Raw genomic sequence first — 72,089 nt, 5'->3', positions numbered from 1 at the left:
TTCTTACAATCTGACTCAGTAAGTTCTTCCCTTGATTCATCTTGGTGTTTCCTACATTCCCTCATGGCCCAAGAATTTTTTGCTTTCTGGTCATTTAAATTTCGATAATAGCGATCGAGAGGTTCTTCGTCTTTCTTTTAAAATCCCTAAAAATTATCATATTATTATTCCAAAAGCCCAAGACCATCCTCATCGACCTTCTCTTGGTCATATCACGTTCTTCAAGGACCAATTCCAAGCCTGTTATGTTTTCCTATTCCCCAATTTCTATCCGAAATAAGCCATTATTTTGGCATCCCTCGCCAACAGTTTGCACTGAACGCTTTCCATACTATGTGCGGAATGTCTATTTTGTTCCGCCTGTATGACATTCCCCCAACTTTTCATAACTTTCATTTATTTTCTTACCCAAGAAATTAGAGCTAGGAGTATTTTTATTTCAATCTCGTCCGAATGTGGTTTTCTTTAAGGAACTGTCTTCTTCAAATAAGGGATGAAAATCCCGTTTCTTTTTTGTTGAATTGCCCGAACATATTTCCTAGACGACCTAATGGCGATTCGACCTTCCTCCTCTTCTCGACCTTGGGAATTTTAAACTTGACCCAACCTTCATTTCTCATTCCAAGAAGTTGGGTGGCGTATAATGTAAAGCTCCCAAGTTGCTAAGAGAGAACTTGCTATATTTGTTCGGATTAAGCCTCGTTCAAACGAAACTTCATTGTTCCTTTGGTAAGCCTTAACAACTTAGTCATTATGTTATCACTAACTAAGATATTTCTTGTTTTATGCAGTGGATGCCTTTTTGAGGCTTTGGTCACCGATTGCATTAATTTGGAGGACACAGAGCTCATTAGGTGTGAACAAACGCTTTTGGCCGAACAAGCTCAATAGTCGACCGACCCTTCTAGTGGGGCGTCCAGTAGTCAAGCAGTCGAATCCAGTTTGGCGGCTGCAATAGAGGGGCTATCCACTGACCCTCTCCTAGCACCCGAAGGTTCTCCCTCCAAAGCCGAGGCTCCTTTAAAGAGGAGGCGCAAGAGATGCCAACTTGCCCCTTCGACCCAAGTTCCTAAGGGGCAAGATATCTTCTCCCCATCTTACACCTGTCCGAGAGGAAACTCTGGCCCAATCTTCCAAGCAGGCTTTATTCGCTCTTCCCTCTAGCAGTCCAATCCAAGAGGATGCCACCTCTCAACCGGGCGGCTCTCCAACAACTTCTGCATGAGCATCCCTTGTTGTTCTTGTTGCTCCCCTCACCTAGGCTCCATCGTCTATACCTTCCAGCATCGAGTCAAAGAGGTTCTATCAAATCTATGCCACCTACAATCTACCTTCTGTTAGTGTAAGCCCTAAGAGTCAATTAAGAGTTGATTGACTTAGGATATATATTGTATCATATTTCATTAATAAAAGGTAAAGTTTTGGTTATTATATTTACTTCAGATCTGTGTCAGATGAATAAATATAATAATGTCCTAGGGTAGTAGATTTTAATTTATAGTATATCAATTGATTGAATTGATACTAGGAGCCTGTAGATATATATAGACACTATTCTTAACTATTCCTAGTTAAACATTAATATGCAAGGACAATATTAATACATTAAGACTAACATATAGGTTAATTGATGACTTAGGTGGCGTTTGGTTCTCTCCTATGAATCAGAATGAGAATGAGTATCATATTATTATGGAATGAGAATAGGTATGAGCTTGGACATCATTTGTTAAAAATAATGTTTGGTTAGTTGAATATTTTCAATCGGAATGAACCTAAATTTCCTTTTTTACCCTTAGAGGAAAATAAGAGAAAAAATTTAGATGAGAGGGAAAGTTGAATGTGAGAGAAACATATGATGAGAGAGAAAGTATGATGAGAGAGAAAGTATGATGGGAAAAAATGAAGAGAGAGAATGTATGATGAGAAAAAATGAGGAGAGAGTGTATGATAGGAGAGATTGAGAAGAGAAAATATGATGAGAGAGAAAGTGTGCTAAGAGACAAAGAGTGATGGGAAAAATGAAGAGAGAGAAAATATGATGAGAGAAAATGAAAGATTGAGGAGAAAGAAAGTATGACGAGAGAGAAAAAGTGATGGAAAAAATAAAGATTGGCGTCGATGCTCGCGGCCCAACCCTGAACCTTCCTCAAAGGTTGATATGGTTGACAATGACATGTCGAGATGCATATTTATATTTATATTTATATTCATTTTAATATTAATGTTAATTATTCATGATTTTTTACTATCTATTCATTTTAATATTAATGTTAATTATTCATGATTTTTTACTATCCATTTATTCATCTTTAATATTTATATCTAAAATTTATTTTTTATTTTTTTAATATAAAATTCATTAACAACATTTAAAGAATTAAATGATGTTAATGTGCGGATATGATAATACCCATCCTCGTTAGTAACACTGTTAGGGCGTGTTTGGTTCGGGGTTATCGTGGATAACCTTGGTTATCTGTCTATGGTTATTCATGATAATCATGTTTGGTTCAAGGTTTTTTTGGATTCCTAAGTTTTCCTCGATTCCGAAACGTTGGCACACGTCATCAATTGGGGCATCCAACCCGGAATAGAAATACCTTCGGTTACCTTGGTTTTTCTTGATTCCTGAGGTTATGAAATTTTTGTTCCGAAATTATCCTATGACCAGAGCACGAAGGTGGGGGTAGGCTGCTGCAACAGGCGTCGGGCGACGGTCGGTGGGCAGTGGTCGACATCGTCGGAGGTGGCAGCAGATGGTTGGATGGCGGCAACAGGCAGCTAGCGGCGATCGGTGGGCAGTGGTCGACGTTGTCGGAGGTGGCAGCAGATCGATGGCGGCAACAGGCGGCTGGCGGCAGTCGGCAGATCGATAGATGGAGGTTGACGGGAAAAGGTCGGCGGGAGATCAGCGGTGGGCAGGAGGTCTGCGGTGGGCGGCAGGCAACGGGAGACAAGCGGGCGGTGGGCGGCAGGCAACGGGAGACAAGCGGGCGGTGGGCAACGAAGGTGGCTTGTGGAGGTGGGCAACGCGATGGAGAAGAACCGACTTTACTCTTCTCTGCTATGTTTTTTTTTTTACTTTAGTATTTTAATTTAAATGTTATTATTTTAATTAAAACTTTATTAAATTAAAACAAATTATATGTAAAACTTCATTATTAACTTTAATAAATTATTTAAAAATATTATCTAATTTTATTTATTTATATTATTAAATATTAATATTATTAATTTAATTTATTTTAAAAAATAATCAAATATTAAATTGATTTAGTTATAAAATACCTTAGATGGAACAAAGGATAATACCGTAAATACTAAATTAGGTTATACATTAGAACCTCCAAACAAACAAGTTTATGTTACATTACTTAGAATTGAACCAAACAATGTTATATTTTATTCTTTATAATCTTAGTTATGTGATTATCAAGTAATTATATAACTAAGATTATAAATGATAACTTGAATCAAACGCACCATGTTATAATATCCATATATTGAGATACTCTCAGCAGAATTCTTTAATTTAATAGGCCAAAAATCCAAGGGCACTTTAATTATCATTTCCTTTGAAAAGACACTTTAAAAAAAATCAAAATAAGTCAATACATGTCCAAAATATATTCTACAAAATTATTTTAACTTAATCAAAATTAAAACACTCTCATCAACTTAATTAAAATTATTTAAAATCATATTAATTTAATCAAAATTAACTCTTATAACATGAAATATTGTATATTAAAATATTCTTTAATACCTTAAATTTAATTAAAATCATTTTGATTTATTTAAAATCACGTTATAGCCATTGAGAAATTAATAAGTTTTCTTTAGAAAAGATGAGGCCAAAAAGACCTACCTACCAATCAAATTGTAATCTGATAATTAGTTAGGCCACTAAGACCTATGTTTAGGCCCTTATTATATTGATATATATATATTAATTTTATAAGTAATGAGTTTGATAATAATATTTAAAATTATCGTTAAAATCAATTTTAATCAAATACTTATATTTTTTTATAAAAATACTTTAAAGTTAAAACTATATTTAATATTCCACTGTTATTACTCTCTAAATTTCATTTTTTTCCCTCTCTTTCTTTCCTTCATTATCATTTTATATTGTTATATATTTACCAGTTAGACTTTTTAGCTAAATAAATTTGATTGATAATTTATTAAAGTTAAAATTTATAAAAAGATAACTCGTGCATAAAATTCTCGATAATGTAAAATCTTAAAGAAAGATCTAGTATACACAGTATATAATAATAATTTTACTGTTACGTCTAGACTTTCCTCCGACAAAATTAAAATTGATTGATAAAAATTTTAAATAATAATTAAAATGTATATTATTAGTATTATTATAATTTATTACTCACCAAATTAATTATTATGGTTAACATGTTATTGATGAAATTTAACTTTATTTATTTAATTTCAAAATATTGATTAAATAAATAAATATTATTTTTTTAATAAATTATTCTTCAAAGATTAGCATAAAAGAATTTTAATTTTTTTTATTTTATTAAAAAAAAGTGAGATTTGACTTAAGATAAAGATATTGATAAGTGACCATCACTATTTTCAATTGCTAAAATAATTATTTTACAATATATAAATTATCCTTTTAAATTTTACTAATAAAATTAAATATTTCTAATAATAATTTATATAATAGTATTTATTTTTTAAAATCAATATTAAGGCCTCAGACAAAATTTAAAGAGGATGACTCAAATTTATAAATTACTAATTATAAACTTTTCATATGCACAATATCTTTCAAATTCTATTTATTACTAAAAATTTAGTTTCTTCCAATCCATTTAATCTTAATAACAATATCTTCTTTAAAGTTCATCTTAGTAAAAAATAGAACCACATGAGCTATTCAACTTCATGTTTTAATATTCTTCTTTTAAACGAAAGACTGCCGACGTCAATGCTGACGTCTACACCGTCTACACCCGGGCTAGTCTCTTTTGTGTCTTTCGTTTTTTTCATTTTTCTACAGAAAATTGACCCTTTTTCTTTTTCACCGCCGTTGAGCACCTGAGCCCGGGTAGAACTGTACCTGGCTCCGCCCTTCATCATTGTGCAAAAGGTGGGTCCTGCCGCCCCTAGGCCTTGTCCTACGGAGATCCTAGGAGTAGGTAAATCAGCGGTGAATTCTGACCCGGATAAAGCGTGGTGTCTCCGAAATTTAACACAGTCGGCCCAGATTATTCATCCAGTGCGCGTCCGTGGACCTTTGACCCTACAACTTATTGTGCAACGAAACCACACCTTAACCGATTGATCCAGCCCGCGGGGGCTCCGCCCTTAATCATGCGCTCCTCCGACGAGTGGTTCCTGAACTCCTACCCTTCAACGACCAAAGCGTCGGAGTCTTCTGGTTTGATTATCCCGCACTCGACGGCGATGGCCCTGGCAGTGAACCCGTTGTCCCCGGCGATCATCTTCACTCCAACTCCGGCACTTCTGCAAGCATCGATGACGCGCGCCACCTCCGGGAGACACGGATCTTTTAGACCGACGAGCCCCAGCAAGGTGAGCGCAGTGTCATCAAGCCGTGGCGCCTCGCCGTGGTTGACCACGGAGTCCTCTGCCCTGGCGGTGTTCTTGTAGGCGAAGGCAATGCAGCGGAGACTGGAGGCGGCCATGTCGTGGACGATCGCTTCGAGCTCGGATTTTGCCTCGGAATCTATAAGCTTAACGCTCCCGTTCCCGTCGGCGTAATGAGAGCATCGAACCAGAAGCATCTCGGCGGCTCCTTTCCAGTGCGTGATCGTCCCTCCGCTGGCTCTCTCTTCCACCAAAATTCCACTCCGCTTCTTCTCCGAATTGAAGGCTTCGACATGGATGACGGCGCACTTCTTCTTCATTTCGTCGACGCACATTCCGAGATCCGAAATTGACCACGAAAGCAGAGCCTTCTCCGTGGGGCTACCGATGATCTCTGCCGCTGCCGCCTCGTTAGGCCGGCCGGTAGACGCTGCCGGCGGTGTCCAATCCGACGGCTTGGTGTAGCAACGCCAGAATTCACGGCGCAATCGAGGTCGCCAGCAGACATTGCTCGTTTCCAATCCAGAATTGGGTGACCTTCATCTGGTTCAGCGTCAAGGTCCCCGTTTTATCGATGCAGATGGTGGTCACTGAGCCCATGGTCTCGCAAGCCCAGAGTTGCCGGACCACGGCGTTGTCCTTCATCATTCTCTTCATGGAGAAGGCCAGCATCAGCATGACCGCGAGCAGCAAGCCGTCGGATTGAACACCGCCGGCGGCGTCTACCGGCCTAACGAGGCGGCAGAGGCAGAGATCACCGGTAGCCCCACGGAGAAGGCTCTGCTTTCGTGGTCAATTTCGGATCTCGGAATGTGCGTCGACGAAATGAAGAGGAAGTGCGCCGTCATCCGTGTCGAAGCCTTCAATTCGGAGAAGAAGCGGAGTGGAATTTTGGTGGAAGAGAAAGCCAGCGGAGCGACGATCACGCACTGGAAAGGAGCCGCCGAGATGCTTCTGATTCGATTCTCTCATTACGCCGACGGGAACGGGAGCGTTAAGCTTATAGATTCCCAGGCAAAATCCGAGCTCGAAGCGATCGTCCACGACATGGCCGCCTCCAGTCTCCACTGCATTGCCTTCGCCTACAAGAACACCGCCAGAGCAGAGGACTCCGTGGTCAACCACGGCGAGGCGCCAAGGCTCGATGACACTGCGCTCACCTTGCTGGAGCTCTTCGGTCTAAAAGATCCGTGTCGCCCGGAGGTGGCGCGCGTCATCGATGCTTACAGAAGTGCCGGAGTTGGAGTGAAGATGATCACCGGGGACAACGTGTTCACTGCCAGGGCCATCGCTGTCGAGTGCGGGATAATCAAACTAGAAGACTCCGACGCTTTGGTCGTTGAAGGGCAGGAGTTCAGGAACTACTCGTCGGAGGAGCGCATGAACAAGGGCGGAGCCAGTACCCAAAGGCGGTGAGAAGGGAAAATGTCAATTGTACTGTAGAAAAAAAGGGAAAACCCAAAGACAAGGAAGAGGCTAGCCCGGGTATGACGTCGGCATCGACGTCGACGTTGGCGCTCGTGGCCCACGGCCCGGCTGTCGGCGTCGATGCCGACGTCCTCGTGGCCCAACTCTGGACCTTCGTCAAAGGTTGAGATGGTTGACAGGTCGAAAATCTTTTATTTAATAATTCAACATCTTAATTTAATCAAAACCAATTATTAACATGAAATATTGTATATTCAAATATTCTTTAATACCTTAAATTTAATTAAAATCATTTTGATTTATTTAAAATCACGTTATAGCCATTGAGAAATTAATAAGTTTTCTTTAGAAAAGATGAGGCCAAAAAGACCTACCTACCTACCAAATTGTAGTCTGATAATTAATAACCTAGAAAATGTATAGAAAGGAAGAGAATTATGTTACTAGGAAATTCCTATGAAGTATACAGTAATAATCATGCATAAAAGAAGCCTTTCTCTGCTGACTTCCTTCATCTAACTTCAATTGCAGAGCCAAGTAAAGAATAACAATTTGAACACCACTTCTCTTCTGCCAGTACCTGTGGACAAATTATGTGATTCGTCTGTATGAGAGAGATGGTTGCTAGTTCTGGATGTGGTTTGGCCAAAATTATCTTTGAAAACGCAAGAGAAGGATTAATTCTTTGACAATTTCATTAAAGCTAAGGAAAAGTTATGCAAATCTCATCATCCCTGTTAACAAGAAAAGATTGATCATTTGTAAGCAATAGTTCACTGAAAGATCATTAGATAACAAAAGAGAAAACAAGGCGCCTCATTGATATCTCTGGAATAGAAAGAACCAGCTCTATCTGTACAGTTCAAGCTGACCGAAATGGTTGTTCCAGAAATAATATTATGCAGGTAGAAATTGACGCCAAAGAAGAAAGTAAGTAGCCTTCCTATTGATTTGATGAATAAAAAGATAATTAAGAAATAAAAGTATAAAATCTTATATAATTAGTTATACGAAAAATCTAAATTTTAAATTGAAAAGGTAAAAGATTAAATTGTCCTATAGGTTATAAATAAATAATTCTAATAAATTTATATAATCTAACATTTCCCATCAAAGTCACGATGCTACAACCAGAAACATTGAGAGTTTATTAGATAAAAATCGGAAGCGCGAAACATAATGAGCTTTAGTAAACATATTAGCTATCTACAGTGAGGAAGAAACAAAAGGTAGTGTGATAGTATCAAACTGTAGATCATGACGAGTGAAATGACAATCTATCTCAATATGATTCGTTCTCTCATAAAAAATTGTATTACGTGCAATCTGAATAGCACTTTGATTATCACAATGAAGAGCAGAAGGTTTTTGAAGAAAAATTCTCTTATCTACAAACAACCAACGTAGCCAAACAATCTCACAAGTGGTGGTAGCCATGACACACTACTCAGCTTTTGTGGAGAATCTGGAAATAACATTTTGCTTTTTACACTTCCAAGAGATAAGAGAATCTCCAAGAAAAATACAAAACCTGGTGGTCGACTTACGATCCGTAAGGTCACCTGCCCAATCAGCATCAGAATATGCACAAAGCTCTAACGAGGAAGTAAAAGGAAATAAGAGACTTTGAAATTGAGTTCCCCAAAGATACCGAAGAATGCGAAGAACAACAACCCAATGAACTGTTGTCGATGCAGTGACAAATTGACTAACTACATGTGCAGCATAGGCAATATCAGGACAACACACAGTGAGATAAACCAAGCTTCCCACAACTGTACAGTAGAGGTTAGAATCTGACAAAGGAAAGTCATATGATGGAGAGTACCTAGCATTAGTCTCAAGGGGAGTATCAACTATCCTGTTGTCAGTGAGACGTGCACACTCAAATAGATCAGTTATGTACTTTGATTGAGACAAGAGATAATCTTCAGGTGAATAGGTAATCTTGATACCCATAAAATAACATAGTAAACCCAAGTCTTTCATAGCAAAACAACGAGCTAATTCAAACTTCAAAGACTCAATTCCATCAAAATCATCACTAGTAATTATCATGTCATCCACATATAAAACAAAAGTATACGACTTGCACGCGTACTCTTGACAAATAAATTTAAATCATGATTACTGGGGCAAAAGCTAAGCGAGGTGATCACCGTGGAGAACTTCGCAAACCAAGCACGTGGTGCTTGTTTGAGTCCATAAAGAGCTTTGCGAAGCTTGCAAACTTCACCAGATCGGTGAGCAACTCCAGGACAAGGCACCATATACACTTCTTCTTGAAGATCACCATTCACGAAATCATTCATGACATCCATTTGAGATATTTTCCATTGACGAACAGAGACAACAATAATTAACATACAAATAATAGTCATTTTAGCAATATGGGCAAAAATTTCCTCATAATCCATGTCATACTCCTGAGAGTAACCTTTAGCAACAAGATGAGTTTTGTACCGTTTGACAAAACCATCAAATTTAGTTTCAATCTTATAAACCTAACGAGAACCAATGGTGTGTTTCCCTGGTGACAGATGTATCAAATTCCAAGTATGAGTATGATGTAGAGCAGTTAATTTCTTATCCATAGAATTCTACCAAAGAGGATTACCAAGAGCATCTTTTTAGGACAAAGGCTCAAAAAGATGATGAACATAGGAAACAAAAGAAGCAAAGGAAGTAGAATAACAAGAATAAGCAAAATCAGATAGTTTAGTAGACTTACGAGGACGTGTAGACTGACGAATAGGATTGTCCACAATCTCTAGAGATGATGGAATAGTCGCAGGAGGGGAAGGGAGAGGTGGAAGAGATGTCTCGAGAATACTAGATTCAGTGAAGTCATCATGTGAAAGAGTAGCCATGGGGGAGTCTTCATCGGTGTCAGTACTGAAGGGATCAATGTGAATAAGATCTACATAAGTCATGTAATGTGGTAGAAGAGGTATGGAAAAGAAAAGAATACGCTCAAGAAACACAACATGACAAGCAACATATAATTTTTTACTAACTAGATCAAAACAACGATGTCTCTTTTGACCAATACCATAACCAATGAAGACACACAAAGGAGACTTAGAGGGCAACTTATCATACTCAACGGGTGGTCGGAGAATAAAACAGGTACAATCAAAAACACGTAAAGCGGAATAATCAGGAGCATAATCATACAGTTTTTGAAAAGGAGAAACCTGAACTGTGAGAAGTTGGAATCTTATTAATTACATGAGTAACAGTAAAGAATTGCTTCTCCCCAAAAAATATTAGGAACATCTGTAGATAGTAAGAATGAATGGATTGTCTCAACAAGATGTCTATCCTTTCTCTCTGCAACCCCATTTTATTCAGGTGTTTCTCGACACAAGGTTGATGTATAATATCTTCTGATGCAAGTAAATGAGAAAAAATATTAGAAGTGTATTCGCCCCCCAAATCACAATGAAAACACTTGATAATCGCCGAATGTTGAGTTTTGACAAGAGCTTTAAAGTCATTGAAGATGGTAAGGTAATCAGATCTGTGTGTCATAAGATAAACCCAAGTATAGCGAGTGCAATCATCAATAAAATAAACATAATATCTTGATCCCCTTTTGTAGTAACAGGAGAAGGCCCCCATACATTAGAATGAGCAAGATCAAAAGGATTAGGAAAAAAAGATAGACTTTTATTGAAAGGTAATGCAGAAAATTTTGCCAGTTTACAACCATTACAATCTAAAATATCATGACTTTTTAAAGTTCCTAATACTCCAGCCGAAGCTAAAAATTATAAACGATATACTGAAACAGGACGTAGATGAGTATGCCACAAATAAAAATCTGAAGAAGAATGACTTAATTAGAAAGATGATAAATCGACACTAGAAGTTGCAACATCTAGTACTTGAAGCTTATCCAAGACATAGAGTCCCTTTGCCTATAGCTTATCCAATCACCTTCTGAAATTGCGAGCCCTACACATAACAATTGGACAATGAAAAAGAAATTAAATATCCAAACTCAGGCAATTGACTAACAGAAACAAGATTAATTGTAAAACTAAGAATATAATAAACATCAGGAATAGACAAACAAGTTGTAACAACAGAATCAACTCCTAATAATGACATCGGAGTATCATCAACCGTTATATCTGATAAAGATAAATTAGAAGATAAGGAGATAAAAGATGATAAGTTAGGTGACATATGATGAGAGACTCCAGTATCTAAGATCTATAAAGAGGAAGAAATACTTGATGTACCAGAGGATGACAAACCTATATGAGAAGAAGCAAACATGACAAAGGACTGTGAAGTAAGGAATTGTTGAAACTGTTCAATTATATGTGAATCTAAAGAGGGGGCAACCACTGTATTACTAGACTAAGATAGTCCATTTGTCAATTGTTGTGATTGATTACCAGATTTTCATGAAGCATTCTGATGTAACAATGGTGGTTATTGAGGTCGTTGCTGCTGTTATTGTTGTTGCGATGGTTGTTTTTTTTATTACTGTGGTAGTTTATCTTTGTTCAACAATAATAGATACTGAGACTTCCAATGTCTTTTTTCTTTGCAATAAGTACACTCATCACTAGAAACCTTCGAAGTTGACCTACTTTAATTATGCGACATAGACCGCTGTGGTGTTGTAAAAAATAGATGGCGTAGATGGTGCAATAGTCCTCTTATCAATCTGAGAATTAAGACGAATCTCCTCAGCTAGCAATTCATGTACTACTGAATCAACGGAAGGGAGAGGACTACGATGCAAAATTGTTCCATGCAATCCTTCAAAGTCATCACGAAGAGCCATTAAGAATTGGACCAAATATTATTCTTCTCTACGAGTGACATAAGCTGGGAATGCTTGTAATTCTGAGAATCCTGTGAGTGCTAACTGGCCATACAGTTATGACATGAAGGAATAAAAATCTTGGATGCCCATATGCGGATATATTGTGCAAAAGGCGGGTCCCGCCGCCCAGCGGCCCCCTAGGCCTGGCCCCACAGGGATCCTAGGAGGAGGTACCCATATGCGGATATATGCTTCCAATTGATATTGTTTGACAAAGTTAGATTACGTGTATAATCTTGCCCGATAATCTCAAACCTCTTTTGTTGTTTTGTATTTGGCTAATTGAGTACCAATGGAGAGTGAAACAGAATTATTGATCCATGTAATAATCTTCGTATTATCGGTCTCCCAAACATCCAATGACTTTGCATAATCATCAGCATTGATGTCCGTAGGTTGAACTCGTACACCTGAAATATATCCCTACATAAATTTTTCCCGCAAGAAGTTTTTCATAACATATCCCCAATATGAATAATTTTTCCATCTAGTCGAACACTGATCCACGAAAATTATGGATTGAATTAATAGTTCTTCAATCAAATTATCCAAAAATATAGAGATGAAGGCTTTGATACCATATAGAAATTGACGCCAAAGAAGAAAATAGCCATCATCTTGATTTGATGAATCTAAAAAGTGATTAAAATATAAAGAGTACAAAACTTTATATAGTTAGTTACAAGAAAAATCTAAATCCTAAATTGAAAAGGTAAAAGATTAAATTATCCTAAAAATTATAAACAAATAAATCTAATAAAATTATATAATCTATATAATGCAAAAGGCGCTTGTTGTCTTTACCAGAAAGAAAAATCGCCTTCAATTTGTCAGATCAAAAATTCTATATGATATCTGTAAATTTCAGACCTGTTAGCTAAATTGAGGACTTCTCTAGGTTGTCGAGAGCTAGCGAAGAAGCAGAACATGTCGAGGACAAGGGGAGAGGGAGCGGATGAAGGCGAGGAGGTTGGGGTTGGAGAGGCATTGAAGGGTGGGTTGACGGTGATGATTGGCTAGGCGAGGCCATGGTGGAGGAAGAGGCGGCCGAGCTCTACCATAGAGACCAGGCAGCCCATCCCCGGCGACCGGTATAGCACCACCATCTCCTTCTCGCTCCTGGCCATCCATAATTCAAGATTCATTCTCTCTTCGGATCTTTTGCAATGATCTATGGATCTAAAATTAGGTCAAGTCTATGGCGATGGTAGTCTTCCAACAGTGCCGCAGTGGAACTTGACGTGGCATTTTCTGGTTGGTTGAATCTGAATTGCTAGATTGGGAAAATGATTGTGAGTCAACGCATGGCAAGTAACTTTGACTAGATCGTGACCAACGATGACTCTTGCTATGGTGAACTGCTGTTGTTTACTAGGAGGAGCTGGAGTGACAAGTAAGGAAGGGAGCTCCTTCGTTTAATTACGAGGAAGCTCCGTGTCACGGAGTCGTTTTTCAATTTTTTTTTAATTTTTTTATTAAATATTTTTATTTCTGATTTAAAAAATAAAAATACTAAAATACTAAAAAACAATTTGTGATTAATAATTTATGAATTTAAATTTTATTTATAATTAATAATTTATTAATTTAAATTTTATTAAAATTTAATTATATATAATTGTAGAATAGAAAGATGGAAGAAATATATATAATGAAAAATGTAAGATTTATGCAGGAATTGTTGAGAAGTTTTTTGATAGTAGAAAAATATATAAGATTTTTTTACTTTTGACATAATACAGATGTGGCAATGAATGAACTCATGAAGAGACTCTACGATTATGAATACCTTAAGGGCATCGGCAGTGGCGTAGTCAGGATTTTAGACCAGGAGGGGCGATTTTATAAAAAATTCTAAATATTAGTGTAGATCAATTTTTATCCTCCAAAAGTCTAACTTTCAAATTTAAGGAGTTAAAAATGAACTTAAATTTAAAAAATTTTAGTTTAGCCCTTGATTTTAGTTGAAACAATGATCTATGGATCCTCAGACCTTATCTATGACTTAAAGCCTAAGAATCAATTTAGGTGGGAGAGAGAGAGAAGGGAGGATGTAGTGAAGGGGGATGCCCTATTTGAAGTAAGTATATCTCATTTTTTTAAAAATACTTCGACATTGTTATTTCACCTAATTTATCATTAATATAATATTTTAGACACATAATCACATAATTTAATGACTATTTTTTTAATCATTCAAAAATAATAATAAAATTGATAGTAAACAAATAAACATGAATATGAAAAATTGACACTATATATTTTTTTGACACTTATATCCGTAGCGAAAAAGAAAAAATAAGAAAACTTTATTTCAATCAAAAGGTGTTTGTTGTGGAGTATTGGTGTAGCGACAACAATGACACTGGTAGCAAACAATGGCGGCACTAGTAATAATATCGTGCGGTGACATTAATGTGTATGGTTGTAGCAACGACATGAGATGAAGAATTTTGAGGATAAAATTAAGGTTAGGAAAAAAAATAAGAAGGGGATTAGAGGAGAAAAAAAAGGAAATACTGTGAGAGAGGAAAAAAATAAGAAAAATTAAGGAAAACAATAAAATACAATATTGAAGAAAAATAAAAAAATGGAAGAGATGGAGGAGGAATCATGGGAGAGAAAAAAATATGGTTGATTTTCATTGGATTTTTTTTATAAAAGTCTATAAAATTTAAAAATTTATAAATAAATGTTTTTTTTATTTTTCTACCCAATGTATATTTTTCCTCAAATTTCAGGGGGTATGGTCATACTCCAAAACTTCACCTAGCTACACCCCTTGGCATCAGAGCTCCCATGACCTAGGTGGCCATTAGGAGGGAATCATGGAGCCGCTCGTTCGTTTTATTTTTAATATTAAAATGTATGTTTTTTTTTAGTTTATTTTAACAAAATTGTTAAGAGGTGTTTTTGACAATAGGATCCATGAGAGGTTTCTTTATAATGAGAAAATATATGGAGCTTTTTAATTTTAACCTGATATTTACGTAACATCGAATCGAATGAGTTTACGGTCATGACTATGGATGCTCGAATTACGGGGAAGATTGTCCCTCTGCATGACAATTCTGTTGGTGATGAGGTCCCCTGTAGCTCATGCTGCTGGAACTTGTTGCTAGGAAGGCTGTTGGACTGATTTGGAATGGAAGAAGGGGTTGACGCGTGCTGTTGAAAAATAAACAAGATAAAACTGAACGCGGCTTGGTGGATAAGACTAGGGGTGGACATCGGCCGGTTTGGTCCGATTTTACCCTACTACGGTTTTATTTTTTTGGTTTCGATTTTAAAAAATTTTTATTTAAAATCAAACCATTTTATTACGGTTCGGTTCGATTTTTATTGTAATACAGTCCGATTTATACGGTCGGTTATATACTGTTTATACAATGAATTAAATTGATTTTGTGCTACTACAAATATTAGTTTAGAGACAAAGAAAAAGTATCAATTTATTAAAATAATTATGAATTTAAAGTAATACTAAAATTTTGTTATCTGGTAACAATAAATAAATATAAATATATAATTTGATTATGCTATTATATTATAAATGATTAGAAACTAATCCACTTGTATGATCCAATATCCATAAAAATAATATTTTAAGTATAATACGGTCGGTTCGGTTTTTTCAGTTTTTTGGGAGTCAAAATCGGAAACCGAACCGAATAATCGAATTTTAAAAAATTTAAACCGAAACCGGCCGAAACATCGAAAAAACCGAACAAACAAACCGAAATTTTTCGATTCGGTCCGTTTTTCCGGTTTGAACCGAATTATGCCCACCTCTAGATAAGACAAAAGAAGAACGAAGGCAGTTAGCCTGTCGCCGAAAAAGACACCAGCAAAAACTTGATTGCTTGCCGGGAAAGGAAAAGGAATTAGGAAGGTGTACAGAGGAAGTTTATAGAAAGAAAGGAGCCAACTGTGGCTTTTCTTAATTTTAGGCTATGAATCGTTTCCCTTACTGCTAGTTTGCACTGGAATATTTTCGTTTAGCATTGAACCAGAAATTGAAGTGAAATAGATAGATAGTCGTCGGAATTGCTCTTATTTTCTACTGGTATTACTTTTCTCTCTTATAAATTAAATGCTTTCATTATGTTGATTACAAGTATTTAACTTTTACCACCAGGGAGTTATATGATTTTGGTGACTCATCACTAACTCACTAAGAGTTCTTTACCACAATAATGAATTAAAATCCGATACCATTAGTTGTGAATTAAGTTGCTCCGAGATTGACTGGGAAATTTTAAGCAGCTAATTAATGCAGTACGTCTCCATGGGATTATGGGATTATGAATATAGAGGGAGATAAATAAAAACATATGATTGAGATGTTAATTTCATCCCAAAGATTGAACCCTATATCTTTCGATCATAAAATCATTCGTCCTCAATTGTGGCAAAAGATGAATACGTGTTCGTCTCTAACGTCCCCGTCAACCCGTCTTAAGATCAACACGGAGGAGGTAAATCACGGACGACTACTAGCTAGTCTTTGGAATAGTGATTAGCACATAAGGAAGATATTTATCTCGATTTTTTCGAGATTCGAATCTCATATCTCATTATAACAATACCTCATACATTAGTCACTAGATCCATTCGAAGAAATCTTACTATGATAACACCTCATACACTGATCCTCAATTCTACCATATCCTGGGGACTATCTCTACCACATCATTAAGATCATATGCCCAATATGTCTAAATATGCCGACATTTTTGCTTCACTTCATCGATAAATTCCACACGCTAAATTCCAATTTCATCACCGTGACATCATTCGTGCCCCGCCTCCCTATAAATCATGACTTAAACCTCCCCTGCCCCCGCGGGATGACATGGAGGAAGAAGAAGAGTTCGCCGAAGCTGACGTGTTGTGGCCCGAGCCCGACCACCCTGACGCCGGCGAGGACGATGGCTGTGAGATGCTGGCGCGACCATTCGACTGCCGGAAGCCCGTGTCTCGCCCCATCAGGATCCCTGCTCCTAGGGCGGCGCCACCGCGCCATCGTCAGATAGCTCCCTGGGTTGAGCTCGGAGGTGATGACGTTAGCTGCGGAAACGGGGAGAGCGTGGAGTGTGGAGTGCCGCCGCACGTGATGGTGCGGCGGCGGGGGGCGGCGTTCACCGGGAGAGAGAAGGGGAGGCGGCTTTGCGACTTGAGAGACGCCGTCCTCCGACTCACTGGATTCATCGAGGGATGAGAGGGAATTGTGTTCATCCTTAAACATTTTAATTGAATCTAGTGGGATCATGAGATGGCCTAAGAAATTTGAACAAATACACAAAATATTCCTGCTTAAATGAAAGCTTGGTTCAAAATTGTAATTAATTAAGATCAAAAGGATATATTTGCAAGCAATTCTATACTTTATGTTTTTGACTCAAAACACATGAAGTCAATGATAATGCCATGAATGTGTTGGAGCCACGTTTGCAGTTGAAAGCTTTGCGGGACGCGTGACGCAGATGGCGAATTAAGGAGCTTAACATTATCTTAGATTTCTCTTTTTATCAACTATTCAAACAACCTATACTTATTTGATGCGGTGATGATGAAACGTCCCATCCTGTTATCATAGTAAAGATTAAAAGAGGTTAAAATTAAGATGAAGATGACATCGGTTGGTCGGGCGAGACATGCCCCAACCAAGGAGGCGGGTCCGACCCATCGTCACCTTTGATACGAGGAGCAATCAAACAACCGACGCTCAAGGGAGAATGTACAGAAGCAGAAACCGAGCGGCTACCCGCTCGGCCAGACAACAGAGATCGATGTGCAGAATTCAATTTCGGCCGAGCGACTATCTTGCTCGGCATGGCAACAGGTTTCTGCCGAACGGCTACCCCGCTTGGCTTGGCATTAGGCTTCGACAATAACAAATTGAACCTTCGGTCGAGTAGATATAAACTAAGGAACAACAAGGTTCTAGTCGACCGGAAGGGGCACCAGGGCGGCGGAATTCAGGCCGAGCGACCAATCCGCTCGGCCTAACAGTACACTCATGATGATATCCAGTGATATCCTTTTAGGAGTTGATGTCACCGACTTCGGGCATGAGCTGCCAGAAGATCATACGATGGAAACTTTCACTGTTACTTCAGAGATATGATCGGCCCATTAAGGTACTGTGTCAGAAATACTTTATTGACACATCTTCTCATGGAAAACTTTGAGAAACGTACTCGCTTTGGGAAGCGTGTACGGTACTGCCAGAGCCCTATATAAAGGGAGGTCCAAGAATCGGCGGAGGTATGTGATATTCACTGTTTACGCTACAGTTCTTGTTGCTTCGCTTCATTCCTCATCGTCGGTGACTGATTTGAGCGTCGAAGGGTCAACATCAGAGACCCCTTTCCTGGCTCGATACTAACGTAATCTATGTTATAAATTCACACGAAATCCACAAGAGATCAGTATAAACATTATATCCCCAACTTTCCTTCTTTTTTTACTTTTAGACGGGATCACTAACTATTGAAATTCTCTTTTTGCAATGTATCCAATTAAATTTGAACTTACATTGACTTCTTCGACCTACACTTGCAGCTCCTCATGTTTTTGCATATCCAATGACGAACATAGTAGAATAATATAAAATTAGCCTAATTAACTTAAATGCTTTGCCAACCCTATCGAAACAGTTTAATAACTTGATCCGATTCAACCACTTAAGGTATGATTGTAGCGACACTTAGGCTTAAGATTACAACTGATCCCAAAAGAGGATCAACATACATTGATAATTGTGGATTGGACACTTAAAAAATATATTGTTAGTCTCATGGAGATGAGTGAGTAATTAATATTTATTGTCATGTGTTGAGGATATACTTATCCACAAGATTAAACAATACCTTCTAGTGACAATATAAGAATTAATGGACACAAAATCAATTAAAACCACTAAATTTTTAGAACTATGATATTCATCTAGAAAATTTATCTAGATAGACACATAAAACTTCATTACAAGCTTGCAAATATCATCAATGTTAATTGATTCAAATGAATTTTCTTAGATCTAAAGTTGTACTAAGAGAAAGAAGTTCCACTGATGACTCATTAAATCGAGTATTTAACTCCATCAAGATGAAATCTATTGCTGCATTTAAAACATCAAAGTGGTAATGATGCTCAACTGTAGTTTGTTGACGAGAACGACCAATCTTATATAGACAATCAAGGTCAGGTGCATCAATTTCATTTCTCATACAAGAAACTTACACTTCATGAAGAAATTCTTCCCCACCCATATTCTCTTAGTTCTTGAAGCATAGTTTTAGTAGTAAGACAAATGTAATAACAAACAAAATGTCTTGAGATTTCTTTGAAGAATTTGACAAACAATATCTATTGTTCTCATAATTTTATGCATTAAATGCAAAATGAACACAAATTCAAAATTTGCCATGTTTATATAAATCCCTCGAACTTCAGCCTTAGCTCTTCCATTTAGAGAATTATCATTAAGAACTTCAAAAACTTTGTAAATTGCAACATACATATTGATCATGTCTGAAGGCGATGAGTTGGTGCCATGCTCGCTTTGCCTTTGCTCACAACAAACCTCTTAAGTTAATTGCCGTTGAAAATTGAAAGCGTCTGAGCTCTTTGCCATCTTTGGCCAGCATAAATCATCCTAATAGATTATCACCCAGTCAATTTATGCAATCAAGAAGACCCATCGCACATATTGGTCCTGTATCAAGAGGTAACCGTGAGAATAATACAGCTGGTAGAGAAGGAAGGATATCCAGAAGTAGTCCTATTGCATCGGTTGGCATAATGCATGCCTATCCACTGTCTGATTATTCTTCTCATCATTCTGATTAAGGGATACTGGCCAAAGAAATTGGTAGTAATGGGGTCCTTAATTGCTCTAGAGCAAGACCTTTAGATAATGCTTTATGTTCTCAGTTTACTATGGCTTTGTGTAACATGGCAAAGGATCCTTCTCCTTGTGTTGCAGTGATATCACTGGTGTTGGCTCCTGAAGGCAAAGACTAACTTCTATTTAGGAAGACTAGATCAAGCATTTGAATTGCTGAACAAGGGAAAATTATAGTGGACAAGTACTGTTAAATTTCACTATAGTTTCTCAGAATTTTACAAGATAATATTTTTCTCTTCAAATATGTTCTTACAAACTATAACTTTTATTAATAGCCAGTTTGTAATAGTAGAATTTAACATGATTACGTAATAGTTAGTTTGTTAGAGATTTCGTATCTTGTTTTGGATCTTCAGACTTTGTTTTGGTATAATGAAAAATTATGACTTTTATTAATTTTGTGTGGATTTGATTTGCACTAAATTTGTTTTAAAATTTTGACTTATTATCTTCGTCAATGAAATTGATTTTTTTTTAATATAGATAACACCATCGACAGATACGTTTGCACGCTACGGATTATTATCCATAGCGCACAATGCACGTCGTGAAAAATATTTTCCGCGACGCGCAATGCATGTCACAGAAAATAATATTTACAGTGTGTGTTCATTGCGCACTGCAGATAATTTAGGACTTTTAACAGTTTTTAATTGTGCAGCGTACAATGCATGCTGCGGAAAGCAAATTTGTGTGCTGGGAAAAGTCATTTTTTTTATAGTGACATGTATATAAGTATACCAATAAAAAGTAAACTAGTAACAATCTCCAACAAGAGAATACTATATTAGTCATCTGGTCATAAGATCTCAACTAACTATGGTATCATCATAAATACAATAAAAAAATAGGGTCAAATCAAGTAGTCCTAGATGACAGTCCGGAGAAGACAATCTAGTAGAATACTCTACCACTTTACTATTAGACTTTCGAGCCGCAAAAATCATTTTTTGCGTTGCAGAAACCTCGAAGCTAGCCACTGATCCGTGCGAAGATAAATAAAATATTCATGTACATGTTTGTCTACACTAGATATACCTTAGATCTACATGAAAAAGAAGTATTACCCTTATAGCGACGCCCTTCGCTTATCTCACTCGTCCAAATGGTTGTCGGATCTCATAGAGTGTCAAGTGTACACTCCTCTACACGTATCCACACGGACAAAAGGTGGAGAAAACCACTTAGAGTGTGTTAGCACTCTATAGAGGTCTCGACAATGGAGGAGAAGGAGAGAAAAAGAAGAGAAGAAGAAGAAGATGCCTTGAAGGAGCACACCACCCACTTCATGTGTGTGGCCGACCACTTAATAGAGGATTTAATACCTCCATGTAATACCAAGAGTCATGACTCTTGGTCTTCCTCATGAGGTGGCATACAATGATGTAGCCTTGATGATGTGGAACATCATCATTGGCTGACCCATTCCAAGTCACAATGAAGTGGAATTTGGTCAAGTCAAACTTGACCCTTCATCTTCCCTCTCAAGTCAAGTCAAACTTGACCTCTTATCTCCCATGGTTGATCAAATCTACCCTTTGATTCAAATCAATTTAATTTAATGAATCTCTATTCATTGATTTAAATTGATTATATGAATCATAGTCTAAATTAGACTCATTCGACACATGAATCAAATTGAGTCCAATTCAATTAGTCTAATTTGGATTACTCTTAATCCAATTTGGTTCATCACATGAATCTAATCCTCTTGGTCCATCATATGAACCTAATCTCCATCTAACTGCCCTTTGTGTGTGACTCTTTAGGTTCTTGTAACGTTGGCAATGCTCCTAAACTCATTTAGGAGCATAAGCAATGAGCGGTATCTAGCAACACATCATTACTACCCAAGTTACAAGAATGTTGAGATCCAACATCACCATTGTGACTACTAATTGTGACTCTCACAATATGTGGCAATGTCCTTCTATACTTGACATCTAAATTGATCAATTGAGGCACATGTTGGTGCAACATCCCTCAGGTCAAGGTTGACCTGGTTAACCAAGCTGAGTCTTGGTTTGGGTTTAGATGTTTGACAATAAGATATTGATCGAAGAAGAGTCAAGTAGGTCAAGGTTGACCGGATACTTGACTGGGAAGTCCTAACTGGCAAGTTAGGCAGAAGGAAGTCCTAGTGAGTGAAGCTAGGCAGAAGAAAATCCTAGTGAGTGAAGCTAGGTGAAAGTCCTGGTGAGTGAAGCCAGGTGAAAGTCCTAGTGAGTGAAGCTAGGCAGATGGAAAACCCTAGTGAGTGAAGCTAGGTGAAAGTCCTGGTGAGTGAAGCCAGGCAAGGAAGGAAATCCAGATGGATCAAGGATGATCGGACATCTGGTGTTGGGAAGTCAAGTAGGTCAAAGGATTGTTGGATGCTTACTAGAAAGGAAATCCGATGGATCGAGGATGATCGGACATCCGGTGTTGGAAGTCCAAGTAGGTCGAAGGATTGATGGATACTTGGCAAGGAAGGAAGTCCAGATGGTGACGGACACCGGCATGTGGAAGTCCAAGTAGGTCAATGGGTGACCGGATACTTGCACGACGAGTAAAAGTCCAAGTGGGTCAAAGGGATTGGCCGGACACTTGGTGGGGAGTCCTAGCAGGTCAAGGGTGACCGGATGCGAGGCATGATGTACCAACAGGTCAAGGTTGACGGATGTTGGTTAGGGAGGTTTGGGACTTGGTTTGGGCAAAAACCAAGTTCCGGATCGTCGTGGATCGATCGGTGGATCGATCGGTGGATCGATCCGATAGTTTCAATCAGAGCTTGGATCGATCCGTGGATCGATCAGGTCGATCGATCGGCCGATCGATCGGGACGATCTGCTGCAGTAGCATGCTGGATCGATCCGTGGATCGATCGGTAGCGTTCGCGACAGGCGCTGGATCGATCCGTGGATCGATCCAAGCCTCCGATCGATTGGAACATTCGAATCGATCGGGATCGGACCGTTGGCGTCGTTTAAAGCCGCGAGCGTGGTCTTCGGCATAGCTCTACGAGCTCTTCTCAGATTCATTCCAGCTCCTCCACAGCTCTCTACAAGCACGTGATCGCCAGTTCTTGAAGGTTCTTGGAGGCTTTCCAAGTCAAGAGGCGGATCTATTGCAAGAGGAAGAAGTTAGGGTTAGGGTTTTTACTGCACATCTTGTAAGCTTTTGCTTAACTTGTATTTCCCTTTCTTCTTCTTGTACTGAGAGTCTTGTAGGGCTTCTCCGCCCTCGGTAGTTACCGAAAAGGAGTGTTTCATAGTGGAGGGTGCGTGCGTGGTGTGGATCCTTGGATTAGTCACCTCCTTTGGAGGTGGATACCAAGTAAAATCCTAGTGTTAGCGTGGTTGTATTTGTTTCTGTATTTTCCGCTGCATATCCTTGAAGAAACAAGCAACGCCAAGCGACGAGCACGCGACGAGCTATTCACCCCCCCCCTCTAGCTACTTTTGGTCCTAACAAGTGGTATCAGAGCGAGGCCGCTCTTCACCGGAATCATCGCCGGAAGGGTCAAGCATATCAAGAAAAGCTAGAGGGTGAAGAAGTTGGAGCAAATTCTTCAAGTTCAAGACTTTATCAAGCTCAACTTTAAGATGCAATTCCAAGATGGGCTTGGATTTGACACAAGGGTGGCTCCACCATACACTTCTACGAGTTTCGATTCTTGGAAATCAAGAATCAAAAATTTTCTTATGATGGAGATAGAGCAATGGTTTGCTCTAATGGAAGGCTTCAAGGCTCCAAGAAATTCAAAGGGTAAAGTTCTCAAGAGGAGCAAGTGGAGCCAAGAGCAAGTCCAAAGGTGCGAGGCTAATGACAAAGTGACCAAGCTTTTGGTCAATTTATTGCCAAGCACCATCCTTTGCAAAATTAGAGAATTTGAAGATGCAAAGGAATTATGGAGCAAATTGGACAAGCTTCATAAAGAGATCCCCTCCACTGTACAAGATCATGAAGAATCCAGAGAGGGTGACTCTATGGAGCAAGATCAAGAGGAGGACTCCGAGGTTGAGAGATGCTCAACCTCCGAAGAAGAGGAAATCCGAGAAGCTTCATCCTCAAGGGAATGCAACGAAGGGAACAAGGAGGGAGCATACTCCTTGTTTCATGTTCAAGATGATGAAGCCTCCACCTCTAGGATTGAGGGGGAGCAATCCTTGGTGACGCCGGATCAAGAAGAAGGAGAAGCTTCTACATCCGGGTCAAGTGAAGAAGAAGAAGATGGTGCCACCTCCGAAATTCAAGAAATATCAAATGGAGGAGCAAGTGCCATCCCTACACAAGAAGGTATAAACATTTCAATTAATAATAAAAATCATATCATATGTTTTGAGTGTAGGGAAAGTGGGCACTACAAGAGCAAGTGTCCCAACTTGGCCAAGAAGAAGGGTCAAGTGACGCAAAAGGGCAAGGAGAAGCCCGAGGAGACCATTCCCGGAACAAAGAAGAGCAAGGAGCATATCATATGCTTCTCTTGCAATCAAAAGGGGCATTATCGGAGTCAATGCCCTAAGGGGAAGAAGATGGTCAAGGCTCAAGGAGGAAGCTCAAGTCAAGGGGAAGCCTCTAAGGTAAAAAGGAAGGTAACATTTATTGAGCCTACCCCTTTACATTATGGTAAAAAGCATGTTAGTTCTAACTTTTATCATTTTAATGCAATTTACCATAAGAATAGGAAGCATGAGGGCTTTAAGGAAAAGCATGTGGCCCTACATGCCAAAACTACTACACCTAAGGCTAGGAATGTAGGTAAAAGTCTAGGCAAGAACTCTAAGGATTTTAGATACAAGCCTAGAAACCAAAATGCTCATGGACTTAATGAAAAACCAAATTCTAAGGATTTAATGATAGAAAATCAAGTCTTGAGGTCAAGACTTGATAAAATGGAAAAGACCCTAAATAGGATGGAAAATATCCTATTAGGGCAAAAAGAGCATAACCTAGGTTTAGGGGTACAAAAGCCATCCAATGGCCATAGAGGTTTGGGATACAAACCAAAGGCTAAGAAGGATGTGCCCTCTTACCATAGAGTTCCATATAGTTATGGAACAAACCCTAGGTCTAGTGGTCAAGCCAAAAATACTAGGGAAGTCATCCCTAAGAGTATTTTTGCAATAAATGTGACTAAGGCTTCTAAGAAGTCTAAGAAAGTCACAAACAAGGTCACAAGGGAGGCTATCCCTAGAGTTGACCTAGAAAGTGTGACCAAGGTCTCCAAGAAGCCAAACAAGGTCACTAGGAAGGTATCTAGGGAAGTTATCCCTAGTGAGTATCTAGAGCATCCAAGGAGCACCAATAGGTGTTGGGTTCCTAGGAGCATCTTCTCTACCCCATAGATGGGTTAGAGAGTGTCAACTCCGATTAGAAGGGTAGTTAACCCAACTTTGAGGAAATTGACACTCAAGGAGCATTTTCAAGGTTTTGTTAACCTTTGAAAATGAAATGGAATTATTATTTACTCCTTGAAAGAGTAAAATGTGCCTAGTGGTGAAAATTTGATTTTAATCTTAAAAGGCACATATTGGGAAATTCACAAGAGCTACCAAGTTGGGATTTTGGTATGTTCTTAGGAAATTTAAGGCAATCCGGGCCTTAACTTTAAAGTGCTACTCTTGTGGAAAAATGAAATATGTCAACATTTGAGGAATATGCTTAATTTCAATTGGCATAAATTAATCAAGGGAATTAGAAATGCCAATTTAGGTTTTGGCGTTTTCGTGACGCACTTAAGGGCAATCTAGGATTAAGTTGTAAGTTTAGCTAAGGTTTTAAGGATACTTAGATAGTTAATCTAGGTATATTTTATTTATGTTAAATCTTGCCATGATTGTTTGCCCATCATATGTCATGACATCATGTCTATTTTTGCGTTCATGTTTTATTATGAAAAATCCAAAAATACCATGTCATGACATTCATACATCATGTAATTATAGGATATTTTCTTTTGAAAATTATTTCTTTTGATGTATGTCATAACATTATCATGCATTAAGTTTAATTCCTTGTAATTAAGGACAAAAGGCATTTAACAACACTTATTAACAAGTGACATCCTAGGTGGGTGTCTAATATCTCCAAAATGCCTAGATAGATATGCATGATCCCTAGATTAGGGCAAAACCAAAATCTACATCTCACAAAGACCTATAAGATGACTTGTATGTGTTTTAGTGCACATTAGATACAAGTGAGATGTTAGGATGATGAACAAAACTCAAGATGTTGATTTAGTGCATTCTTTTGAGTTTTAGTTTCATCAAAACACATAGATATGTGTTTTCCCATCATTGGGAAAGCTAATGTACAAGTCATGTGCATTATGCCCAAGGAACATGGTGGGATATTGGTTTTGAAAAAGTTTTCAAAATGATTTTGGAAAACCTTGGTGAAGGCTATCTTTTGATAGTAATCACCATTGAATAGTTAGACACAAACTTGAAGAAAACACTAAAGTTTTTGCAAGTTTTCAAGTTTGTGTCAATCTTTGAAAATATGATGTATTTTCATAGAAAGCTATTTTTCCATGATTAAGTATGCCCTAAATAATGTCTACACAAAATTTCATGATTTTTGGATTTTTGTAGAATTTTCTAGGGGTTTCTGAAGTTGACTGAAATGGAATTTCAGCAACTATCAGAGCTCCGATCGATCCATGGATCGATTGGAGTGGCCGAATCGATCCATGGATCGATTCAGGAGACAAATCTCGCGAGCAGTAGCTCGCTGGATCGATCAGCCGATCGATCCAGGTAGTCTGAATCGATCAGTGGATCGATTCAGAAAGGTTCAATCGATTGGAACCCAACTCCAATCGATCCAAGTTGCTGATTTTGGCTGGGAAGGCCTGATTTCAGCACATTTGAACCTCGTTGAGTCTAGGTAATCATTCCAAATCCCTAAAATACATTTGTATACATACAAAGGGTATTTTCATGTGAAAACAAGGATGGACTGGTTAAGGAAGGCTTCATTGAAGTTTAGGTTGAGGTTTGTTTCAAATTTTGAGTATTTGAACCTCAAAACTTCTAAATCTGGGTTTCCTAAAGGTTTAGGGATTCCAAGTCATTGTTGGTGCAATGACAGAAGTTACCACCATGTCTTTAGGGGGAGGGACTCTTTAAAGACATGAAAATTATTTTTCATGAACCTTGGAAGGTGGTTAACCTTCTGTTGTGAACTTGCTCAAGGTTGAGCATTTAAACTTGAAATGGGGATAAATGGGGAGTGGATATCCTCATCATTTCAAGTGGCAACTCAAGTGGTTGAAAATGCTCAAGGTTGGGTATTTGTCAACATTGAGGGAGAAGTTAAGGATAATGAAGGGTATGGGACCTTCGATATTAAGTTGATCACAATGAGTGAAATTGTGATCACGATGAGCAACTCTTCAGGGGGAGAGTCTTCAACAAATGGAGTTGTTGAAGTGTGCCCAAAATTGGAGCATAGGTTGATGTGTGTCCAAAGACGGGTTGATGTGTTAGTAGGGGGTTGATGTGTGCCAATAGGGGGAGAATGAAAGGAAGTAAGTTAGGTTTTCATTACCTAGAGGGAGTTTGCCCTCTTAGGGGGAGAATGAAAAGCTTAACTTATGTGTTCATTACCTAGTGGCAGGGAGAAGGAGGCTTCTTTAGCATGGAGACTGTAATGTATTGTGGTATTGTCGAACATCAAGGGGAAATTGTTGGTGCAACATCCCTCAGGTCAAGGTTGACCTGGTTAACCAAGCTGAGTCTTGGTTTGGGTTTAGATGTTTGACAATAAGATATTGATCGAAGAAGAGTCAAGTAGGTCAAGGTTGACCGGATACTTGACTGGGAAGTCCTAACTGGCAAGTTAGGCAGAAGGAAGTCCTAGTGAGTGAAGCTAGGCAGAAGAAAATCCTAGTGAGTGAAGCTAGGTGAAAGTCCTGGTGAGTGAAGCCAGGTGAAAGTCCTAGTGAGTGAAGCTAGGCGGATGGAAAACCCTAGTGAGTGAAGCTAGGTGAAAGTCTGGTGAGTGAAGCCGGGCAAGGAAAAATCCAGATGGATCAAGGATGATCGGACATCCGGTGTTGGGAAGTTCAAGTAGGTCAAAGGATTGACTGGATACTTGGCAAGGAAGGAAATCCAGATGGATCAAGGATGATCGGACATCTGGTGTTGGGAAGTCCAAGTAGGTCAAAGGATTGACTGGATACTTGGCAAGGAAGGAAGTCCAGATGGGTCAAGGTTGACCAGACATCTGGTGGAAGTCCAAGTAGGTCAATGGAGTGACCGGATACTTTGCACGACGAGTAAAAGTCCAAGTGGGTCAAAGGGATTGACCGGACACTTGGTGGGGAGTCCTAGCAGGTCGAGGGAGTGACCAGATGCGAGGCATGATGTACCAACAGGTCAAGGTTGACCGGATGTTGGTTAGGGAGGTTTGGGACTTGGTTTTGGGCAAAACCAAGTTGGATCGATCCGTGGATCGATCAGTGTGGATCAATCAGTTCTTCCGGTGACGAGAAGCTTACGGATCGATCCGTGGATCGATCAGAGGTCGATCGATCGGCCGATCGATCGGGACGATCTTGCTACAGATAAGCCTTTGGATCGATCCGTGGATCGATCGAGCGCGTTTGCGCGAAGGCGCTGGATCGATCCGTGGATCGATCAAGCCTCCCGATCGATTCGAATCGATCGGGATCCGACCGTCGGCGTTGAACCGCAGGTGAGCGTGGTCTTCGGCATCGCTACGAGCTCTTCTCAGATTCATTCCAGCTCCTCCACGCTCTCTACAAGCACGTGATCGCCAGTTCTTGAAGGTTCTTGGAGGCTTTCCAAGTCAAGAGGCGGATCTATTGCAAGAGGAAGAAGTTAGGGTTAGAGTTTTTACTGCACATCTTGTAAGCTTTTGCTTAACTTGTATTTCCCTTTCTTCTTCTTGTACTGAGAGTCTTGTAGGGCTTCTCCGCCCTCGGTAGTTACCGAAAAGGAGTGTTTCATAGTGGAGGGTGCGTGCGTGGTGTGGATCCTTGGATTAGTCACCTCCTTTGGAGGTGGATACCAAGTAAAATCCTAGTGTTAGCGTGGTTGTATTTGTTTCTGTATTTTCCGCTGCATATCCTTGAAGAAACAAGCAACGCCAAGCGACGAGCACGCGACGAGCTATTCACCCCCCCTCTAGCTACTTTTGGTCCTAACAGCACAGACCGTGTCATCCTCTAATCAATCTATGTCTTGAACTCCAAGTAGACTCACTCTAATCAAATGAGCTCAATATCCCATATTGACTTATTTGGGCATGACCATGCACTTAGTAGTCTCACTCTATCAAGAATCATGATGTCGCTCCTGTCATATAGGAGGGATAGATTCTATCTGCATCACTCACATCCCTCCGCATAATTTGTTACGCCCTCAGCCCCTCCTTGGGCTCTTATTTGAGGAAAAATAAACTCAACATAGTTTTGTAATAGTGGCGGCTACTGCGGAAGTAGTGGAGGAATGCTTCACGAAAATCCTTGAAGCAATAAATGAACTCGGTAGGAAGCCGATTGAACCATCTTTGTGCAAATCCAGAGAGAGGGGTAAGGAACACTCAACATTTAACATCATCCATGTACTGGTGAAGGATGACTACATTTTCAAATTTGAGTAGATGGTTTTGTTAAAAGAAGAATAGAAAGAAGATAAAATAGGAGAGTAATAATTAATCTTATTGTTTTATTGATACATGTCCTCAAGATAATACAATATATAGGGTTTAAACAAGTACTCGGTCAATTAACCAATTAATAAATAACAGAATAATTCTAAAAATTATTTTGAGAATTATTCTAATAATTATAACAGAATTATTAGAATAATCCTAAAACTAATTTGATTTGATTTGATGATTTGATCCGGTCAATTTTGGTAATTCTCTTTTATTTCTTTTACCCCCCGACAAACTTAACGGGAGATCTTTGACGTTGAGTTTGCTTGCTAACTTGTTGAAACATTGTCTAGATAACGGCTTAGTAAAGATATCAGCAATTTGATCCTCAGCGGAGATATAAGAGACGGATAATTATTGAGTTGCCACACGTTCACAAACAAAATGAAAATCAATTTTCACATGTTTTGTACGAGCATGAAAGATTGGATTTGCTGTGAGATATGTTGCTCCAATATTGTCGCACCAAATTTTTGGTGCAATATTTGATGCAAGATGAAGTTCAGAGAGAAGTGATTGAAGCCAAATAATTTCAAACGTTGTATTTGCTATATCTTTATATTCTGCCTCAGTACTTGAACGAGATACCGTAGGTTGCTTCTTCGAATTCCATGAGATAAGATTTCGTCCAAGAAATATTGCATATCCACTAGTAGAGCGTCTATCTTCAGGAGAACTTGCCCAATCCGCATCACCATAAGCATGTAAATCTCGAGACGATTGACGATATAAAAGAAGACCATGTAGAATAGTACCTTTGAGATAGCGAAGTATTCTTTTTACATTATCCCAATTTTGTTCAGTTGGAGCATGCATGAATTGACAAGCACGATTTATTGCAAAAGTAATATCAGGGCATGTGATAGTGACATATTGTAAGGCTCCAACAATGCTTCGATAAATCTGTGGATCAGACAGAGCAGGAGAGGATGAAGATGGAGAGTTGTTTATAGCAATTGGTGTAGAGACCGGACGTGCTCCATCCATTTTGGATCTTTGAAGAAGTCCAGTAATGTATTTGCTCTAAGAGAGAAGATAGCCATCCTCATGTGGAATAAGCTCAATACCAAGAAAAAAATGAGCAATACCCAAATCTCGGGTAGGAAATTCTTGATTAAGAAGACTTAATAAACTTATGATGCCCTTGTGATCATTACCGGTTATCAGGATGTCATCCACATAAATAAGAAAAAATATCATAGACCCATCATTATATTTGTGAAATAGAGACGAGTCAGTCTTTGATCCAAAAAATCCTTGAGATTGTAACCAATTGGATAGTCGATGAAACCATGCACGAGGAGCTTGTCGAAGACCATATAAGGATTTCTTAAGTTGGCAAACATGAGATGGAAATTGTGGATGAATGAACCCAGGTGGTTGCTCCATAAATACAGTTTCCTCAAGATGACCATGGATTTGAGATGTCCAATTGGCGTACAGGCCAATTGGAACTAGCAGCTATCGATAATAATAGTCTGACAGATGTAATCTTGATGACTGGACTAAAAGTGCCATTGAAGTCAATACCTGGTTGCTGACTAAAACCTTTGGCTACAAGTCGAACTTTCTGTCGTTCAAGAGAACCATCAGCTCGATACTTAAGACGGAATACCCATTTAAAGCCCATAACATTCATTGAGGAAGTGTGCAGAACTAGACTTCATGTTCCATTGCGAAGAAGTGCATCAAATTCTGTAGCCATTGCACTACGCCAATTTGGATCCTTGTTTGCTTGCGTAAAACAAGTTGCTTCAATAGATTTTGAAGAAACCACTAGAGCCCGTGGAAGAGGATATCGAGTCGCATTTGGTGGGCAACGTTCATAAATGTCACTAATGGGAAGCATGCGACGAGGAGCATTATCATCTGAATCACTTGTTGATGGTGATGAGGAAGTAGGCTGACATGATGATGTAGATGACAGACTTGCATTATCCGAGGATTCAGAACTAGACAGCATATTATCTTCGACCGGCGAGGCTTCCAAGATTGGAGCAGCATCCTGAGGTGATTCTGATGGTATAGGGGAGTTATTAGAGAGCGGAGCAGGACCTAGGATGCCATCATTTCTGACAATATTAGGTGGTATTAAGAAGGTGCCACCTGTATCTGGAGGAGAGATCGAAGAAGATACTGAAAAAGGGAATAGAGTCTCATCAAAAGTAAGATGTCGTGAAATATAAATTCAACTTGTTGGTATATGTAAGCAACGATAACCATGGTGCAAATTGCTATAACCAAGGAAAACACATTGTAGTGAACGAGAGTCAAGTTTGTGTTTAGAGTAGGGGCATAACCATGGATAACATGCGCAACCAAAAATTCGAAGGAAAGTGTAATTAGGAGTTTGATTATAAAGTGTTTTAAAAGGATATTTATGATTGAGCAATGAAATAGAGAGTCGATTTATGAGATATACAGTAGTGGTAACAGCTTCATCCCAAAATTTACGTGGAACTGATGCATGATGAAGAAGAGCTAAGGCAGTTTCGACTATGTGTCTATGTTTTCTCTTAGCAGAGCCATTTTGTTCTGGAGTGTGAGGACAAGAGACTCGATGAACAATTCCACAAGAGACAAGATGACGATGGAGAGCTTGATATTCGCCTCCCCAATCAGAATGAAAAGAAAGTATTTTACGATTAAAATATCGTTCAACTTGATTTTGAAATTTACAGAATATATCCAATAAATCAGATTTTCTTTTCATAGGATAGAGCCAAGTATATTTACTAAAATGATCAATAAAGGTAACATAATATTAGAAACCTTGGTTAGATAAAACAGGTGCAGGGCCCCAAACATCAGAATGAATTAATTCAAGTGGGAAATTAGAAACATAATCGGATGAATAGAAAGGTAGCTTATGACTTTTAGATTCCATGCAAGCCCTACATGAATGAGATGGAGAGGAGGTAATGGAAGTAGGTAAACCATACCTATTGATGATTGACTGGACAATATGAAGAGAATGATGACCAAGTCGAGCATGTCAAGCTAGTTTATTTGTGCGTTCACCAACAAAAGCTTTGATTGAAGAACTTTGAAGATAGTAGAGGCCATTTTTGATTCTCCCATGAAACACAATATCATTTGTTCCTTTATCTTTTATAAGATAATGATTATGATGAAACTCAAAAATGACATTGTTATCAAGACAAAACTGACGGGTAGAAAGTAAATTTTTAGTGATAGATGGAATATGAAAGATATTGCGCATGTGAAAAGTTCGATTAGATAAATGAATATATGTGTTTCCAAGATTAGCAATTTGCAAACCTGAGCCATCGCCTACTTGAACCGTATCTGAGCCATAATATGACATTACGTCTGTAAGGATATTATAATCCGATGTGACATGATGAGTTGCTCCAGTGTCAATATACCAATCAGTAGATGAAAACTCTGAGGTTTTATCGCAAGTAGGCACAGATGAGAGAGCTTTAGGATATGCTTACGAAATAGACGGTTGTCTTGAGACTGTAGAACTACCAATGAAATTTGAGGCAAATCTTTGAGGGCATAGATTTCCAGGATGACCAATGATGTAACAAATTTGACATTTTACCCGAGAGTAATCAAATCTTTTAGGGCATAGATTTCCAGTATGGCCAATGATGCGACAAATTTGACATCGGACTGAATTTTGTTTTTGGCCTCCTTGATAGTGTTGAGTATTTGACATCTAAAGCAAAATAACTTATCTTGTAGAGAGACTGGATCGCCGGAAAGGGGGCCTTTCGCCTGGAGAAACTCCCCTTGGAGGAAATAGAAGCCTTGGCTGGAGCAACCACTTGTTGTCGATGTCGAGGTTTGGTCGGCGTTCGGTGGACAGCGGCGGTAGCACAAAAGGAGAAGTCCTTTTGTCGTCTTGTTTTGCGGTTTCAAAAAAAAAGAAACTCCTCTTTTGTCTTGGGCGGCGACAGAAAAAGGAAGGGAAGAGGATTTGTGAAGGAGAATTAAGAGAAAGAGAAGGAACGAAAGATCATGGCTCTGATACCATGTTAAAAGAAGAATAGAAAGAAGATAAAATAGGAGAGTAATAATTAATCTTATTGTTTTGTTGATACTTGTCCTCAAGATAATACAATATATAGGGTTTAAACAAGTACTCGGTCAATTAACCAATTAATAAATAACAGAATAATTCTAAAAATTATTCTGAGAATTATTCTAATAATTATAACAGAATTATTAGAATAATCCTAAAACTAATTTGATTTGATTTGATGATTTGATCCGGTCAATTCTAGTAATTCTTTTTTATCTCTTTTAGGTTTTCTAGGTCGTTTTCGTATTCTTCGATCGTTAAGGGTTGAAAGTGGTTCGGCAATTTGTCTTCCAATATTTCATGGGAGAACGACGTGCTTATATGTTCTACAGAACCACTAGGGACCTAAGCTTTTCCCTTTCGTGGATCCCGAGTGGGTGCATCCCTACAAGATGATTCTTGGGGTCTTTCCCCTCAGTCTATATCGTCAAATGGCATGCGGAACAATGCTTGTGATACATGACCAGGGAAGGTGGCACGGAATGTAGGCTGATCGACTGTGCAGGCGCTTGCATGAAGCCAGATAGAGGAGGAACTGGTGGGAACCTAGTTGGTCCTTCCACTCGAGTCCCTTGTTCGGTGTGAGGGGCCGTCATCGATACATCCACGTGATATGGTAGAGGACCCCCGACTGCTTTTTGTTGTTATTGCACTAATTTTTGTTCTCGGACAATTATTAACAACTCTAAATCTTCTTTCAACAAAATAACTATGGTAAATCATCTAGTCTCCTCCATCTTCGTGTTTTATATTTAGGCGAAGTTCCCATAGACTACGCCAAATTTAATCATGTCTGAAATCGGGGGAGATGATGCACTGGGTAGGTGGTTTTGCTGTTGACCATGAGAAGACTCTAAACTGGAAGAAGATAGCACCGAACACTCGTTTTTGCACACACCACAAAGAGAGCAAACGAAAACGTTAGAGTGAGAATTAGGGAGGGGGTCCCTGATGCAAGCACTCTGACACTCAAATCAGAACTGTAGTAAAAGTGGAGAAGAAGATGAACAGTGGAACAATAAGGTAGATGCTTGTGCGTGCACGTAGCAAAGCATATTGTAGCGTGGCCATACATGGGCAATGGAGAAGACCCTTTTTTATACTAACCCTCATAACCTCTGCAATAATGAGGCATCAAAAAATATCTGATGTTAGAATATGTTGTGTAAAGGAAGAGGTACAACTACCCTTAGAGGAATGTTCCATTGCATGCATATGCATGTAGTAGAATATTCCCTGTCGAATAACCGTTATTCTTTGACAGACTGTTAGCATTCTCTAACATTGTTATCTCATAGAGGAAATCTGACCGGCCCTATACCCGACCGACTGTATGTTAACATATTTGCATATGAGAAATATGGAGCTGAGTCCTGAAGGTCCGACCAGCTTTGGGGTCGACCAGCTGTTATGCTGAGAAACTTATATATGAAAAGTGGGGAGCTGAGTCCCGGAGGTCCAACGGGCTCTTAGGTCGATCGGTTGTATGATGAGACACTTGCCTTTAAAGAGCGGGGAGCTGAATCCCGAAGGTCCAACCGACTCTTAGGCCGACCGACTGTATGTTAGGAGACTTCCCCTTGAAGAATGTGGAGCTGAGTTTCGAAGGTCCGACCAGCTCTTGGTCTGACTAGTTGTATGCTAGGAGACTTGCTCTTGAAGAGTGGGAAGCCGAGTCCTAAAGGTTCAACCTACCCTTGGGTCGACCGACTGTATGCTGGGAGACTTGTCCTTGAAAAGTGGAGAGTTAAGATTCGAAGGTCCAATTGATTCTTAGGCCGACCAGCTATATATTGAATGACTTATCCCTTAGAGGAGTGAGCGGCTGAGCACCAAATATAAATGATCTATTCAATTACATACGAACTATCTTTTTAACTTTAACTATCATCTCATTCTAATTTTAAGTGTCATCTCATTTTAATTTTAACTATTATATCATGTTGACGATAGAACCATATATTGTTTTTAGACCACCTATATTATATCTCTGTGTTGATCCTGAGACGAATTTGTGGGAATGCGGGGATGAACATATTCATCTTTTACCGCTATTAATAATACTGAATCAGTTATGACGGCTGAAATAACTGCAACAACTATGATCACTGGAGAAGAACAAACAGCTGTGTATGGAGTCGACAGATACTCCGATCATTCTCCACTAAGTTTTACACTGCCACAGTGCTCTGGAAAAGATGGGCACAGCTTTCATTCTCCATGTTTCATGAGTGGACACACACTCGTATTACATCAGTTTAGCTACAGCAATCAACATTAAACAAAAGGCAAAAGTTCTCCGATTTTGTAATCGAGTTGAATCTGTTCCATATGAATCATATCTACTAATCTGGAAGGGGATAAGAGTCACTAACTTTGATTTTATGCAACTTTGATTCTAAAGGGGATATGAGTCACTAACTTTGTTTCTATGTAACTTTGATTCTAAAGGGGATAAGAGTCACTAACTTTGATTCTTTTATTTATTTATAGTTGATAGGAGACAATTTAATTCTTTTATCTTTTTTTTGAAAGGAATAATTTAATTCTTTTATCGTTCATTTGAATACTTGCATAATAGTCATGCGAGATAGTTATAATATGCGGATGATGACCTCCGGACTATGATGCAGCAGTAAGAATATTCAATTATCTCTCAATATTTATGATTTGATTTTTTATTACGATATATTTATAAAAAAATTTCTCTAAATAAAATTTATAATTAAAAGATGTTGAACTTAATTTAGAGCATTCAAGCTCCTCCCTCATCCACCGTCTAATCAGCATGTGTACCATTTTGGATTGCGGTTTATCTTTTTTAAATACCTAATTAAAATAAATAATAAAATAGAATTTAAGAAAAACAATAATTAAATAATCTTAAAAATTACTTTGATGTTTTGATTAAAGTATCCCATCTTAATGTTAATTTCATCGAAACATTGCATGTTGATTTAGTCAAAATATCATCATCTTGATTTGATTTCCAAAAGTAGCTGATTTCATAAAAAAAAAATAATTACTTATCAAATTGTATATTTCCTTTTTAAAAACCAAATATAATTTTCTCTTTTAAAAAAATTGCTAGAAATTTAATTATGATTTATAAATATCAAATGTAAAGTCATGAATTTTTCTTATTGGCTAGGATAAGTTGATTAATCTTAGGATCACCAATTAGATCCTATAAAAATTTTCCATCAATCAATAAATTCAAAAATATAGACAACAGATGACTGATCAACCTACTCATTAAGAGACTGTTATTCAATTCTTAAATGTAACAGAAACTAAGTGATATGATGATGAATGTGGACACCCTAAAAAGTAGGTCAAAGTAGTAAAATTTGGCTGACGTGGCGGTCAAAGGTAAGAGATGGACAAAGGCACCATCAATAGTAGGGGCGGGCCCAAGTTGGTCACACGGCTGGTCGAACGTGAGTATCCGAACGGGCCTCCAGCTTGGTCGAATTTAACACCTTTGTTGGTGCAATTCCCTTCGGTCACGGTTGACTAGATTAACTAAGTTTGAGTTGGCTCAAGCTTGAGTCGTGGTATTTGAGTTTTGATGTTTGACAATATATGGATATTGTAGGTGCAATTATCCATATGGAAGATTAATGATCAAAGTTTGACCAAAAGTCAAATAGGTTAAGGTTGACCGGATATTTGATTAGGAAGTCTTAATTGGAGGTTAGGCGAGGGCAAGACCAACGAGAAGGTTGACAGAAGATGAAAATTCAAGTGGGCCAGTGTTGACCGGACACTTGGTGTGAAAGTTCTGGTGAGTGAAGCCAAACAATTGAGAAAGTTCTGATGAGTGAAACTAGGCAGTGAGAAAGTCTTGATGAGTGAAGCCAGACAATTGGGAAGTCTCGATAAGTGAAGTCAGGTAGTGGAAAAATCCTAGTCAGTGAAGCTATAGAAAGTCCTGGTGAGTGAAGTCAGACAGTTTGGAAGTCCTGGTGAGTGAAGTCAGACATGTGGAAATCCAGGTGGATCAAGGTTGACCGGACATCTGGTGTTTGGAAGTCCGAGTGGGTCATGGAGGACCTGACACTTGGCATGGAGAGAAAAGTTTAAGTGGGTCAAAAGATTGACCCAACACTTGGTGACAAAATCCCAGTAGGTCAAGGTTAACCAGATGTTGGCAAAGGGAACCCTAGATTCGTGTTTGGAGACATAGGGTTAGGTAATTGATCAATTGATCGATTGGCCTGAAGCTCAATCGATTAGTTGATCGATTGACTCGAAGCCCAATCAATCAGTTGATTGATTGGGAACACTATCACGACAAAGGTGACCCAATCGATTAGCCGATCGATTGGGCTACAACAATTGATCAGCTGATCGATTGGGCTACTAAAATCGATCAACTTATTGATTGGGAGTTTATCGTAAATACACAGAGGGATTTCCAATGGATCAACTGATCAATTGGGACACGCCAATCGATCAGGCGATCGATTGGGGTTCAATTTATTGCAGTAACACAAGGAAAGCAGGAATCAATTGGTCAATCGATTCTGGAGACTTCTGTACAACATAGAGGCATTTTGGATCGATCAATCAATCGATCTAGCTGCTCCCAAACGATCAGCCGATCGATTGGGAGATGATCGTTATGCATGTTGCGAGGTTTAGATGGATAGGATCGCGTAGATCTGACGCGTCAATCAATTGGGAGCAGACTCAATCGATTGGGAGGCCTAAAAGCACAGATATAAAGGCGACGAGTAGTTCAAACAAAGCATACTCCTCACTCCATCTTCTCCGCTAGTTCTTAGAAGATTTGGAAGACAAAATGCTACTACATTTACCATCTTCAAGAAACAATCAAAGTAAGAAAAGCTTTTGGGATTCAAGGTTCAAAGTGTTAGTCATGTTTCGATTTGTATTTACATTTGATTCCTTATTTTGAGTTGTATTTTCTTGTTCTTGAATTGTACGAGGTTTCTCCACCTCCAGATTATTCCGAGGAGTTGTTTTGATAGTGGATAGTGGCTCGGTGTGAATTTTTTGAATGAGTCGCCTCTTCTTGAGGTAGATACCAAGTAAATCATAGTGTTAGCATTGGGGAGTTTGTTACTTCGAGTTTATCAGTAGTAATTAAGAAGTCTCGATGAGTGAAGCTAGACAATGGAATAATTCTAGTGAGTGAAGCTAAGTGATGGAAAGTCTTGGTGAGTGAAGCCAAGCAGTTAGAAAGTCTTGGTGAGTGAAGCCAGACATGTGGAAATCCAGGTGGGTTAAGGTTGACCGGACACCTGGTGTTTGGAAGTCAAAGTAAGTCATGGAGGACCAAACACTTGGCATAATGAGAAAAGTCTAAGTGGGTCAAAAGATTGACCAAACACTTGATGATGAAGTTCTAGCAGGTCAAGGTTACCGGATGTTGGGATACGGAACCCTAGACTTGTGTTTGGCGAAACAGGGCTGGGCAATTGATCAGTTGATCAATTGGCCTGAAGCCCAATCTAGGAGCACTATCATGACAAAGGTGACTCAATTGATCAGCCGATCAATTGTGCTTGCAGTAATGCAATGAAAGCCCAAATCGATTGGTCAATCGATTATGGGGACTTCTGTACAACATAAAGGTATTCTGGATCGATCAACCGATCGATCCGACATCTTCTAATCAATCAGTCGATTGATTGGGAGATGACTGTTGCATAAGTTGCAAGATTTGGACAGTTAAGATTGCACAAATCTGACGTGGCAATCGATTGGGAGTAGGTCTAATCAATTGAGAGCCCTAAAAGCACAGATATAAAGACAATGGCTAGTTCAAATGAAGTGAACTCCTCACTCCATCTTCTTTGCCAGTTCTTGGAAGATTTGGAAGACAAAGTGCTGTAGGTGCAGCGGAGGCCGACAAGAGGGGGGTGAATTGCCTGAAAAATATAAATGATACCCTCCTCGGAATTTTCAACTCAAAATAGCAATAGAAATAATAAAATAAATGAAACAAAGAAACAGAAATAAATCAGAGACTCGGGAGTTAACCTGGTTATAACCAAGGAGGTTATTAATCTAGGGCGATGAAAAGCACGCACTAAAGAAATCTCATTCTCTGTAGGCGGAGAAGCCTTTTTACACTCTAACAGCTCAGAACTATTGCTAAGAATTAATTATAGAGTTGATGGAACAATTGATTTCTAATTCCTAGTTACAGAGGCCTTTATATAGCCTCTGGAAATTCTATCTCAGATGTCCGAGGCGCCTCTAATAGAGGTCCAAGGCGCCTCCATCAAGAGAGTGGATACAACTTTATCCGAAAGCTCAACGTTCACTTCTGCCAGGTCCGAGGCGCCTCCAACAGGCATTGAAGGCGCCTTCAAGCTGGAGGCGCCTCCAAGCCTGATGGAGGCGCCTCCAAGCTGGCTGGCAACTTTTTCCAGCTTGCTTGCTTCTTTGCTTCGTCTTCCGAAGTTCCGCTCTTTTGGGTGTTTCCGGCCAATCGAAATAGGGCTCACCCAAACCCAATTTCCGACCTTCTCCTCGTGCAGCCTTCCTCCTCGGCTTAGCGTCCCTCGAACACCGCGCACGTTATTCTCTCCCACCGGTGTACTTTCCTTAGCTCTCTCGTCCTTCGGACACACCGAGCCCGTCGGCTCCCTTCCCGTGTCGTCCTTATCGCTAGCTGAGTCTTCCGCTCGACTTCCTGCGCTCCTAAGCTCCTGCACACTCAAACACAGGGATCAAACACAAAACAGGACCTAACCAATTTGGTTGATCACATCAAAACTACCACGGGGTCAACAATCTCCCCCTTTTTGATATGCATCAACCCAAGTTCAAGTTAGGGTAAAAATAGACAAACAGTAATTTTAAAGAAAGTTACTAAACCAACATATTTTAGCATAAGTTTGCAATAAATAAAAATTGTGACTACTTAATTAAGAGTTAACCAGAATTTTTTAAAAAAATCTCTCCCCCTAAACTTGTACTTCTCTCTCCCCCTTTGATCACAGCAAAAACGGGGTAATAATAAGATAATATGGTTTAAAAAATATTTAGCAAATTATAAGTTAGAAAATTTTTTGAGCAAGATGAATTTTTAGAATAAAATAATTTCCAGAAAAAAAATTTCTAACTTCAGAAAAAGCTTTTAACTTAGGCGAAAATAACAAAATATATAATTTTTTTAATTAAAAAAAATTCATTCTCAAGTTATTGCTATTTCTCTAACCTTATTATGATGATATCTAAATTTTCATTTTAGTTTATCATAATTTTTTAGATTTAAGAAAAACAATATTTGGCATGCGGAAAATTGTTTTGACAAAATAATTGATAAAAGATCTTTTGATAATTCGTTCGACAAATTATTTTGTAACTCGCAAGAATCTTTTGGCAATGCTTTTAGTTTCAGAAGTTCTTTCAACAAAATAGTTGGTAAAGAATATTTCGACAGTGTTTTTAATCTGAAAGATTTGTTCGACAAAACATTTTCTAATCTAGAAAATTCTTTCGATGATTTAATTTTTAATTCGCAAAAATCTTCAGGTACCTTCTTGAGTGATGTAACTAATTGTTCAGAAGGTGGAGACCATACCTGACTTACCTTGTCAGCTGTTGATTCTCCGACTGTTGAGTTGTTTTCTTTCGCAGATTCTCCTCCTTCATCGATGCTCATTTGTGATGAGCATTTTAGGTCTTCAAGTTGGAGTTCGGTTGCTTGTTCTATCTCGGAACTTACCTCGGTTTCGGACTCTTCTGACGTTGGATCAGTGTCCATCGAGGAGTCGGATTCAACTTCAATTGGTTCTTCGTGGAGTTTTAAGAACTTTTCCCAAAGTTCTTTTGCACTTTGGTAGTCGCCAATTCTATCGAGATCTTCATCTAGTAGTACGCTTAGAAGGTGAAATTCAGCTCGAGCGTTTGCCATAGACTCGTCACGTTGCTTATTGTTCCAGAGGTGTATCTCGAGTTCTTCTCCATTCGTTGTCTTTGGTGCTTCATATCCAAATTTCATTAGTGATAAAATATTAAAATTTATGTTAAGATATACCTCCATTTGTTGTTTCCATGTTGCGAAGTCTCCGTCGGACTTCGGGAGATGAATATTCGCTCCGGCCATCGTCTTGATCGTTGTGCTTCAGTCGACGGTTAGTCCTTCTGAGGCGGTATGGCTCTGATACCAATTGTAGGTGCAGCGGAGGCCGATAAGAGGGGGTGAATTGCTTGAAAAATTAAAACTATCCTCCTCGGAATTTTCAACTCAAAAGAGCAATAGCAATAATAAAATAAATGAAACAAAGAAACAAAAATAAACCAGAGACTCGGGAGTTAACCTGGTTACAACCAAGGAGGTTGTTAATCCATGGCGATGAAAAGCGCGCACTAGAGAAATCTCCTTCTCTGTAGGCGGAGAAGCCTTTTTACACTCTAACAGAGCTCAGAACTATTGCTAGGAATTAATTACAGAGTTGATGGAACAATTGATTTCTAATTCCTAGTTCCAGAGGCCTTTATATAGCCTCTGGAAATTCTATCTCAGATGTCCGAGGCGCCTCCAATAGAGGTCCAAGGCGCCTCCATCGAGAGAGTGGATAAAACTTTATCCGAAAGCTCAACGTTCACTTCTGTCAGGTCCAAGGCGCCTCCAACAGGCATTGAAGGCGCCTTCAAGCTGGAGGCGCCTCCAAGCCTGATGGAGGCACCTCCAAGCTGGCTGGCAGCTTTTTCCAGCTTGCTTGCTTCTTTGCTTCGTCTTCCGAAATTCCGCTCTTTTGGGTGATTCTGGCCAACCGAAATAGGGCTCACCCGAACCCAATTTCCGTCCTTCTCCTCGAGCAACCTTCCTCCCCGGCTTAGCGTCCCTCGAACGCCTCGCACGTTATTCTCGCCCACCGGTATACTCTTCCGCAGCTCTCTCGTCCTTCGGACGCACCGAGCCCGTCGGCTCCCTTCCCGTGCTGTCCTTCTCGCTAGTTGCGTCTTCCGCTCGACTTCCTGCGCTTCTAAACTCTTGCACACTCGGACACAAGGATCAAATACAAAACAGGGTCTAACCAACTTGGTTGATTACATCAAAACTACCACGGGGTTTAACAAGTGTTGCTGCATTTCCCATCTTCAAGAGATACTCAAAGAAAGAAAAGCTCATGAGATCCAAAGGTCACAATGTTAGTTGTGTTTCGATTTGTATTTATATTTGATTCCGTGTTTTGAGTTGTATTTTGTTCTTGAGTTGTGTGAGGTTTCTCCACTTCCGGATTGTTCCGAGAAGGAGTGGTTTTGATAGTGGAGAGTGTGTTTAGTATGGATCCTTAGATTAGTCATTTTTCTTGATATGGATACCAAGTAAATCCTAGTATTAGCATTATGGAGTTTGTCACTTCGAGTTTATCCATTGCAACAACATCTACGAAGCGAGGAAGCGAGTGAGACAAGCTATTCACCCCCCTTAGCTCCGGAGTGTCCCAACAACCTCAATTTGGGACTGATAGGCCACCCCCACTGCCGAACATTAGGTACCCCAACCCACAGTCTCAGCCAATTGAGGATGTAAGCTGATCGGATGTAATGCTCCTTCATTCGATCGAGTGAGCATCGAGTCTAAGACGGTGCCCCATAAAGTCGAGCTGATGATATACCTGAGGGGCGGCCGGTCGACCGAGAGTGAGGCCTATATTCCTGTTATATTGTATCCTTTTGGAAGTTTGCGCTATAAAAGACAGAAAATATTCCACCGGCAAATCACACTTTAGAAGCTTATGTTAAATCACATAGATTTGCTCATCCATTTAAGGAATGGTATCAGAAACCCTTTATGACCAATCCTTTCTTAGGATTGTTTTGAGAAACTTGTTAGTGCTTTGAGATACGTGTCTAACGCAACAATTACATTATAAAAAAAGTCTCGATCTACCGACAAAGGTATGCGATATTTCATATTCTCACACGCTCTTTACTACAGTCTACTTCTACTATTTTCTTCTCTCGAGTTGATCATTTACTTGAGCGTCGGAGGACCAACACAAAACACTCCGTCCCTGATCCAACATTAACACTCTCCATATTTCAGGAGAATAACACAGAGTCTTTATCCTATCAACAAAATAGCCATGTTTCCAACTCAACAAAATAGCCATGTTTCTAGCTCATCGTCAAAGGACAGATCACTAAGAATGCGTCAGAATACTATACCATTGTTGTTTTTTTTTAATATTCAACTGTTGCCTTGCCGCCCGTTGTTTAAATATGAACCTGCGCATGGCGCTTGAAGAGCCGAGGAGGAGGAAGGAGGCGGCACATGATCTCCGGGGGATTCATGGCTGCGCAAGGTTGATGGTATCGGAATCGCAGGCGTAAGAGGCCAGGTGGAAATCCCTGTTTTTCCTCATTTCAATCGCTATCGCTTTTTTCTGGGTCGATTTTTTTCCCCCTTCCGGAGCCGAAATGCCTTTTTCTAAGGGGACCAGATTATTTCCTTCTTCTTGTTAGTTTTAGGGGGAATTGGCTTTATGATTTTGTTTCGTTAGGTTTGAATCGAAGTTCACGGACTGATCTGTTTAGTTATTTAGTTTTTTTTTTTTTGCTCATGAATGTTGTTGTTAGCAGGAGTTAGATCTACTAGTTGATGGGAAGAGTGAAATTGATCACTTATTTTTGTTTTTTGTTTTTGTTTTTTTACCTAAAATTGCATTGCATTCTGAAAGAATTTTGCCGAAGATTTTGTTCTATCCTTTTTCATATGTAGGCAAAAAAACCAACAATGAGTACAAAAGAGGAGTATGTGTAATACATATGCTGTCTGAAAATCGAAGCGATGGTGCGCTCAGGATGATGGTTGAGTTATTGACGGAGAGAAGACTTTTGGCTCCGAGGAGATGCTTCCTTTTGATTCTATGCATGCTAAGACGAGCTAACATAACGTTAGCGTCCAGACAATAGGAGGGAGTCCCTGGTGAAGGTCCTTCGACGCTCAAGTTAATACAAATTCCAGACGGGTAGATGAAGAATAGTAGAGAATGTGTACATGATAATAAGTTTGAGATGTTCAAAGAACGTACCTTGCCAACAGAACCTCTTTTATATACCATCTCTCATAACCTCCGTAATCATGAGGTGACTAAGAATGTTAGAGATTATTAGGTAATGAAAAATGTACAATCTGTATTCTAATTGTCCAAGGAATCTTCTCTTATCCACATGTGTATCTCTTTTATCGTTTATAACTTATGTCATTGATGCAGCAGTTGAAGGAATACGTTGTCATAAATGGTTGGCTGATAAGACACATGATAATTCCCGAGGAAGGTTCCAGAGGAATATTCTCTGGCATATGATCGTTATTCTAATAGATTATTAGGATTCTCTGCTCATGTTGTCTGCTGGGTATATTTCGATCGGCCTATAAGGTCGATCATCTTTATATCTATCCTCGCATTAAGCTACTGGCTCATGTGTTGAATGGTGTTAGCAATCTGTTCAAAGAATAATATAATACCTTGAGCCTGTTGGAAATCCGTTTGAGAAATAATATAATAACTTGTGCATGTTGGAAATCCACCTAGGAAGTAATATAAAGCTGAATGCCCAGGGCCAATCGGATTTTTATCTGGTCAGGTGTGTAAGTGCCTCAAGCCCAAGTTATGGGGCCACCTAAGCCCATCCGATTTATTACCGAATGGATACATAGGTATATTGTCGTGTGGAAATTCATAGGGATCACCAGGAATAGAGTCGACCGGACATGTATAAAGAGGCTCGTACCGAGTAAGGAGTTTGACCTTCACTCAACCGGACTTGTGGTCGATAGATTGTGAGGTGGGTCGGACATCCCCTAAACTCGATCAACTATTGTATGACCGAACATGCAAGCGTCCTAATTCAAGAGTAGAGCATCAAACTCCCTATGTTTGAAGGGCTTAAGGGTCGTCCGACCCTATTCCAAATGACTTATAATCCGGTCGAATTGACACTGCGAGTCTTAACACTGGATGAATAATAAAACCGTTTAGGGAATGCTTCCTTCCCTTGATTGTAACTGTCATGTCATCTAACTTTTATCTCCACGTCATTCCGTGGATCTGTTCGTTATATTCCATATCAATACATATTATACATTAGATGAAGCTCTTTTTTTAATTTTTTTTTTTTTTTGAAAAACATAAAAGAAGACATCCGAATCATGAAATAGAAGATCTGCCTAGACGTCCTAATCGTCCTAAGTTATATTGATTGGTCAGATCAGTTCGGTGAACATTAATCCAATCATAAAAAAAAGAGAAAAATATTCCAGGACATAATTTACATAATGACAGAATAAAAAGAGAAAAGTAGACAATGAATGGCGGTGATTTTTGGACGAAATTAACACTAATACAGTGATATTTTGATTAAATTAACGATGATGTTTAGACGAAACCAGATATTTTAATTAAATTAACGGTAATGTTTTAACGAAATACTTAAATAATGATCGATGCTTTTCATTCAAACACTAGCAAAGTAATTTTTTCATTTTTATTTTTTATGTTTGTTTATTTTTTTTGTAATTAGCTATTAAAAAAATATAAAATAAATAAATTTTTATTTATTTTTATTTTATTAACGTTTATTTAATTTTATATTTTTTAAAAAAGTTTATATTTTAAAATTTTCTATTAAAACTGCCCTTTAGACTTTTGGTTGTGTTCAATTATCCATCAATACCTTTCTTGTTTTTTGCTATAACACTTTTTTTTTTATTGTTTAAGAGATTGTGTGTTCTTCGTTTTCATTGCTTTAACTTTTTTTTATTGCCATAACACTTTTGACTATTAGATCCATTTCTAATTTACTCCAAGACACATCAATAATTTTCTTGTACCCCCAATCTTATCAAAACATGAAAAAGTTATATATTTTAAATATTTTTTTTAAAACGGATGGGGATTATGATAGTAAACGGTAGAATCCGTTATCCAACGGGCTCACATGATCGGTCACAAGATTAACTCTGAAGAGATAAATTAGGAATCTGTAATTGGCTAATGTGAAGGAGAACTTTTTTTTTCCTCGATTTTACCAAGATTCAAAACTTTGTTTTATGTTAGCAACTTTGTTCCGTACTAATTAATTCAACCCTACCCTAGGGATAAACTGATAGAAATTATGAATCAAGAGTTTGTACACATGCATGATGAAACTCAATAGAGTGAAAGTAACCTATTAGATAAAATTTTAATTGACACTCTATCTTTATCCATCAATTAATTTTAAGTTAAAACTAACTGATGATTTAAATATTTTTAAATTTTTAGCATAGACAAAATCTAAAGAGAGTACGAAAAAACTAATAGTGTTGTTCTAAATTAAATAAGACATGTTTAAGTTTAAACTGATAGAGGTCATGAATCAAATATTTTTAAATATGATGGTAAAAGATGATTATACTTATCTCTAGTGTTTCTATCAATCCGTTCTAGGATTAATACGGAGGAGGTAAATATGGGTATCTATTAGCCTTTGAAATAATGACGTATGAGAGAGATATTTACCTCGACTATGCTGAGATTCGAATTACAGATACCATGGTTGCAGCACTTCATGTATTAACTACTAGATCGTCCTGAGAGGACAAATGTTTTTAAATATGGTTATACTTAGGAGAGTGAAATGAACCTATTAAATCAAATCTTTTGATGTTCCATTTTTGGATCATCAAGAGGGTGATGTCTTGAGAAAAATGGTATCAAGGTGGCAATGTTTCAATGAAATCAATAATAAGATGATGATGTTTTTACGAAATTAGCACTAAGATGATGATGGTCTTACAAAGTAACACCAAAGTAATTTTTAAATTTTATTATTTTATTTTATTTTACTTTGTTTCACTTTTTTTAATTGTAATTAATTATTAAAAAAGATAAAATAAAAGTAATATATATTTTTATTAATGTTTCTTTAATTTGTTAATTTTTTATTAATCTTATTTTGTATTTTTTTAAAATTTTTATTAAAGCTCTAAAACTTATTAAAAAAATATGGATAGCTAGATTTAAGAGAACGTCATAATTTAATGACGTAATTTTTTTCAAAAAAAAATAATCTTGCTAATCATCAATGACTTTTGAATGAAACTCGAAAATAATTAGTTCAGTTGGGGTGAAAGGCGGGAAGAAAATTTTAGGAATTAGATGTATCTTTTGGTAAAAATGAAAGTACAATGGGGGCATAAGACTGAATGCTCACTTTGGTAAAAGGCCCTTTAGACTTTGGTGCGTTCAGTTATACATCAATATCTTTTATTATTATTATTATTTATTAATGATATTCTGTGTTTGCTGATTGTGCTTTCTCCGTTTCTTCTCAGGTGCTCTCCCTAAGCAAGTCATTAAGGTCTGGTTGCCAATCTGATGGGCTGTTTCTCTTCTAAGCTTACTGACAGACACGCAGTCGGATACGAGGATCCTGTGGTTCTTGCTTCTCAAACAAATTGTATCTTCTTTCTACCTCTCCTTTTGTTAATCCTATAAATTTTCATGCTCTAGGAATAACCAACGCAGGCACGTACGCATGCACATGCATGCTTTGTGCTGTCGTCGTTTGCTGTCTGTCTATCTCTCCTTTTATTAATCCTGTAACTTTTGTGCTTTACGTGCCATGCAATGCATCCATGCTTAATTCGATCTGTTGCCATACCATAGGGCAGATAATGGGCACATAATATTTTTAATGTAGCAGTCAGGGATTGAATTTCACATAAACTTGTGATTTGAAATTCATTCCATAATACCCGGCTCTTTAAACCGCAGATTTTATGGTGACAATATTTTATAAGCTAGTTACTAGACCATTTCGAGGAGATCATTATCTTCCACTCAAAAAAAATAAAAATGATAATCCTAGTTAATCTTATTGATTATCCCTGGGGTGATCGGTCCAGTTCCACGAAAATTTTCCATCAGTCATCAGGGTAAATCGGGAAGCGCACATGACGATCAGCCTAGAAGCCCAGTATCCTTTGATTACGCCCCTCATTTGAAGAAAATATTTCTACAAATGCGTCATAGCTGGAGTTCGAACTGCGGATGTCTGGGTGACAACCTAGATGTCTTACCGCGACACCATGACCCCGGGGACCCGCCATCTTCCACTCAAAGTGACAAAAGGCGAATACGCTCACTCCCAGTGCCCTCGCCAACCCGTCCCAGGGCCAACACGGAGAAGGTAAATCACGGACGGCTACTAGCCTTTGGAATAGTGATTAGCACATAATGGAGGCATTTACCTCGGCTTTATCGAGTTTCAAACCCCAGACCTCATGATGACAACAATTCATGTGCTAGTCACTAGACCATCCCGAGGGGACACACCATCTCCCACTAAAAAAAATGATTAACTGTTGGGGATCGCACGACCGGCTTGAAGGGGGGTTGGATAGACGGCGCCCCCAAATACTCGCTTCTCCTACGATGTTAGCTTGCGCAGCGGAAATACAAAACAAACAAGCTAAACTAAAGACAAGAATAAGAAAGAGCAAACAAACCAACACACGTCGATTTACGTGGTTCGGAGATAAAGCTCCTACTCCACGGCGTGTCCGTAAGGTGGACGATCCCGATCCTTCGGTGGATTACTCCCCGGAAAACTTCCGGCTAGCTCAAACCTCCTTGTGGGTGGAGAAACCTCACCACAACCCTCACAAGAGCTCTTTTGACGCTAGGGCACAAGTAGACTACTAATAGAGATTAACCACCTCTATTTCGTCAACTCAAACCAAGCTCCCAAGCTTTGGTTTTATAGGCCACGGGTTGGAAAACCCCGCCTACCAGTCGACTGCTAAAACATGCAGTCGACTGCCCTCTGTGGAAATTCGACCGTTACATCCCAACGGCTCGATTCCACACATTCTGTTCGCTGCCAGTCGACTGCTAAAACATGCAGTCGACTGCTACAGTACTGCTACAGTAAAACCCTAAAAACTAGGATTTTACTCCGAGTACAATCTCTCGTGCACTCGTACCCTCACCCTTATGACTCACTTGATTCTTCCTTTGCAGCTTTGACCTTTTGCCTTCAAGCCTACTTCCTTTGGCTCTCGTCCCTCGGATGCATTCAAGCCCGCGGCTCGTACCCAATGCCATCCTTCGCGTATGCCTCGAAGTCGCTTCCCTCGGCCCTTGTCCTCGCTGCCTTGTCCACGGTCCCTCGGATGCTCCATCCTTCACCGGACCCGAAGCCATCAACCTGAGTCATATGTGTATCCTGCAAACCTGCACAACTCAAATACACATATCAAATACAAGGGTGAACCTAACTTAAACCCTTTGCCCAAACACCAAAACACATGGTCCCGCGGACCATTGGGATTGCTCCAACAATCTCCCCCTTTTTGGTGTTTGGCAATACGTTTAAGTTAGGGAAAACATATAGCAAATAAACATGCTAAAACAAATGGACTTACGTTGCCAAGGCTACACACTTGGACTTACACCGCCGAATGGACTTACGTTGCCAAGGCTACACACTTGGACTTACACTGCCGAATGGACTTACGTTGCCAAGGCTACACACTTGGCAACCGCCGTATAAAAATCAATGCATTTGAACCTATCACAAGGCTCCCCCTACACCTAAGCTCCCCATTGAGTTAGGAATTTTACAACGGGCTTTTTAAGAACCTATCCCAAGGTTCCCCCTTCACAAAGGTACTTTCAGGTTTTCCTAACTAAACCTTACTTCTCCCCCTTTGCCTAACATCCAAAAAGTTCTCCAACAATATCCCAATTGTTGAAAACTTATCATTCAAATTGACCTAAACTCATATATTAATCCCCCATGGATTTCATACACTTGTATGAGTTGACTTGGTCAAAATTCAGTGCTGAAGACAATTTCAGACTGATATCAGTCGACTGCAAGAAGTACCAGTCGACTGATCGCTACTGGTCGAGCGAACAGAATGCTTCTGTTTCCAGCCAGTCGACTGCAACTTTTATCAGTCGACTGGTGCAGTCGACTGCCAAAAGTTGCAGTCGACTGGCACAGTTTTTCAGCCTTTTTCAGCATTTCTGACCCACTTTCAGAAATGCACCAGAAATTCCACAGACCTCCAAAAATTCCCAAATTTTGTGGAGAGATCTGTTTTACCCATGTCTACTTGGGAAAAATACATTCAAAAATGTATCTATCACCAATCCCAAGATTGACACAAAACTCAAAACTAGCTAAATGGTTCAATTGAACCTTGACCTAAAGTCCTAGTTTTGGCTTCCTTCTGATGTATTTGCCCATACCATCCCACAATGCATCCCTATCATTGGTTTATATGGCATCTATACATTCAAAACCAATTATCATGCTATATGACCCCAAATGTCATATTTCTTGCATGAAACACAATCCATGTGTGCCAAATCCCTAGGTTTGAGACTCAAATCCGTCTCTAAACCATTTGGCACACTCCATGGCTCCTCTAGACCCCCAAGTAGAACCCACCTGAGATCCATTGGCCATGGGTCCCAAATTGACTCTTTGAGCTCCCCCTAGAGCTCTTAACATTAGTCACCTCCCTAGGTGACTCATCCACAATGGCTAGGCCGCATCGGTCCACCCCCGGTGACACTTGGCCTACAAACCTAACTTTCTTAACCTTGGACACCTTGTCCTTGGTTAATTTCTCCTTACCTTTAAATGTCTTTCCCTTGCCATTTATTGACTTCTCCTTGCTATAGTCATATGCAACCCTAGCATAAGACTTTCCCTTAGCCTTGGAGGACTCTCCCTTGCCATGATCATTTGCCACCCTAGCATATGATCTCTCCTTGGCCATGGAGGGACTAGATCGGTATCCCAAACCCGATCTATCATTGTTGGGTTTTTGACTACCCAACACCATGTTTAATCCCTTAGATCCAATAGTGAATCTCTTAAGGAATTGTTCCAAACCATCAAGCTTTGCCTTCAAAGCTTGGTTCTCCCTTTCTAGGTTCCTAAACCTAGAGTCAACATGTCCACCTTGGACATTCCTAGACCTACCCTTTCTAGGCATATGTCTCCCCTTCTTGGGATTAATGCCTTGGGTCTCCATTACCTTCTTCTCCTTAGGTAATGAGAATTTAACGTGTCTAGGTCTATCATGTATAAGTCTCCTAGGGTTATGATCTACATGTACCCTATTTCTATCATGATATTTAAAACCAAAATTTTGCATGGGCATATAATGATTAACATTATTTTTCCTAGCATGCATGGAGGAGTTTAAATTTGACTTCAAATTTAAATTAGGGTTTACCTTACCCTTTACCTTTGGAGCTCCCCCTTGACATGAGCCTCCATTCTTCCTCCACTTCTTCTCCCACATCTTCAAATGCGCCAACTTCTTGAGATCTTTCTTCTTTGGGCATTTGGTGTGGTAGTGCCCTATTTCACCACAAGTGAAGCATCTAATGTGCTTCTTCTCCTTCTTCTTCTTGGCACCATCATTTCTACAACCCACATTAGTATTCAAATCAACTTGAATGAGTTTAGAATTTACCTCTTTCTTACCCATAGGACATCTACTCTTGTAGTGTCCCTTCTCATTGCACCCGAAGCAAGTGATATGGTCCTTTGACTTCACTTCGGTGGAGGTGCTTGCTAGGTTGACCACTTCCAAGACCTCTTCTTCATCCTCTTCACTTGTCTTGGATTCTTCTTCAACCTTTGAGGATGTAGATGATGACTCATCTTCCTTTTCCTCCTCGGATATTGAGCGTGACTCAACTTCCGTTTTCTCCACCTCCTCTTCTTGAGCTACTAAACCCAACTCCTTGGGCTCCACATCCGATTGGTCCTCCTTCTCCTCTTGGACCACTTCATCACTTTCTTCGGATTTTTCTTCTTCTTCTTGTGTAGACAAAAATTCCTCCCATGGAAATTTCTTCACTTTACTCCACAATTCATGGGCGTTCTCATATTTACCTACACCACTTATCACATTAGGAGGCAATAAACCAATTAAAATTGCTATTACCTTTGAGTTTGCCTCCGATCGTGAGGTTTGCTCCTCCGTCCAATGTCGTGTTCGGAGCTTCTTCCCTTTCTTGTCTTTAGGGACTTCAAACGGCTCTTTGACCACCAACATGGTGTCCCAATCCGTGTTGAAGAAGACCTCCATCTTCATCATCCAATACGTGATGTCCCATAAGCCTCTACCTTCAAGCTTTGGCGGTTCTATCAAGCCGGTCATCTTGTGCTTCCTTGGCGGTTAGTCCAACGGAGAGCGTCCTTGCTCTGATACCACTTGTTGGGGATCGCACGACCGGCTTGAAGGGGGGTTGGATAGACGGCGCCCCCAAATACTCGCTTCTCCTACGATGTTAGCTTGCGCAGCGGAAATACAAAACAAACAAGCTAAACTAAAGACAAGAATAAGAAAGAGCAAACAAACCAACACACGTCGATTTACGTGGTTCGGAGATAAAGCTCCTACTCCACGGCGTGTCCGTAAGGTGGACGATCCCGATCCTTCGGTGGATTACTCCCCGGAAAACTTCCGGCTAGCTCAAACCTCCTTGTGGGTGGAGAAACCTCACCACAACCCTCACAAGAGCTCTTTTGACGCTAGGGCACAAGTAGACTACTAATAGAGATTAACCACCTCTATTTCGTCAACTCAAACCAAGCTCCCAAGCTTTGGTTTTATAGGCCACGGGTTGGAAAACCCCGCCTACCAGTCGACTGCTAAAACATGCAGTCGACTCATTCAGATCGCTACATCCCAACGGCTCGATTCCACACATACATTCGCTGCCAATGATCGGCGCGATCGCAATCGCTAAAACATGCGATCACATAAGATCGCTACAAGATCGCTACGATCTTGCTACGATGGCGCTGATGGCGCTACAAAGAAACCCTAAAAACTAGGATTTTACTCCGAGTACAATCTCTCGTGCACTCGTACCCTCACCCTTATGACTCACTTGATTCTTCCTTTGCAGCTTTGACCTTTTGCCTTCAAGCCTACTTCCTTTGGCTCTCGTCCCTCGGATGCATTCAAGCCCGCGGCTCGTACCCAATGCCATCCTTCGCGTATGCCTCAAAGTCGCTTCCCTCGGCCCTTGTCCTCGCTGCCTTGTCCACGGTCCCTCGGATGCTCCATCCTTCACCGGACCCGAAGCCATCAACCTGAGTCATATGTGTATCCTGCAAACCTGCACAACTCAAATACACATATCAAATACAAGGGTGAACCTAACTTAAACCCTTTGCCCAAACACCAAAACACATGGTCCCGCGGACCATTGGGATTGCTCCAACATTAACCATGCTGGGTAATGTCGAGTCTGGGGTGACCGGCCTGGTCCCATGAAAGTTTCCCACCGGCCACTAGGGTAAATCGGGAAGCGCACGTGACGGCCAGCCCAACATTCTTTGAATACACCCCCTTATTTGGAGAAAAAATTCCTGCAAATACGCCGTAACTGGGGTTCGAACCGCAAGTACCTGGGAGATAACCTGAATGTCCTACCATGATACCATAGCCCCAGGGACCACTATCTCCTACTCAAGGTGACAAAAAAAGGTGAATACGCTCGCCCCCAGTATTTCCACCAATCTGTCCCAGGATCAACACAGAGGAGATAAATCACGGACGACTACTAATCTTTGAAATAGTGACTAGTACATAAGAGAGGTCACTATCTCCCACTCAATTGAGCTTAGTGGCTGGGAATATTTTTTTCAAATATTTATGATCTCTACTACTACATTACTTTTTTTAATATTATACTATTCAAATATTTCAAATTTTATAATAAAATATTACACCAATCAAATATTTACTAGATTCAACCATCAATTATTTCATTCCCAAATATGGTATACTCCACAATCAAATATCTCTTAATTAAATAAAAAAAAAACAAAAATATTAATTAAATAAAAAATAAAAAATAAAAAATTAAAAATGGAAAAAATTGGCAGCCTGTCTTTTGATGGGCCCACAAAAGAGAAATCGCCGGACATAAATTTCTAATCATCCTAGACATAAAATATTCTAAATAGAAATTATTAAAAATAATAAAAGGGCTTCGATAAAAGTGTAAAATGTAGAAAGTTGGTATAAAGATTGATAGTCACGGATTTTCTAATAATAATAATAACAAATATAGAGTCTAATTCTAAATTTAACATTAAAAAATAGATCTTATGTTCATTCTAGATCACCTATCTAATTAAGGGTGGTCACCGATGATTTTCTTTTCGTCAATCATCAGTTGTGATTAAAATCCGGATATATATATAATTCGAAAAATATTAGATTAGAATTGAAATTTTTTAGATTTGGATTGAGGATTTTTGAATTGTAATAGTTTTAGATTGGATTCAGATTGAATTAAATTTATATAGGGTTTAGATATTTTTTAAAATTAAATTTTATTTTAAAAATTAAGATGCTTTATTTAATAGTAAAATGTTATGAGGATTATGATGAAATATTAAAATACAAGTGAGAAAGGATAGGAAAATAGTAAATAAAATAGTTTCTAATTAGGACGGTCAGGTTGGTCAGGTTATCCGAATTTGGATTTAAGATTCTAGATTATGTTTGGATTTTACTTGAGATTTTTTTATAATATCCTTGTTTCGAACGGGCTCGAGCTCATCCGATCCCTTAAATTGACACCTCTAAATAAATGTCGTCCCAAAATTTCATGCATTTCTCAAGCCATCAAAATTTAATTTCCATATAGGATGCATCTACGATGGTTAAACTATTAATAAAGTTGGGGTGCCACGTCAAGAGTCTCCATCTTCCTAGATTTACTTGATGTGCGAAATATGAGATCGGACCGTCTATCTTGGAACAGTAGGGTTATAAGATTTATATATCTAGTATAAAAAAATAGATGTAGAATAATGCTTCCGGGGCTATTATGCGATAGTAAAAGACGAGATGAACTCTTAGATAAAAGAGTTCAAATCTCACCTAGGACACGTTAATTGGTACTTAAAAAATAAATAAATTAACGTGTTATAAGTTACAAAGATGAGTTTTTTTCCAATATGTTTACGATATGCAAATAGTTGCTTGCTTGCTTAACGACGGCAAATATTCATCTCTTGTTACCTTGACTATCCTAAATTTTCTTTTAAAAAAAATGTTATTTGACAGTCACGGTCAATGACATAGAAGCACTTTATGAACTATTTAAAAAATTGAGTTGTTTGATCATTCCGGACGGGCTAATCCATCGGGTATGTACTTTCCTTAGGCGTTTAACCACTAAACTACTTCTATGGTATCGTGACCGTCCAAGGCTTTCTTCACTATTCTTAATTATGCCATTGAGCAGGAAGAATTCCAGCTTGCCTTGTTCAGGAACAGCAACAGAAGAAATCTGCTTGCAGACAGGGTCAGCATTCATTCTGGTTTAACTTTGAGCCTAGTGAAATAATTTCTTCTCAAAAGTGAAAGTTATCCAGGTGATAAATCTGCTCAAGCTATTCATATTGACACATTTGTCAGGTATTTGACTTGTTTGATATCAAACGAAATGGGGCTATTGAGTTTGGAGAATTTGTTCGGTCGCTTAGCATCTTTCACCCAAGTGCTCCACAATCAGAGAAAATTGAATGTAAATGCTTAAACTTTCCACTAGCTTCTTGTATGTTGGCCTTATAACAACTATTGGAAAAGACTTCCAATAACTGACTTTATGTTTGATTCCTTCATTTTACTTGCAGTTGCATTTAAGCTATATGATTTAAGGCAAAATGGCTTCATAGAACCCGAGGAGGTGAGCATAGTTTGGTTTTATCATTAATCTTGGGGTTTCCTTGTTGTTGGATCTTTTATATTGGATGGTTAATCTTACCTTTCTCAGTTGAAGGAGATGGTGTTGGCTATTCTCAGTGAATCAGAATTGTCTCTTTCAGATGAACTCGTCGAAGAAATTGTCTATAGGGTGTGTGTGATACCCCTTCCTGGATCTTTTCCTACATAATTAAATTCCAAAACAGAAATTGACTTATTTGTTGTCTTTTGAAGAGTTTCAATCAGGCGGATGCGAGAGGCGATGGGAAGATCGACCCAGATGAATGGAAGGATTTTGTCAAAAGAAATCCATCTCTGCTCAGGAATATGACTCTTCCTTATTTATTGTGAGTTCTTGGTTCAAACATATATCTTTTGTTAGTTGTTCCACTACTACTCAGTTACAATCTCTAAAAACTCTGCGTATTTCTCTTTCTAAAGAGACCCTGCTAGAAATTAAGTATGGTGATTTCATGTTGTTCATGCAGGGACATAACAACATCATTCCCTAGTTTCGTCATGCAAGAAGATATCAGCGACACCGATACCGTATGATGTTATCATGTTATATCGATGACTGTCTAGCCATATTCTGAAGGATTACGACCCGTGGTTGCTTCAAATCTTATGCAGGAGCAGGCCTGCTCAAGACATAGACCATTAAAATCTCTGTTCGGATCCTCTGTCTCCAATTCTTTCTGTTCTCATGTCCCACTATCGATCAGACGGGTCAGATTATATCTCAAGGATGTCTTACACATCACGAGAATATTGCACACATCTTAAAGATGTCATGATATATTGAGATGTAATCTGGTCCGTCCGATCGACAGTGAGACACGGGACAGAGAGAAATGGGGACAGAGGATCTGAACTATTAAAATCTATGCTAAGAGCCCTATTATATTGGAATCCATCAAATTATATATATATATATATATAATATATTAATTTAGATATTAAATATTTAAAATTATAATTAAAATAAATTTTAATTAAAATTTATTTTTATCAATTATTTAAATTTTTTACTAGCTAAATTATATTTGAACAATAATGTTTAATTTTTAGATTTAACCAATAATTTTTAATTTTTTATATATTAAAGTTAAATTTAATTATTTTTATTTTTTTTTACTCGTATTAGATTTGATTGATAATTTATATTTTTTTTAATATTAAAGTTTGATTTGGTTGGTAATTTTTTTTTATTTTTTTATTAAAATTTGACTCATAATTTTTAATTTTTTATTGATAAAAATTAAATTTAATTATCAAAAATAAATTTAGTTAATAAATTAAAAATATTTATTGATTATACTTAATTAATATTTTTTATAAAAATACTTTTGAAAGCCTTTCACATATTAATATTATACTATTATTTCTTTCTAAATTTTATTTGTCTTACTTTCTACTCCTTTATTATCATTTTTTTACCATTATTATCGTATCGTTGCTCTTCGATGAGTTATTATGCACATTTGCTTTTAATAATTTGTCATCGATATTTACTAGCTAAATATTTTTGACTAAATAAATTTAATTGATAATTTATCGAAATTAAAATTGATAAAAGACAGCTTGGTTCACGAAGGTCCTACTAATATGAGATCCTAAGAAAGGGTCTATTATACGTAGTGTCTATATCTACTAGACTATTACTTTGACCTATTACATTTATGTCACATAATAATAAATTTTACTCGTTATGGAGACTTACCTTCATCGGAATTTAAATTAATTGATATATTTTTTAAAAGAAGCATAGTAATTAAAATGTATATTAATAGTATATTAATAATTTATTAATGGGTCAAATTAGTTAATATAAAATATTTTTTATTTTTTATAAATTTTACCAATAAAAAAATGAAGTTTGATCCAAAATGAAATTATTACTACGTGACATAGTTAGTCACTTTTCTGATTGCATAAATAATCATTGACAATGTATAAAATTGTCTTTTTAAATTTTACTAATAAATTAAATGTCTCTAATAATATTTTTAATATTTATTTTTTTAAAAAATATTAAGGTCTTTGTTTTTTTACCTAGGGCCTCAAGAATAGTTGAGACGACATAAGAATGCCCGAGTACATATTTTGAATTTTAACATTATTTATAAAATTATGGACGTTTGTTTGTTGCCTGACGACCTTAGCTCAGTTGGAAAAACGGAGGATTGTAGTCGTTGCGGATGTTGAAGGTTGGAAGTTCAGACATTCAGGGCGGGTTTTATCTTAATGATATTTTTAATATCAAGTATTAGATTTCTGAGTAAACACAGTATAGTTTTATATTAAGTACTCATGCCATTAAAGATAAACACAATTTTATAGAAGATGTTTTTTTTTTAATCAAAACCCTTTTCAAGGAACCGCCCAATTTTAGCCAGATTAGGGTTCGCTGCCACATTCTAGATAAATTCGTTCCTGTGATCGGATCTCGCCGGGGTCAGTCTTCGTTCCGTCACCACGGCAGTTCTTCCTCTCCGATTCTTTTACTGCCGGCAATTTTCTAGTCACTTCTTTCTCTGCCTGGTTGCAGTTCCATCAGCATCAAGTGGTTGGGAGGGCGCTACTTACGGCGACCGATGAGAACCCCAAGGTCTACAAGATGAAGCTGTGGGCGACGAATGATGTCCTCGCCAAATCAAAGTTCTGGTGGGTTTTCGGGATCGCTTGATAACTCTCAGGGGGCGTTTGGTTTAGGGGAATAGGAGTAGGGAATGGGAATGGGAATCATTGATTGTCATTGTTAATGTTTGGATTATAGGAATAGGAATGCAAATAAGGGAATGAATCCTTGAAATTGGGTAATAACTCATTCCCATGTACCTCCCCTTCAATGACTCATTACCCTATTTTCATCAATCAAAATATTCCCTTATTCCAAAAATACCCTTGACCTAAAACTAAAATTTTCTCCCTTAATATCAAATATCAAAATATATTTATTTATTTATTTTTTCTTTCATATCACTTCTCTCTCCTTGTTCTCTCTCATCATATTTTCTCTCTCATCATTTTATCATACACTTTCTCTCTCCTTAATCTCTCCTATCACACTCTCTTTCCTTTTTTTTCTCATCACACTTTCTCTCTCATCATACTTTTTCTCTCATCATACTTTCTCTCTACTCAATCTCTTCCATTGCACTCTCTTCCTTCTTTTTCTCTCATCATACTTTCTCTCTCATCATACTTTCTCTCTCCTCAATCTCTCTTGTCACACTCCCTCCTTTTTTCCCCTCAACACACTTTCTCTCTCATCATACTTTCTCTCTCTTTAATCTCTCCCATCACTCACTGTTCTCTTTTTTTCTCATCACATTTTCTCTCTCATCATACTTTCTCTCTCATCAATCACTCTCTCCTCATTTTTCACATTACATTTTCTCTCTCTTCATCCTCTCCCATCATACTTTCTCTCACATCATATTTGCTCTCTCATCTTCTCTCATCATGCTCTCTCCTATCACACTCTTTTTTCTCATTTTCTCTCAGCACACTTTCTCTCTCTTCATTCTTTCTCATCACACTTTCTCTCTCATGAGACTTTCTCTCTCATCATTCTCTTTCATCATATTTTTCTCTCACATTCATCTTTCTCTCACATCTAATTTTTTTCTCTTATTTTCTTTTAAGGGTAAAAAAGGAAATTTTGATTTATTCCGATAGAAAATATGTAACTAACCAAACATTGCTTTTAAGAGTGATATCCATGCTCATACCCATTCCCATTCCACAATACAATGATTCCCATTCCGATTCCTATTCCTAGGAAAGAACCAAACGCCCCCTCAATCGTTTTGTTGATCAGATGTACGATGAGATGGCCTCACGTCATCGAGTAAGGTATCATGGCATTCAGACAGGCCCGGCTCAAGGCATAGGCCATTAAGATCTATGCCTAGGGCCCCAATTTTATTGGGGCCCATTGATTAATTAATTAAAGATATTAAAAAAAATTAAATTAGCATCATCAATATTAATTAATTATAAATGTCTTGCTAATTCATTAATGACACGTTGTCAATTAATTCATTATCGATTCCACTTCCTATTTATACCTTCTATTGGGGACCATTGATTAATTAATTAAAGATATTAAAAAAAATTAAATTAGCATCATTAATATTAATTAATTATAAATGTCTTGTTAATTCATTAATGACACCTTGTCAATTAATTGATTATCGATTCCACTTCCTATTTATACCTTGTACTTATCTTTATTTTCTCATTAATTGTCTACCATAATTTTATATGAGATTTTATTCTACCTTAAATATAATTCATTTTTAAATTGACATATTTCTTTCTTTTTTTATTATTACTTTGATTCTCATTTTATTTTACAATTAGTAATACTATTCTTATAAAACCTAATGAATTCTTTTCTCCTCAATATTTCTTAAAAATCTTAATAGTTTTATCATCAGTGCATTGTGCCCTTTTCTTTTTTCATCAGCGATTTTACATGTTTCTCCTTCCTCACCGATGATACTTGCAGAGAACGTCCTTCTCTTCCTTTGCCGATAATATTTCTTTCTCGCTCTTTCTTTTTATTTCTCGATAATAATATGAATTAGAGATTTTTTTATCATAAAATTCAAAGTAAAATGCATTAGTAAAAATAAATTTTTTAAAATTAAAATTAATAAAGTCTATTTGACATTCTAACTAAAAAGATTAAATAATTTAATAATTTTATTAATAAAAAATAAAATTATTATCAAAATACCCGTTAGAAAACTAAATTTTATATAAAAAATTATCTTTTTTTTAAAAAATATTTAATTCTTTTTAATAACTAATTTTAAAAATATTTATTTTAAATTATTATTTTTGGTCCCAAATCTAAATGAAAAATGTTTAAAAAAAATTAAAAATATATTAAAAAATTTTGTTTTTTAATTTTTTTGCCTAGGGCCTCAAGGAATCTTGAGACGGCCCTGCATTCAGATAATAAAAACAGCTGCAATTCCTGCTAGACTTTGGAAGAGGGAGAGCACCAAGCAGTTCCATGACTCAAAAATCAAATTTCCTCTTGTATTTAAGAAAGTTAGCCCTCCGAGCAGGAAGTTGAAAACCACATTTAAAGCATCAAGACCAAACCTCTTTTCCTAATTGTTAGCTCATTTGTGTATTTTTTGATACAAGGGCAACCTTGCCAAGGTCACCAACTTCTCTTTGATTTCCTTCTTATCCCTGTTGCCTAAACCTACTGGCAGTTTGCAGTTTGCTGTTTGCGTGCCATTCGACTCCCTCTTTGTGGTTACTGGCACAAACATTTGCTTACATGCATTTCACTATTCAATTATTCAGCATTACTACTGTATTTTGTGATCTATATTGAACAATACCTGTTAGTGTTCTTACTAAATCTGCTTAATTGAGCTACTTTGTAGCATTTACACTGTAATTTTTAAAAGTAAGCTTATGGCAAATTGAGTACAATATTGTACACTTCTGGGGTCCCTTGTATATGAATGTTCTAACCAATAGAATCACTACAAGTTATGTGCAGAGGGTAGCATTGTGGTGTGGAGGGATCAACAACATCTAGAGCTGTGTAGTTCCATTGAGATTAGGGGAGAAACTCTTTCATTAATGTTCTTTCTTTACCCTTGTTTTCGATTCCTCAGCTTTATTTACAAGAAATATAAACTGTAGTTCGGCCTGTGGTTGTTGTTTTCGATTATCTTTAAGTAGAACGTCTACTAATCTCTTGTGTTTGGAAGAGCGCAGCCGAAGTGAAATTACGAGTTGAGTTAGCGCCATCTTATCGTTCGAGGTCGGTTGAGGTACAAACAACTCGAGTGTTTGGTTGGGAATTGGATTTGTTCTATGTGCCCTAATTGTTGTAGCAAAGGTAGAATTGTCATCTAGCGATCTCACACGGTGAATTTCACGATCATCTATCAGTAGATAAATCGTGAAGCCGTAGTTGGCCATTGTGAGTGAGGGTTGTCATTTGGTTTTATCGAGAATCAACTCTTGTCCATTGTAGCAAGTTTTGTCTTGCAGTAGCCAATTCAATTCTATCTTGGGAGCAAAAAAAAAAGATTAATCAGGTGACGTAATGTTAAACCTACGACGATTAATTGGGTCAACGAAAGTAGTAAATCAGGAAATTGCACATGTAGGCTCATTTTAACATCCTGGCCGTCAATATTCTCAGGTCCATTACTCATTAAGGAGAATAATTCTTAATAATATATCGTAATTGAATCTCGAATTCTAGATCGCAAGAGTAGAGTTAAATTGGAGGAATGAAAGTAAAACAAATTAGACAAACTCTACAATTTGGTAAATATTAAAGAATGATGGACGATTTTATATATAAATTGTCTTGTTTTCTCAAATCATTAGTATCAGGCCAAAATAGGTCCGGCCCAATTCAATTAACTGCCCAAATGTGTGCCCAAGCTTCGTCGACGAGAAGTAGGGATCGATTGCCACCTCCTTTATAAGCCCCACGCCACATGCCTTTCAGTTCGATAAGAAGAACAAGAGCGTTTCATCTGCCCTCGTCTTGCTCTCCTTCCGCCGCCGTCGCCGGAACTGGAAACTCAGCGAAGCGCGCGAATGGGCTTCGACGTTGGCTTCGTCCCCTTCAACCCCGACGGATGGGGTCCGCCGGAGACGCCGGCGACGCTCCTTCATCCCAAGCACGGCGGGGGTACACTACTGGCTAACGTCCCCTTCGCCCCCTTCTCCCGATCTGATAAGCTCGGCCGTGTCGCCGACTGGACTCGAAACCCTAATTTCTCCCGGTCAGGCGGCGGCCGCGACGCCGTCTTCGACTTCGCCCTCGACGAGTCCTTCGCCGGCGCCGCCTCTGGCGCTGACGACTCCTCCTTCCGACTCGTAGACGGCAAGCCCCCTCCGCGCCCCAAGTTCGGCCCGCGATGGAGATTTAACCAGCGGCCGCAGCTTCCGCAACGGCGTGATGAGGAGGTCGAGGCGCGGAAGCGCGAGGCGGAGAAGGAGCGCGCGCGCCGTGACCGCTTGTATCACCTCAACCGCCGCTCCTCCGCGCCCTTCGGAGGCCCCGGATACGGCAACTCCCGGCGCGACTCCCCCGCTCTCAAGTCCTCCGTCGACATACAGCCCGAGTGGACCATGCTTGACCAGATCCCCTTCTCCACCTTCTCCAAGCTTTCCTTCTCCGTGCCCGATCCGCCGGAAGACCTCCTTATCTGCGGCGCGCTCGAGTCCTACGACCGCTCCTTCGATCGCGTCAACCCCAAGAACGAGCGCCGCCTCGAGCACTTCAAGTCCCGCAACTTTTTCAAGGTCACCACCACCGACGACCCCGTCATCCGCCGCCTCGCGGCCGACGACAAGGCCACCGTCTTCGCCACTGATGCCATTCTCTCCGCCCTAATGTGCGCACCGAGGTCCGTATACTCCTGGGACATCATCATCCAGCGCGTCGGCAACAAGCTCTTCTTCGACAAACGCGACGGATCTCAACTCGACCTCCTCTCTGTCAACGAGAGCTCGCAGGAGCTCCTCCCGGAGGCCAAGGAGGACATCAACTCCATCCATTCCCTCGCCATCGAGGCCACTTACATCAACCAGAACTTCTCGCAGCAGGTCCTCGCGCGGGACGGCAACAAGGCTACCTTTGATGAGCCCAACCCATTTGCTTCCGAGGGCGAGGATGTTGCCTCAGTTGCATACCGATATCGCCGATGGAAGATCGATGAGGGCACCTATCTCATCACCCGCTGTGAGCTGCACAGCACGACCGACGTCAAGGGGCAGCGAGGGTTCCTCACTCTCAACGCACTCAATGAGTTCGATCACAAATACTCTGGAGTGGACTGGAGGCAGAAGCTCGAGACTCAGAGAGGAGCCGTTCTCGCCACCGAACTGAAGAACAACGCCAACAAGCTAGCCAAGTGGACCGCACAGGCCCTCCTTGCAGGTGCAGATCTGATGAAGCTGGGCTACGTCTCCAGAGTCCACCCAAGGGACCATTTCAACCATGTCATTCTGAGCGTCACCGGCTACAAGCCCAAGGATTTCGCCGCCCAGATCAACCTCAACACCTCCAACATGTGGGGGATCGTGAAGTCGATCGTCGATCTCTGCATGAAGCTCAACGAGGGCAAATATGTGCTGGTGAAGGATCCAGTCAAGCCGCAGGTAAGAATCTACGAGGTCCCGGCAGATGCCTTCGAGAACGAATACGTGGAGGAGCCACTCCCGGAGGAGGAGCAGGTGCAGCCGCTGAAAGAAGATCCAGTCGCCAGTGCCATGGATGCCGCCGCGGAAGCTGAGGCGAGCGGTGCAGATGGGGAGAAGCTTGCCACTGCCTCTCCCGCTTGAACTGTAACTCTCTCTCTCTCTCTCTCTCTCTCTCTCTCTCTCTCTCTCTCTGTGGTCATTCATTCCTTTCATTCCGCAACTTTTCTTAGAAATAATACGGTGAAAGAGTCTTCCATTTCAATCACGATCTTGCTCAGCTAAACAGGCTAGAAATTCTGAGACAAGTTCTTTGTTTTCATTTCAATTATACTGACAATGTCATAAATTTTTATATTAAATGAAAGAATTCTTCTGAGAATCGAAGGGAAAAATTATGAGCTGTTCTAATAAGTAACACACAGATTGTCGGCCATCTCAACCTTTGACGAGGGTCCAGAGTTGGCGCCATGGATTTTCAGCCACCGGCAGAAACTTCACGAGCCACCCAATCGGCCACGAGACCACCGCGATGCCGACGCAGATCCCCCACTGGCCCCATCCCAACCTCACCGTGTCGGCGAACTTCCTGAGGAACTCCACCATCAGCACCTGCAGCACCACCGTCGCCGCCACGATCCCCAAGAACAGCTTGTTCCGGTGCATCCCCTGGAACACGTTCTTCTTCTCCAGCTTCCTCGCGTTGAACTCGTTGAAGACTTGACAGAGCACGAAGGTGTTGAAGATCATCGTGTTGTTCTCCGCTTCGGTTAGACCCAGCAGCGATTCCCCTCGGAAACGGAAAAGCAGCAACACTGTCACCTGGAATAGAGCCTGCGCCGTCAGGTTGCGCCACATGACTCCGGTGATCAGCGGCGCCGTCCGGCCGACTGGCGGCTTTTCCATCAGCTCCTTGGTGGGTGTGTCGGTGGCCAGAGCCAGTGCCCCCATCGTGTCCATGATCAGGTTCACCCACAAGAGCTGCACTGTCGTCAGCGGCACGGCGCCGGTGGCCACCGCGGACACGAAGTTGATCACCAGGGCGGCGACGTTCACCGTGAGCTGGAATTGTAGGAACTTCTGGATGTTGTTGTAGACGCACCGCCCCCATCGCATGACCGTCACCACCGTATCGAAGTTGTCGTCCATGATCACGATGTCAGAGCTCTCCTTGGCGACTTCCGTGCCCTGGATACCCATCGCCAGCCCCACATCGGCCTCCTTCAGCGCCGGCGCGTCGTTCGTTCCGTCGCCGGTGACCGCCACCACTTGCCCCTTCTGCTTCAGGCACTGCACCATTAGCAGCTTGTCGAAAGGTGACGACCTCGCCATGACCCGGATCCGGTCCACCTTCTTCATGCGCTCCTCAGGCGAGTAGTTCCTGAACTCCTGCCCTTCCACGACCAAAGCGTCGAAGTCTTCTGGTTTGATTATCCCGCACTCGACGGCGATGGCCCTAGCAGTGAACACGTTGTCCCCGGTGATCATCTTCACTCCAACTCCGGCACTTCTGCAAGCATCGATGGCGCGCGCTACCTCCGGGCGACACGGATCTTTTAGACCGACGAGACCCAGCAAGGTGAGCTCAGTGTCATCGAGCCTTGGCTCCTCGCCGTGGTTGACCTCGGAGTCCTCTGCTCCGGCGGTGTTCTTGTAGGCGAAGGCAATGCAGCGGAGACTGGAGGCAGCCATGTCGTGGACGATAGCTTCGAGCTTGGATTTTGCCTCGGAATCTATCAGCTTAACGCTCCCGTTCCCGTCGGCATAATGAGAGCATCGAACCAGAAGCATCTCGGCGGCTCCTTTCCAGTGCGTGATCGTCGCTCCGCTGGCTTTCTCTTCCACCAAAATTCCGCTCCGCTTCTTCTCCGAATTGAAGGCTTCGACACGGATGACGGCGCACTTCTTCTTCATTTCGTCGACGCACATTCCGAGATCCGAAATTGACCACGAAAGCAGAGCCTTCTCCGTGGGGCTACCGGTGATCTCTGCCTCCGCCGCCACGTTAGGCCGGTAGACGCTGCCGGTGGTGTTCAATCCGACGGCTTGGTGTAGCAACGCCAGAATTCCCGGCGCAATCGAGGTCGCCTGCGGACATTGGTCCTTTCCTATCCAGAATTGGGTGACCTTCATCTGGTTCAGCGTTAAGGTCCCTGTTTTATCGGTGCAGATGGTGGTCACTGAGCCCATGGTCTCGCAAGCCGAGAGCCGCCGGACCATGGCGTTGTCCTTCATCATTCTCTTCATGGAGAAAGCCAGCGTCAGAGTGACGGCGAGCGGCAAGCCTTCGGGGATGGCGACGACGATGATGGTGACAGCGTCCTGGAAAATGTTGACGAGGCCGCTGATGATGTCGGAGGCATTGGTGTTGTGCTTGTCAAACTTGGGCCGTCCATCGTCGCCCTCGGTGCTTCCGGTGAAGTAGCGGACCACGAGCATGGCGAAGACCAGAGTGGCGACGGCGATGCCGATCTTTCCGATGCTTGATGTCAGCCTCTGAAGCCGCTCCTGCAGCGGCGTCGGCTCTGTCGTCTCGCGGGTAATGGAGCCCATCATCTCGCCCCACATCGTGTCGGTGCCGACGGCCGTGACGAGCATTGAGGCATAGCCATCTATGACCTTCACGCCGGAAGTGAGGAAAGGGTTCTTGACGGCGTCGATGTCAACCGGGTGGCTCTCGCCTGTCATGCTCGACTCGTCCACCTGCAGAGAGTACCCCTGCAGGAAGACTCCATCGGCCGGGACTTGGTCGCCAATGTTTAGCAGGACTACGTCGCCGACCACGATGTCGAATATGGAAACAGATTGCCGGCGTCCATCGCGGACGATGCTGGCGGTGATGTTATCGCACTCCGCAGACAGCTTGTTGAAACGCTTCATCTGACGGAAGTTGCTGACGGCAGAGACAGCCGAGACGAGGAAGACGGCGAGGAAGATGCTGGCACCGTCGTACCACCCCTCTTTAATGCCGTGCTCCTTGATACCGAAGGCGAGGGAGACGGCCGCACACACCATGAGGATAATGATGAACAGGTCGTTGATCGCCTCGAACACGAAGTGGAAGAAGCCCTTGGGCTTCGGCCTAGGGTAAGTGTTGGATCCGAACGCCGCCCTCCGAGAGCTGAGGTCGGTGGCGCTGCCGTGTATCCCTGCCTCGGCGTTAGAGCCGAGCGCACGGATGAGACCGGCAGATCCACCGAGGCGGTGGAGGTCTTCAAGGCGCCGTTCCTTGACGAGCTTCCTGAGATTGCCATCATCCGTGACTTTCGAAAAAGCCAATGGTGCCGAGTCGCCTCCTTCGACATCAATGGCGACGTACGAGCTGCTGCGGTGGATGATGGCGAACTTCTTGGTGACGAGGGAGCACATAGCGCGGCAGGAATAGATCGTGCGGTAGGCAATGCGCCAGCGCCGGAGCGGCGACGAGACTCCTAAACGCCGGCCGGGGCCAATGAGGAAATCAACAGCATTAAGGTCCATTCTATCGATCGGGACGGGCTGCTCTGCAACAGAATCAAACAGAGGTGCTGGACGGTATTCAACCAAATCGAATGAACTGAATCAAACAGTAGTAGAAGATTGTGAATTTGAATGTTGAAAAACTCCAATGCATTGGATTTATATAGTTTACGAATCTTAGGCGCGGAAGGATGTCGCGGAAGCATGCCACGTAACAAGAGAGGGAATTAAGTGGTAAGTCGGTAGCGATTGCTTAGCCGTGGCTACAAAGTTTCCAGCTAGAAGCTTGATAATCTACGGGATCCGCGTTTTGTTGACCAAATCGTCCAATTCAGCAATTATCCGATTGAATTGAAGAATAAAAAAGTAAGTCGGCTCAGGTACAATTGCTTTTTATTGATTTTTTAAATACCTTAGAAACTTATTTGATAAGTAAGTTAGCAAACTTAAAATAAATTAATCTATTAAAATGGTTGTTAAGTTGATATCGTTTTGTTTTTAAATTTGAGTTGGTTCGTTGGAGCTTTCCCTTTGACTTTATATATATATATATATATATATATATATATATATATATATATATATATATATATATATATATATATATATATATATATATTAAAAAAAAATCACTAAAGTGAGATGTATGGAGTACTTGATCATTTAACCTAGAGCATCTATTCATAGACAATGGCATTTAGTGTTAGTCGTTGGATTTAAACTAATTAGCAAAGATAAGATCAAATTCTATTTAGTATCAACTAACTAATTATTTAATTCTGAAAATAAGATGGTCTTCACCCATTTAATTTTTTTTAACTCCTTAAAATGATTAATTTCCAATTCACTTCAAATTAATTTTTGAAATATTAAATTATAATTATATTCAAATTAAAATTTAATTAACTCTTAATCTATTTTTAATTTGGTTCCTTAAATTTCAATTATGTAAATTAGTTTTTAATTTCCAAATTCCTCTACCTAGTTTAATTGAATAAATTAGTTAATTATTCCAATTAGAATCTTCCTCAATTAGAATGATTCATTTTTAATTATCTTATTTGGCTCAGTTAAGATATTTGTACCCTTCATTCACTTGTACGTAGTTGGTTCGGCTCTAGGGCTATAAATGAATCAAGCGTTTGTGAACAACCTTGATGTTTGGGTTGGTAAGAGTTTGTTCATATTCGTTCAATATATATAAGATTAATTAAACAAACAAGTTTGAACAACTTGTTAAGTTAAATAAACAAGTTTGAACACATATGTGTTCAACTATTTAACGTTCATGAACAATATTCATGAACCATATTTATTAATAAAACTCTTTTTAATATGCTAAATAAATAATCAAATAAAATAAAATAAATAAATAAATTTAAATTATCAAGTTCAATACCCAATCAAGCAACTAAAAATTTCAAACAATCAAATAAGCTTGAATAAGAGCTTGATAACATCTAAATGAACCAAGCTCGAACCAAGCTCAAGCAAAATTTGAATTGAGAGCTTAATAATATCTAAACTAATCAAGCTCAAGCCAAGTTTCAAACAAGCTCAAGCTCATAAAAAATAAACCAAGACAAGTTTGAGCACTCATTTTAAGAGCTTGATTCATTTTAAGCTCGGCTCGGCTTGGCATGATTACCTTATCAAATAAAGTTGAACACCCTAAAACTCAACTCGACTCAGCTCATTTGCAACCCTATCCGGCTCCCTGAAAATTTAACATCAACCATCGGATAAATACCAGATGCACAGATGAACCATGGGGACGGCCCTGAATAATTAAGCATCACAAATGTTTATTTACACTGCATGAAATGGAACCTCCGTTAAGTCTTAATTATTCACTAATCCTCTCTCAATCTACATGGATCACATGTCAAGAACGTCGAGCCTTAGCTTGTGTGTTATAAACCTTAAAATATTATGGTAGTTTTTGCCCAGGTGATCAAATTCTTTTTTATACTGAACAAAAATTTCATTTTAGTAGATAATTTTTGAATGATCTCTAGCAAGGAGTCAAGACTCCATTTTGGAATTGGTAGTTTTCACAAAAACCCTTCAACAACATAATTATCATACAAAAATAGTCCTCTTGTCATATTATATCATGATGTGCGCTTAAGAGTTGGATTAGTGATAAGAACACATGAACAATTTTAATTTTAATTTTATTTTGTTTAGTATTTAGGATATTTTAAATAATTTCTGTCTTTTATATTTTTAAATTTTAAGACTGTTTAGGATATTTTAAATTTTTAATATGTTAAGAATTTTTCTTTATGTTAAGATTTCTTTCCTTTATTTATGTTTTAGAATTTGGAGTCTATATAAATAATTATTTGGGTTAATGTAAGAAAATTTAGATCAATAAGAATTTGTTGTCACGTCATTTCTTCTCAAACATCGAGTTTGATTGTGCATCTTTTGATATTATGCATAATAAACAGTGTTTAGAAAATTACTTCCGATATTCATGTGCAAATTAACAGAATCAATAGTTATTCACTATATCAATTAGAGTTTGGTCTAGTAAGGCTAATCTAAGTATTCATTTGATGCAGTCATGACCCACTAGGAAAAATTAAAAAAATATACAAAAGATGATTCTAGAACACCTGTGATGTTTAGTTTTCACATTATTAGCAAAATAATATAAGCAGAAAGAAGATGACTCTTCAACCAGATAAGTATTATATATTGACCTTTCAACTCTTTTTTTATTATAATATTATTCTTTAATTTCTTTAAAAATTACTTGAATGGATACATCCGTCTGTAATACATAGGACCAGCTATTTGTTGCACGTAAGGTAAATGTATTGGTATATGTTCTATTGAATCAAAAAAAAAAAAAAGGAGAGAATATGTGCTTCAGTTTGCATAGTATAAGAGAAATGTCTATTTCTAGATGAAACATATCAATCGTCATAATACACCTCACTGTCAAATATCTAAAAACAGACTCAATTTCGTATGTGCTTGCCAAACATTATTAGGAAATAGATTATGGAAAGCTATTAGAATAAATCTTTGTATGAACATATGACAGTTATGACTTTTCATTCCTAACATCTTTAACATTTTCATATTCATGCATTAAGTCATATTTGAGGCATGCCCATCTGAGTATTTGATATTTTTCAACCAATTATATAAAGATTGCTTACCATCTTTGTCCAATATATAACAAACCTTTGGAAATTTATTGGTTGTTTCATTCTGATGCAACTCTAGTCTACTAACTAGTTCTTTTAATTTCTCGCATTGTCTTATAATGTCTTTAGTTCTTCCAGATATATTCATTATAACGTTGAAGATACTATTGAATATTTTTTCAACATACGTCGCATCTAAATTATGTCGAATGAGTAAATATTTTTAATATGTTAGCTCCTAGAAAATGCTTTATTTCTTCTAACAACATTTGCACATTCTAATAATGTATTTATTTATCTCATCAGAACTAGACTGAGACACTAGCAAAAATTCATAATTATCTATTTGTTCAATAGTTTCTTCACCCGATGTGATTGTTGACAGAAGTTTTCTTACTACAATATTATTTATAAAAATTTTCTTAATTCGCCTAAAAGAGTGTTCAGCTGGTAAAAATTTACGATAATTATCAAACCAAGATATCTTTCTACTGCAAGATAATGAAATTGTATCAGACTTTGTTATACAATGTGGCATGCTAATTTACTAGTCATGCTCCATCCCGATAACAATGAGTATATTGAAAAATCACTGATCATCCATAATAAGATAGCATGTAATGTAAAATTAGTTTTACATGCAACATCATAAGTCACTGGCCCTATATTTCATAATTCATTCAACTCGGCAATTAGTGGTTGCAAGAAAATATTTATCTTCTCTTTAAGATTTGTTGAACCAAGAATAAGCACAGTAAATAACATAAATTCATCTTTTACGTTCATCCATGGCTATAAGTTGTATGTGTTAGGACCCTTGGTGGCTGGCTAGAGGGGGGGTGTGGTGGGGGGTGAATAGCCCCTGCACAAATCAAACAAACGAACATTTCTCGGCTTATAACTTAAACAAAATAAACACTTGCATAAGAGAATAATAAAGAAATTAAAAAGAAAAGGCACCGAGAAGTTACTTAGTTACAACCGGGGAAGTTGCTAATCCAAGAAAGTTAAAG

The 72,089-nt window shown here is 39.2% G+C and overlaps 3 protein-coding genes across 3 annotated transcripts; 2 read left to right on the top strand and 1 right to left on the bottom strand.

The window, feature by feature from the left end:
- The first annotated feature begins 47,858 nt into the window (after positions 1-47,858).
- Positions 47,859-56,599, top strand: LOC122045119 (calcineurin B-like protein 4). The gene is made up of 7 exons (XM_042605191.1): positions 47,859-47,940; positions 55,607-55,689; positions 55,788-55,847; positions 55,961-56,069; positions 56,179-56,231; positions 56,319-56,399; positions 56,483-56,599. Exons 1-7 carry the CDS (start codon positions 47,859-47,861, stop codon positions 56,597-56,599), a joined length of 585 nt encoding a protein of 194 aa, XP_042461125.1.
- Positions 56,600-62,827: 6,228 nt separating this feature from the next.
- On the top strand, positions 62,828-64,660 carry LOC122045118 (eukaryotic translation initiation factor 3 subunit D-like). The gene has a single exon (XM_042605190.1). The coding sequence runs from the start codon at positions 62,846-62,848 to the stop codon at positions 64,595-64,597; it is 1,752 nt and encodes a 583-aa protein (XP_042461124.1). The 5' UTR covers positions 62,828-62,845; the 3' UTR covers positions 64,598-64,660.
- Positions 64,661-64,787: 127 nt separating this feature from the next.
- LOC122045117 (calcium-transporting ATPase 7, plasma membrane-type-like) lies at positions 64,788-68,026 on the bottom strand. Its single transcript, XM_042605189.1, has one exon. It carries the CDS (start codon positions 67,931-67,933, stop codon positions 64,892-64,894), a length of 3,042 nt encoding a protein of 1,013 aa, XP_042461123.1. The 5' UTR covers positions 67,934-68,026; the 3' UTR covers positions 64,788-64,891.
- Between the last annotated feature and the right edge of the window lie 4,063 nt (positions 68,027-72,089).

This window comes from Zingiber officinale, chromosome 2B (genome assembly GCF_018446385.1).
Source record: "Zingiber officinale cultivar Zhangliang chromosome 2B, Zo_v1.1, whole genome shotgun sequence".
Classification (NCBI taxonomy): domain Eukaryota; kingdom Viridiplantae; phylum Streptophyta; class Magnoliopsida; order Zingiberales; family Zingiberaceae; genus Zingiber; species Zingiber officinale.
This window is presented reverse-complemented; position numbering and strand designations above follow the sequence as displayed.

Bases quoted from the DNA above. Each gene is read 5' to 3' on its own strand.
- LOC122045119 (XM_042605191.1), top strand. From the start codon at position 47,859: ATGGGCTGTTTCTCTTCTAAGCTTACTGACAGACACGCAGTCGGATAC. The intron at 55,690-55,787 runs GTATGTACTTTC...GCCATTGAGCAG, and splicing joins CGGACGGGCTAATCCATCGG to GAAGAATTCCAGCTTGCCTT. The intron at 56,232-56,318 runs GTGAGCATAGTT...TACCTTTCTCAG, and splicing joins GCTTCATAGAACCCGAGGAG to TTGAAGGAGATGGTGTTGGC.
- LOC122045118 (XM_042605190.1), top strand. From the start codon at position 62,846: ATGGGCTTCGACGTTGGCTTCGTCCCCTTCAACCCCGACGGATGGGGT.
- LOC122045117 (XM_042605189.1), bottom strand. From the start codon at position 67,933: ATGGACCTTAATGCTGTTGATTTCCTCATTGGCCCCGGCCGGCGTTTA.